Consider the following 72089-nt stretch of genomic DNA (forward strand, 5'->3'; position numbering starts at 1 on the left):
TGGTCTTTCGACCCTCATACTCAACCTCTACATTTAGACATGCCTTAGCAGTCCTTACAGTCAAACCAGCAGGAGTAGAAATCTTCACATCAAAAGGTAAGGTACACACAGGCAATTTACATCTTTTCATACATTCATCAGACACAAAAGAGTGTGTAGCACCCGAATCAAACAAAGCACAAACATCATTATCAAGGATTCGGATTATACCTCGGATAGCATTAGGGTTGTTAGCAGCCTCTGGCCCAGAGAGGGCATACACTCGTGCTGGTACTGTAGGTCTCTGATCATTACCCCTATTTTGGTTTTGATAGCAGAATCTAGCAATATGACCAGGCTTCTGACAGATGTAACAAACCCAACAATCACCAGAATGAAACTTCCCACACTTACTGCATGCTTGATTACTAGCAGCACTAGGAGTAGGATTAAAGGTAGCTGGGCTCCTATAGGACCCTTGACTTCCACTCTGATTCCCTCTGTAGCTCTGGCCCTTATGATAGTAGCCCTTCTTCTTCTGATTTCTAAAGCCTCCAAAGATTTGACTGCTCCTCTTCTCTACTCCACCAATGGGTCTGGTGTGGATAGGGGGCTTCCCATGAGGTTCTTTCCTCCTCTCTCTATCAGCTTCTAATCTAGCCTCTCTCTTCCTCCGAGAAACTATTCGAAGCTTATTGCACATCTCACTGAATGTCTTGATCTCAAAAGGGGCTAACTGTTCCCTTAGATCAGGCCTCGCCTTCTCTAGTAATCGTTCAGCCATCCACTCCGTGTCTTCATGTTTCTGGAGGTAAGTAGAGTATTTAGATAATTCTGAGAATTGTTCAATAAATTCATCCTCATCTAAATCACCCTGACGGAATGCATGAAACTCAGCCTCCTTTTCTGCTCTCAGTGCAGTAGGAAAATAATTCTCGAACAATATGGCTTTAAAATCTTCCCAAGTAAGAGAGGAATCATCCTTCGGTCCTGATGTTTCCCACCATTTCTTAGCACTCTTCTGTAGTAGGAATATTGCCAGCTGCACTTTTGATTAGAAGTGCACACAACCATACGAAAAATACTCTCCAATTGATCTATCCATTCTTCAACTACCGCCGGCTTAAGATTCCATCGAAAGTAGGAGGATTAAACTTACGAAAAGTACTCCAGATCTTTGTGATCGTGGATGTCTGTTGCTCAGAGTGGAGACTCACATTCTTCGGACTAGTCTCATGGTGAGAATAGGGAGGTAAGCCTTCATCAGCAGATTGGCTCGCATTGAATACCTTGGTATGGCTTCCTTCTTGTTGGCCATTTCCCTCTCGGTTGTCATTTCCTTATATTGTCTTAAAGCGGCCAACTCTTCTTCTTGTCTCTTCATGCGGTCACTAAGATTATATAGTAGATCCATCATTTGCCTCATGGTTGGCTCATCCTGCCTTAGTTGTGACTGTATGGGCTCGCCCTGCCCAATTTGTTGCTGTGTGGGCTCCGGTTGTGGCAGTGAAGGTATGTCATTTCCTATTGGCTCTATAGAATCACCGACAATTTCGCCACCTCTCCTAGTTTTAGACACCATCTCTCCCCTCCTAAAGGATGGAAGTCACATAATTAAGTTAACACTAATCTCAAGACAAGAAAAATAATGGAGAAGCATTATGATTTAATAATGTATATTGCCAATAAACTAGGTTAATGTATAACAATTTCATAATTTATAAGAATTGGAACCATGAAGCTCTGATACCAAAATTTGTAACACACAATTTTTTTTTTTTTAAATAATTTAACTCAACCATAGTTGGGTTACAGCCACCCAACACATTTTTATATCAATAATTTTGATATAAAATATTTTATAATTGGCTTCAACTCACACACTATAACATTTCAGATAAATTTTTACCTCCCACATGCCATTAGGCTAAATCACATTTGTCCATCCTTATACTCCCAACAAGTAAACTAAATCACATTTGTCCATCCTTATACTCCCAACAAGTAAAATAAGCAATTTAATCAATTTTCAACACAAGCCAGTTATTTGGACCTTATAATCATGCCATTTTAACCAATCCAAAGTAAACCAAATATTAAAATTACAGTCATCCAAATTGTACCAAAAATAGAAATAGTTTGAAAGGCATGATTACATTTATATATTCATATAATTGACAATAAACATAAAAAAAATCCTAATATTGGCAATATAACACATTATAAATCATAAATTAAATACCCAAAAGAGACAGTGGATCTATACCACTAAGCCTCTGGGACTCCTCCACGTGTCACTCGTGGCTCTTCTCCTGAAAATTGTTAACCACATAATGAGACTCAAAAGTCCCAGTAACCAAAGCCAATTTATGATAGTGTATACAAACAGTTAAGTGTGTGCTTACTAAGTGAGAATTAAAAATAATATAATTCCAACAAATATAAGAAATATTATAATAAACACAAACAACCATCCTTATATCCCTCCATTAACCTCGAGCCGTAGCCCTCACTCGGTACTAAATTACCCGGCCAAAGGTAGATTAGCCCGAGCCCTTACAAACCACCTATTGAGCTCCAATAGGGGCGTACCACGTGGCACATAAATACAACAACAATAGCAAGTCTCCCAACACCTCCCACAATAATCAAACAAATTCATAATAATATTGCACAATTATATAATATTACAAAATTATAATTTTCTCAATAATCACCCAATTAACATGAAGTAACACAAATCACAAATTAAAAGCATGGTTACCTTGTGGCTTTTTCAATAAATTATTCCTTAAAATTTCTCTCTCACCACAATCTTCACCAGTAATACAATCTACAAATAACATATTATTTATAAATATTAGTTTCAATTTTTGAAACTAATAAAATAATTCTAATAATAGAATTAAAAATATAACATAATTCCTAATCTCAATCTTAATACAAATCTATAGTTAATACTATTAAGTATAATTTTTAACTCCTCTTTTAATTATCAATAAACATTAATAATCTAAAAATCAACTTCTAAACTAATTTCTATTATCAAAATTTTCTTTTTATTTCATAAATTCGTACCTAAAATACTCAAAAATTAAAAATTAAGTCTCTAGCTTAGAATCATAATCCTATAACCATAATAATTCATTTCTCATCCCAAATAATCATCTAAACCTCAATAAATCAACATATATTTTCAGATCTAGTTTAGAATTTGATCCATAAGCCACAGATTCAAAGATCATCAATAAATTTATACTCTAAAACATTTATTATACTACTGACAACCTCAAAAATCATATTTATTCAACATAAATTCATCCCTCTTCCAGATCTTAAATTTTCTACCACTACAAACTCAGAAACTAAATAAGAAGGATGACTAAGAAAAATTTTTAGAACACTTACTTAGTCTTGAAAAGCTTAAAATCACACCCTAAATATCCTATTAAAAACTCTTACCTTAAAAATTTAGATATTTCGCACCGGCAACTCGCTTCTCTCCGCCTCAGCTCGCGCGCAGGAATGAATGAGGAAATGAAGGAAGGTGAGTTTTTATAAAAATTCAGTGGGTCCCACATTTTTTTTTAAAATTATTTTCTCTCTCTTCTTCTTCTTTTCTTTTTATTATTATTTTATTATTGTTACTGTTGAGGCGGCGGACGAAACGAATTTGCTTTCTTCTTCTTCTTCCTTTCTTTTCCTTTCTTTCTTTTTATTATTATAATAATAATAATTTAATAATATTTTATTTTTTATTTATTATTATTATTATTTTTTTATTTTTTTTATTTTTTTTTATTTTTATTATTATTATTTTTTTTTATACCTTTTTTTTTTATAATAATAATTTAATAATACTTTTCAAAATTTTTATTAACCCAAATTAACTATTAAAATTTAAATTGGGATGTTACAGGGTGAGCTGCATTTAGAAGAGTTGAGTATATTTGTGATTCCTAACCATATGGTGAGGCATAGCCCCATATGCGGAAGTTGGACGATTGAAGTGGAACAAGTTTATATGTGTATGTAGTTATATGTATTGTGCCTCATATAAGTCCACAAGTGTGTAATGTAGAGTTGAGAGGTCAAATTGTGTATTTGATGTGATATATGTAGTTTGATGTGCTAATCAGTTGTATATGGTCCTTTGGGACTTGGTTCAAGGCCCAAAGTGGTCTAATAGGACAAGAAGTGAGAATTGAACACTTAAGGTGCAAGTTTGAAAGAAAAAGGTAGCTTTTCTCAATTGGGTTTCCAATTTTAGATCGGACCATTACATTATGTCTAAACTTATTTCATTAGCTAGAATATGTTATAAGCTTCATGTGGATGCTTGAATCATTCCAATCAGATGTTGGATGTGGAAATGGCGTGTGGCAGAAGTTTTCCCTGTGAACTATCTTATGACAGTGGAATTTGCTGTCATATGTGCCACGGCGCATTGTGTGCCACGTCGCAGTGTATGGCACAGAGAGAAACGGAGCCAGTGGCTTTATACCACATGCTGTGAGGCATGGTGATGTCAGCCATGGCATATGGCACTTTTTCAAGATAGAGTTTGTGTTTCTTGAGTCATGAACATGAATTCATGTTTATGCTTCCATTAACCCTCTCATTTGAACATGTGTTTTATGAAGTCGAGATTTTGCATTTTGAAAACAATTCAAGGGCTATTATTATGATGTTGTGTGATTATTGTTTGATGATTATGCATTAGGAATGGTAAAGTCCAAATTAAAGTAAAGATTTTACAATTAAATACTAATTAACAATTATTACTCTAATTAAATCCCTGTATCACTAAATTTTGGATACCCACTATACCCAAAATCTCACTTTAACACTATCAATACTCCTAACACACTCCATAAATTCCACTTAATACTCAAATACTTAAATATTATCACTCCTCCACCCATATTATTCCTAATAGCTCAAATTTCATTTAAGGTTCGTCCAAACCCTAGCCAAAAATCTCAAATTACTATAAAAATCCTCAAACCTAGGTTTAGAAGCTAGATCTAACTCCCCAAGGCCCTAAATAATCTAACAGGTTCAGTCAAAACCTAAGGAAAACAAAATCTAGCCCTATATTATCCAAAACCATAGAAATTTTTTGCATAAATAAGAAGGGAGAAGGAGAAAAGCTTACCTAAGGAAGATTTTTGCTCAAAATGCCTCCAAATTGCTCCCATAATGAAGCCCTAGCACCGATGAGCTCTCCCTTCGTCTAATCTCTTTTGTTCTCTTTTTCTTCCTTTTCAAATTAGGCATAACTCGTATATGATTTATTTTAAAAATAAGCCATACATTACGGCGCATGGTGTGTGCACCACAACACATGGCATAGCAAAGCCATATGCCCATTTGACCACCCACTCGAGCCTAATTGATCTGAATACCATCCTAGCTCATTTTGAAAGCTGTCTAAAAATCCAAAAACCTTATTAGCATCGCAAAAACCTTATTGTAATTCTCTTAATTTGACAAATTTACCCTTCTTGACACTTAAAAATTCAAAGTTTGAAATCCAGGATGTTATAATAGACATCATTTTCAAGTAATGCCAACTCAAGTGTTACTTATTATTTTAGATAGTCATTTTCTCATCTTTTGCCACACTTTCTTTACAATAAAACTATACTTCCATCTTTATAACTTCAAATCAATCTCATAAGATAAAGGTGAAGTCTTAGTTAGGAAGGATTTACCCCTCTTTTTTTTTTTTTTGCATAGAACACTCAGTATCCTAGACATACCTCACTTCAATTAGAGGATCTATCAGGAGTTCATACTAATCTAGATTAAGTCAACAAAACTATAACACTCTTGTTTGTAACAGTTTTAAAAATGTTGCATAATATACAAATAAGCATCAATTTGCTACTGATCCCCATTTTAAGCAATAACTAGTCGACAACAACTAAAAACTGTATTCTAAAGTGAAAAACTGTTACAATAAAATTTAAAATAAGCAACATAGAAACCATTGCATATAAAACTTCTTTTCTTGCAACATTTAAAAACTTTTCCCTATTTCAATAGGCAACAAAAAATAAATGTTGCCTTTAAATGTTTCTTTTCACAACATTTAAGAAATGTAGTTATTGTTTACCTGTATATAAAAAGATATTTACTTTAATTTTTAATCAATTTTTAACATATTCTTATTATTTTATTTATTATTTGATTAATTTAATATTTTTTATTAAATTAATTCAAAATTTATATTAAAAAATATATTTACATATAATATTTTGCAACACATAATATAATAGTAATGTTGGAAAGTGGCTAGAGTTATGACTTTCATTCAAGGGGTTCAAGGTTTAAATTCTAAGTAGGGGAAGAAATATTAAATGCAATGTTTCAAAATTGTTTCCTATTGTCATTGTTTAGCCATGTGTTTGATGACTACAAAAACAAGAGAAGAGGCGTTTGTTACTTGTACAGATATCAAGATCCATTGATGTGACTAAACCTCCAAGAACATGAAGCATCAAGAGAAGAAGAAGTTCTATAGGTTTATTTATTTATTTCTCTTAGATTCAATATAAAAACTATGTGAGCTTAATCACATGTCATTAATTGAAACTAAATGCATCATTTCAAAGTATCTTTAGGCTCATAAGTCCTTTGATCTTAATTGTCATACATTTAGAGTACACTTGTGTTTAATTGTACATTTCATGCACATTTTAGGACTTGTCTTAGTCAATTCAAGCTTGAAAGAAAAGTGAGTCATGCTTGAATTGGATCATAAAAGTTAAGCTTTATAGTGCATGATGTTTCAAGCTTGAATCAGGATTAATTCACACTTGATTTGTCACTTTGGGCGTACTACATGACATTTCACACCTGAATAAAAAATGATCCACACGTGATTTGTTACTTATACATGTGAGATGTCTTGATGAAGCTTCTATGCTCCAATTCATACTTGAAAGGTATTTGCACACATGCTTGAATTGTCACATATCTTTAAATTGCATTTAGAAGAAGTGATGATTCACACCTAAAAAGAGAATTTCCACGCTTGATTTGTTACTTGATCACTTGAACCCAAATCTAGCATAAAAGATCCTAAAGTCAATCAAGCCAATTTAAGCATGATTTATCACCTAAATGTGCTAAGTGCTTATATCATACTATTCACACTTGAATGCACTTTAGATCCACGCATGATTTGTCATATAAAATGGCTTAGGTTTTCTACTAGCCATTTCACATGTGAGTAGAAGAGAGTTCCAAGCATGATTTGTCATCCTGAATGGCTTTGCTTTTTGCCAGCCATTTCACACATAAGAGATTGAGGGATCCATGCTTGATTTATCACACATAATGGTCTGATTCTTACACCTTCCAAATCACACATGAGTCACCTTGTGTCCACGCTTGAATTGTTATATATGCTTAATTGAAACTTGACTAAGCTCCATTTCATGCGTGAGTCTTCTAGTTCCATGCTTGAAATCTCACTAACGGTTACTTTCACAGTTCTAATGGTCTAAACTTTGCCAAACTATATATATGACTCAATTAAAGTTTTGAGCACAAATTTTATCATTGAGTGAGACATTATAAGTCTGAACATTCTTGAAAACATTCAATTTGTTTATTCAAGGTCTTGCATTCATTCATATAACAACTCTTGACATATTTGTGAAAAAGCTCTCCTTAGTTCTTAAGCCTTCATTGTATTCAATCTAATCTTTACAGAGAGTTATTCTTTGAGAGATTTCTTTACAACTAAGTTAAAATCTTGAAAAGAGATTTTTTACATGAGTTATAACATCTTACTGGTTGTAGCAAGGATTGTTGTTGAAAAAGGCCCAGTCAAGTCTTGAGAGTTATACTGATGTTACAACCACCTAGTGAAGCTTGTGATTATAGTTGAAAATCTTAAGGGTGATCTTGAGGATTGGATGTAAGCCAAGTTATTGGGCTAAACCAGGATAAATCATTGGTGTAAAAGCTTTTCTTCCTTGATCTCTTGTTATTTACTTCTGCTCTTCTTTAAATCTAGAAAAATTAATTGTCACTTGTTTCAACCCTTGGGTGCCAGCCATATCCAACAGTCATACTATAAGAAAACACTTTTTGATTTTCTTTTTAAAGAATATGATATGTCTAGGGTCCAATATTAAAATAATTCTAGAGGTTTTCCTTGATTTTGTTCATGTCAAACGACACAATTTGAAAAGCCTCAACTTTTTTTATAACAAGTCCAGGTCAAATAGCAATGATTTGAAGAACTTCTTTTTACACTATTTTAGATACCCAAGGATTCAATTGCATGGATTATGTAAAATATAGGATTTTCAATCCTAGCATGAAAGTAAGGGAAATGGATACTCAATTTCAATTGAATAAATAGAATTTCATACTCAACCTCATAGATACATGAAAGTCAAGGTAGAGTAAGATTTCTGTGATAAAATAGAATAATATGATAAAGTCATCAAAATGAGAAACAATTTTCAATTAAAAAAAAGATGCATTCTTTATTGATAATAGGTAACGCTGGAATATGCAAAAGTTGAAAAATGTTGCCTAAATAAGTCAAAGGCAACAATTTTGATAGTTATAGCTTATAAAGTAAAAATGTTGTAGTTATATTAACTCTTTAATTTATAATTAATATTCAACATTCATAAACTATTCCAAAATATTTCACCAGTATTTTAAACTAAAATGCCATTTATAGCAATTAACATTATTATAATCAAGAGAACATGACAATATCAATCATGCCATTCCAAGATATCACAATAATATTCCAATGCATGCATCCTATACTTGGTGTTACTCTTTCAAAGTAGTTGTAGTAGTCATAGTGTAATGTCCAAAATTTTTAATTTGGAATTTCTCCAAGTAATAAGAATAAATTAGTAATATAACAAAACAATTAAGTCTATTGAGTTTTTGAGTTATTAATGAGTTTAAGAGCCTTTAGTAATCTTAGGAGTCGGGCTAGGTTGGGTATGGGGCTAATCAAGCCTAGGTGGTAGACATAGTGTGACAACTGGCATATTATGCCATCCACTGCAACGCAAGCATTGTGTTCCATGAAGGATGGGTTTTTTTGGGTTAAAATAAAACATGATGAGTGTTTGAAATAGAAGGAAAAAGAGAGAGAGGTAGCAAGGGGAACTTAGAAACTAATAGTTGTGTTAAAGTTACCACTTTGCATCTAGGTGTCTCATTTTTGAATGAGTTATCTTTTTGGTGTAAAACTAGTGCCATTAGATAGATAATCAAATTAGCTCCTTGTGGACATTTGAACCTCTCCATCAGACATCAGATGGTGAATTGGTGGGAAGTATATGTTGCTTATACCCCAAAATAGTGAAGTTAACACTAATATAGTATTAGTGGCAACCTAGGTCATTTTTCACTAAGGAGGCTAACTAAAGTTAATTAAGGCTAACTCGTGGACTAAACTAAACAATAGTTTATTGATTTTAGCAAATTAAACTAAATGGATAGGTGTGATTAAAAATCTAATTAACTAGTGAATTAAAAATGGGAGCATTTTAAATCTTTCTAAAGTGGAGTCCTAGGAGTTATGGGATGCTAAATTCCTTATCTATTCTTTTTAATTAAGCTTAGGTTAATTTTCACTCTCTTGACCGAGTTAAATGTCTTAATTTCCACTCTCTTGACCGAGTTAAACCCCTTACACAATTTTGTATAAGTGTGCATTCCTAACCAATTCAATTAACTAAGTCCTTGCACAATTTTGTACAAGTCCCTAATCAATTCCTTAGCTAGGTGTAAAGTGATGAAAACTCCCCTTAGTTCCCCTTATGTGCAGCTCGACCAATGGTAAGTCTAATGCATAATTTTACACACAAGACATTTTATCAAACACTAACCAAACATATTTATGTATAGCCAATGTAAGATACACTCAACACATATAAAACATATATTTATATGAATCACAATGTATTGGAGAAAATTTCCAGCAACTACATAAGGTGAAACCAAGTAGAAAAACACTAAACCAATAAGTTAAATACTAATTTTAGTCAATAAAAACAAGATATAGTAATGTTCCTAATTTTAAGAACAAGATTACATCAACCTAGGTTCAATGAAGAGTGGCCATGATCCTTCACCTTCCTTGAGACACTTTAAGACTCCTCTAGCACCCTTCCCTCCTAGAACTCCTTGTAGATTTAACCTCTAGTCATCTTAGAATCCATTTGAGCACAATTCTTCAACCATTATTGAACCATACTCATGAACACCTCAAGAATTTTGAAGCTAAACATAGAAATAAAGCACTAGGGTTTAAAGTGTGAGGCGAGAGAAGAAGAATGGTGGAGTTGGATTAGAGTTTTAATGGTTGGATCATGAGTTATAGAGGAGAGAAGGTGAGATGGAGATGAAGAACATGAAAAACAATATAGAGAGAATGGAGAAGATGGTTAGAAAAAATGCTAAATGGAAGAGAATGAATGCTAAAAATGAAATTAGGATAGTTTGATTCAAGTCTAAGATGAAAAGGCCTAACTCAAGTATTAAGTAAATAAGTGAAAAATGGTAGGGTAATTTTATTCTTTACTATGGTAAAATGGAAAAAAATTTAGATGAAGATAGTCTAAAAATTGAATTAAATAAAGCTAAATACAATAAAAATTAAGAGAGAGAGAGAGAGAGTGGAATCAAAGTGTGGTATAATGTGTGCAAAATCATACAAGGCTTATACTTTCACCTCAAAACTCAAGTGTTTTGCCTCTTGACTCATCCAGTATTCCAATCCCTTGGTTCTCATGTGCTAAATCTAATGTGTGTAATCCTACACAAATAAATGTGACACACAAGATCAAAGTTCAAAGCATATGGATAATAATTGCATTTTTCAATTAAAATTAATTCCCAAATATGTGACACAATGCAATTTAAATAAAAAAAACCAATTTTAGCATCAAAAAAGATGTTAGGGGCATGCCATTCAACATAAAAAAAAATTGTGAACCCACACGTACACCAAAATGACCTAGCCCAAGTGCAAGACAATAAGTCAACCTAAAACTTTGACTTTTCAAAATAGTCAACTTGTGACATTAATTACTCTCAATCTAAAATGAGTTTATAAAATATAATTGAACCATTGTTCTTTTGGACTAAAAATGCATCTTGATTAATTTTCTCAAACATTTTCTCAAAATTCTAATTTTATGATTAAAATGCCCCTAAGCATAGAATCCTACAGTCAGGCAATTTTTCATAATCAATGGAATAAGTGTACAATTTGGGTAAATATTACATTATTTTTGTCAATAATAACAAGGAAAATTTTGTAATAAATGTGACTTAACAAATGGCGTGCTCTGAATATTGGTTCTAGGTTACTATCATTATAGCTCAAAGCTATCATGACTCCAATAAGTGCCGTGGCATATGATTGTGCACTGTAACACCCTAAGTTTTAATCCAAATTCTAATTGCTAATTAGAGGTAAATTAGTAAATTAATGGATTAATTAAATTGATCATGTCTTTAGGATGTTAATAGACATTTTAGACTATGGACAACTTCAAGATCAAGCTAGGGTGGAAAGTGGATTAGGTCAAGTCCAAATGGGTAAGCTAAAGTGATAATGTACTACTTACTGCGGCACATGGTATAAAATTTGACTTAAAGCCTGATTGTTAGATTGCAAGAAAGAAAGGACAAAGGGAAGGAGACAGAGAGTACGAGGGGAGGAGAGTTTAGCTTTGTTAGGGCAAAAGATCTTAGGTACCTGAGAGTTAGTTTTGACATATCGTCTTCTTGGTAAGCTTTATACTTTCCTACTCTCCTCATCTACCCTAATTTTTCTTGGTTTGAGACGTTAAGAAATTGAATTTGAGTTTATGAAGGTGTTTTTTATAGCCCAATAACCATTATAGGGTTGTTGGAAGTTAAATTAAGTATTTACAATTAGATTATAGTCGTTGTTGGAGTTTTTAGGTTTTGGGTTGAGTTTTGTCTCAAATGAAAGGTTCAGAGCTTTAAAGCTGATTAATGGTATAAATTAGCATTTTTGTTGTTAATTGGAGCTAATTTAAGTTGGTTGTAGCTTTGAATAGCTCAGCGGTAGAAGTTGAGGGTTTTGCCAACTAATTAATTTAATGGAATTTAACTAGTTAGTACTTATGTTAAGTTAGAAAATTAACATGAAGTGCTTAATATTGTAGATTTCATTCACATGGAACCTCTCTGAGGTTGAAGAAAACCTAAAGTTTTGAGACTTTCCACAAATAACCCTTTTAGTAATAAAATGATTAGGATAACTAGATAATTCATATTGTTTATTAGCTTGTTTAGTTGTTTTCAAATAGATATTATACATTGGTATGTTTAGAAATTGTAAAGTAAGAAGAACATAATTTTAAGAAAATAACATATATTTATTAATTGTATTTATAATTAAAGATATGCTAAAGAAATGTGACATATGACAAAGTGTCTTAACTACATTGTATGTGAAAAACCATGATCATAGTAGTAAAGGTGGGAGTTCACCTTAGGTGGAGTAGTGTTGAAATCCATATAGTTGGGTTGGTACCATGAGACATTCAGTACAGCAAACATGTTATGGACTATTACCATGGGACATCTCAACTGTCATTAAATATATGCTCCTTAGTACCTGAAAGGGTTGGGTATTAGAGTAAATGATATCTGTAACATTCCAAAAATTTTAAGACTCAAATTTATTTTAAAAAATAATAATAAAATTTTTATAATTAAATTAAAATTTAGAATAATTTGATAGAGGTCCAGAGTTTAAATTTTTCTCAGCAAATATTTATTTTGGTATATATGTGATTTCACAAGCAAATGCAAAGTGGTTGCATTGCAAATGATGTCTTATGGCCAAACATATACCTTGGATAAAGAGAGTGGGTGCGTAGGCCCCACAGAGATCTCTGAGCCAAGTGAAAATATTTAGCATGTGTATTCATATGTGTATATGATATTTGGAATAGTTTTTGGCCACTCTTGTGTGATTTGTGCATTTTGGGGGTTTAGGGTCCATTTTGGGAAATGGCACCCCAGTGGTTAAATTTTGGTATGAAGGGTTTTTCTACCGTTTAAATGTTCTATCAGGTGTTTTTAGTCCTATTTGACATGTCCAAAGTGTTTCCACAAGTTTGTGACTATTATTAGGATGAGATTTGGACAATTTTGAAAATGGTTTTTACCAGAAACCTGCACTTTTGCATCCGCGTGTCCAAATATTAATACGACCATTGGATTTCTCTAAAATTTAGGTCACAAGTAAAACCTTTTATAAGCTTTTTGTGGGTTTAGAATCACGTCGATCGGATATCGGACGGAGAAATGGTGCGCTCCAGAAGTTGGTCCGGAGAAGCTGTCATGACAGCAAAAGTGCTATCATGATAGCAATAATTAATAATGTTGCAACATGCATGAAATTCAATCTGTCCGTTGGATCTTTCCAAAATTTGGTATGCTAATAGTAGCAATAATTAATAATGTTGCAACGTGCACGAAATTCAATCTGTTTGTTGGATCTTTCCAAAATTTGGTATGCTAATAGTACTATTTAAAAGTGACATGTGGGCTTTGGAATCACTCCGATCAGAGGTCAGATGATGAAATGGTGCACCCCGAAAGTTAGTCTGGAGGTGCTGTCATGACAACTTTTTAGCTGTCATGACAGTAAAAATAGCCAATCTTTTAACGTGTCTAATTTTTAATTCGACCATTGGATCTTTTTAAAATTTGGTACACTTATAGTACCCTTTAAATTTGATGTGTGAGCTTTAAAATTACTTTGATCGGAGGTCGAATGATAGAACGGTGCCTCCTGGAAGTTGGCCCAGGAGGGCTGTCATGACAACAATTTAATGCTGTCAAGACAGCATCTTTTTATTCCACTTTCGTCTAGCTTGCTTCCGTATGCTATAGGTAGAACCTATAAATTTTTTAAGGTTTTAAATGATTTATGTCTTAAGTTGGTTAGAGGATCAACTCCTTACCCAAACTTAGTTTATTTGAATTATGTGATTTTTTGGATAACACTCAGGGCCAGTGTTACATTTGGTATCAATTTTAGGTTTATGATTCATTTTTCCTACTTAACACCTTAAAAAAATTACTCTTTTGCTCTTTCCCTTCTCTCACTAACCTAGACTAATATTATTTTTCTTTCTCTAGCTTGTTCATTTAGGAGGGGAGAAAGGTCCGTTAACTTATGGCCATACACCTTTCAATTCTAATATGGCTTAAAGGGGAAGAGGTAGATCAAGGAATGAGGAACGACCATCACCTCTACCTCCTTCGCCTCCACCTCTACCTCCGCCACCACCACCACTACTATAGGGGACGGATGCAGTTATAGCTAGGTTACTTAAAGTGATGGTGGATATACAGCAAAATCTTAGAGGTCGTGCTGTTCTGGATCAACATGTCGACCCAGGTGCTGGGCAGGGATCTTCTAGTGCTGTGGGAGCTCAGGGACCGGTTGCTGATAATCGAGAGGATGATATATCCAGACCTTAGAAGGAATTCTCTCGCTCTAATCCAATCACATATGATGGTAGTATGGTTGATGGGAAAGCTGAGGAGTGGTTAGATCGGATGGAGCAGTTATTTACTGTTGTGAGGTGTACATCTGAGCAGAGGGTTATCTTGGCTACGATGCAATTTGTTGGTGAAGCCAAGCATTGGTAGGATTCTGTTAAGCCCACAAATGGAAGATCTATGTCTTGGGCTAAATTTAAAGAAAGATTTTATGATTTTCACTTTCCACTAGCTTTAAGAGATGAGAAAGAGGCAGAGTTCCATGCATTTCAGCAGGGGGACTTAGATGAGGAGACTTTTATGAGAAAATTCAATCGGCTATCTAAGTTCTCAACATATCTGAAGGCTTCTAATGATAGCAAGTGGAAAGCAAAGAGGTTATTAGAAAAGATGAAGCTAGAATACCGCTAGCAACTGTCTTTGTTAGGCAAGGTGACATATGATGAGATGTGCAATCGTCTGAGGATTGCAGCTCGTTGAGGCCGAGACACAAAGAGTAGCCAAAGTAGGGATACACGAGGTTGATTTTCTTCTGGGTTGGCTCTTACTGGTGGTGTATCCAAGAGAATGAGTTTTAACTCTGGTTCTTCTTCTGGTGGCTCCTTTAAAGCCGAGTCTTCTTCTGCTTCTGGTAATCGAAATTTAAATAGGGCTTTAAGATTTCAAGGTAATCGGGGTGGTAATATGAGATCTGGGGGTTCTCATTTCTCTAGGAATGCTCCAGCACGTTCTTCACAGGCCAGTCAGGCCCCAATTTTAAGCACAGCGAGGTCACCTTGCGATAGATGTGGTAGGGTTCATTCAGGTCGCTGCTTTACTTGCTACAAGTGTGGAAAGTTAGGCCATTTGATCCATGACTGCCCTGATTTGCATGAGAGCTCAGACTGGGGGAACGTGATTCCTGTTAGAGTGTATACAGTATCTCAGGAAGAGGCTAGAAAGTCATCGAATCTGATCACTGGTATGGTTTCTATCTGTGGCCTCAATTTAGAAGCTTTGTTTAATTGTGGTGCGATGCATTCTTTTATTTCTTCTGAGCGCTTAGATAAAATGGGTATGCCTGTTGTCCAGTTGCCCCATGATATAGAAGTTTCCTCTACTTCTGGTTTGGTTGGTTGATCCAATATGGTATGCAGGACTAAGATGACTTTTAATGGGGCAATCGACTTGAGTGAATGTGATCAAATTACCTATGCAAGGGATTGATTTAATTATCGATATGGATTGGTTGACAGCTTATAGTGCTTTCTTAGATTGTGTGGCTTAGACAGTGACTTTGGTATAAGTACCGGAGGTGATCGAGGAATACCTTAGTCATTCTTGTTTTCTTTCTTCTTTACAAGTTGAAAGGTTGATTGAGCAGGGTTGTGAGGCTTACGTGGTAGTGCTCGCTAACCAAGGGTTTGAGACAGGTGTAGTGGATGAAATTGAGGTTGTTAAGGAGTTCTCGGAGGTGTTTTCAGAGAATGTCTCAGGATTACCTCCAGAGCGTGAGGTTGAATTCTCGATTGATCTAGTACCGGGGACTTAGCCAATTTCAAAGGCTCCCTATAGAATGGCTCCTTTAGAGTTAGCTGAGTTGAAGAAGCAACTTAAAGAGCTGTTAGATAAGGGATTTATTAGACCCAGTATTTCTCCTTGGGGATCCCCTGTCTTATTTGTGAAGAAGAAGGATGGTAGTTTGAGATTGTGTATCAATTACAGGCAGTTGAATAAGGTTACGGTGAAGAACAAGTACCCACTACCTCGCATCGATGATCTCTTGGATTAGTTGGTTGGTGCCACGATTTTCTGTAAGATTAATTTACGTTCAGGGTACCATCAGCTAAGGGTTAGTGAGAAGGATGTGGTGAAGACGACTTTCAGGACTCGATATGGTCATTATGAGTTTTTGGTTATGCCATTCGGGCTGACTAATGTGCCTATAGTTTTCATGGACTATATGAATAGCATTTTTCGACCTTTCTTGGATCAGTTTATGGTGGTTTTTATTGATGACATACTGATCTACTCTAAAGATGAGGAGCAGCATACTAGACACTTGAAGACTGTCCTAAGGTTTCTGCGAGATTATAAGCTATATGCTAAGCTTAGTAAGTGCAAGTTTTGGATGAGAGAGGTTAGGTTCTTGGGACATATCGTGTCAAAAAATGGTATTGCAGTTGATCCATATAAGGTTGAAGCGGTCTTGCAATGGGAAAGACCAAAATTGATAATAGAGATCCATAGTTTTTTGGGATTAGCAGGTTACTACTGGCGTTTTATCAAAGGTTTCTCTCAGATTTCTATGCCTTTGACTAGACTCACAAGGAAGGATAGGCCATTTATTTGGGATGATAGGTGTGAGATAGCTTTTATTAAGTTGAAAGAAAGGTTATCAACAGCTCTAGTATTGGTGATTTCGGATCCTCAAAAGCCCTATGACGTGTATACTGATGCCTCTCATAAGGGTCTTGGTTGTGTTCTAATGCAAGATGAGAGGGCAGTGGCATATGCATCTCGACAACTTAGGCCACATGAGGAGAATTATCCGACGCATGATCTTGAGTTAGCTGCGGTGGTCTTTGCATTGAAGATCTGGTGTCATTATCTTTATGGAACAGAGTTCAGGGTCATGAGCGACCATAAAAGTCTCAAGTACCTGGTGGATCAAAAAGAGCTAAATATGAGACAGAGACGTTGGATAGAGTTTCTTAAAGATTATAATTTTGAATTTAAGTATCATCCAGGGAAAGCAAATGTGGTAGTAAATGCTCTTAGTTGCAAGACCTTACATGTAGCCTATTTAATAGTTCGGGAGCATAGATTGATGAAGTCTTTAGTTAAGACTTCTCTGGGTATGACTGAGTTCTCTTTGAATGGTCTTAAGACTACGGTTATTTCCAATGAATTTTGGAAAGAGATATGAGATACTCAGCTTCAAGATCCGATTTTGTTAAAAATAAGTCAAGACATGGAGAATGGTGAGACAATGGACTATTGGTTTAGTGATGATGGGCATGTGGTTTTCAAGGATAGGGTGTGTATTCCCAACAATGAGTCTATTCGAAAGAAATTGTTGGATGAGGTGCATTGAAGTAGCTACACCCTTCATCCCAATGCTACTAAGATGTATCATGACATGTAGCATCATTAGTGGTGGCCAGGCATGAAAAAGGATGTCACAGAGTATGTTAGTAAGTGTTTGACTTGTCAGAAGGTCAAGATAGAGCACCAAAAGTCATCAAGGTTGTTACAGCCTTTGGAGATTCCTAAATAGAAATGGGACAGTATTTTAATGGATTTTGTATCTAGTCTGCTGAGAACCCAGGCTTATTTTGACTCTATCTGGGTAATTGTATATTGTTTGAATAAGTCAACACATTTCTTATTGGTCAAGACCACCTATACGGTTGATACGTATGCTGAGATCTACATTAAGGAGGTTGTGCGACTACATGGGATACCAAGGGATATTGTTTCAGATCGTGATTCTCGGTTTACATCGAATTTATGGCAAGCTATGCAAAGGGCTATAGGCACAGATCTGAAGTTCAGTACGTCTTATCATCCACAAATGGATGGACAAACTGAGCGAACGATCTAGACATTAGAGGATATGTTGAGGTCATGTGCCCTAGAGCTTCAGGGAAGCTGGGATAAGCATTTGCCTCTGGCAGAGTTTGCTTATAATAACAGTTATCATGCTAGTATTCAGATGGCTCCTTATGAAGCATTGTATGGAAGATGGTGCAGATCACCTCTCTGTTGGTATGAGTTGAGTGAGAGGACAATGATGGGACTGGATGTGGTAGATGAGACCACGAAAAAAATCAAATTGATCCAACAAAAGCTTCTTACGGCGCGGAGTAGATAGAAAAGTTATGCAGATAATCGTCGTAAGGACTTGTCTTTTGAGGTTGGGGATCATGTGTTTCTCAAGGTTTTTCCATTGACTGGCGTTGGATGCTCAATTCGGGCTAAGAAGTTGTCTCCTTGATATGTGGGTCCTTTTGAGGCTTTGAAGAAAGTTGGGCCGATGGCTTATTAGTTGGCATTGCCGCCTCAGTTAGCGAGTCTACACAAAGTGTTTCATGTGTCACAGCTGAAGAAGTACCAGCCAGACCCATCGCATGTGATAGAACCTGAGGAGGTTGAAATTTAAGAGAATTTAACCTACCGGACTGAACCAGATCGTATTGTGGATGCTAAGGATAAGCAATTCAGAAATAAGACAATCCGGTTAGTAAAAGTGATTTGGAAAGGAACGGCTCCGGGAGATGCAACCTGGGAGACTGAAGATCAAATGAAGAAGGAATATCTACAGTTGTTTCCCTAGGTATGTTTCTCTCTTTGATTTATGAATTAGCTTAGATTTTGGGGACAAAATCCTTTTTAAAAGAGGGGAGAATGTAACATCCCAAAAATTTTAAGACTCAAATTTATTTTAAAAAAATAATAAAATATCTATAATTAAATTAAAATTTAGAATAATTTGATAGAGGTCTAGAGTTTGAATTTTTCTCAGTAAATATTTATTTTGGTATATATGTGATTTCACAAGCAAATGTAAAGTGGTTGCATTGCAAATGATGTCCTATGGCCAAACATATACCTTGGATAGAGAGAGTGGGTGTGTGGGCTCCACAGAGATCTCTGAGTCAAGTGAAAATATTTAGCATGTGTATTCATATGTGTATATGATATTTGGAACAGTTTTTGGCCACTCTTGTGTGATTTGTGCATTTTGGGGGTTTAGGATTCATTTTGGGAAATGGCACCCAAGTGGTCAAATTTTGGTATAAAGGGTTTTTCTACCATTTAAATGTTCTATTAGGTGTTTTTAGTCCTATTTGACATGTCCAAAGTGTTCCCATAAGTTTATGACCATTAGGATGAGATTTGAACAATTTTGAAAATGGTTTTCACCAAAAACCTGCACTTTTACATCCGGGTGTCCAAATCTTAATCCAATCATTAGATTTCTCTAAAATTTAGGTCACAAGTAAAAAACTTTATAAGCTTTGTGTGGGCTTTAGAATCATGTTGATCGGATATCAGACGGAGAAATGGTGCGCTTTAGAAGTTGGTCCGGAGGAGCTGTCATGACAGCAATAATTAATAATGTTGCAACATACATGAAATTCAATCCGTCCATTGGATCTTTCCAAAATTTCGTATGCTAATAGTACTATTTAAAAGTGACATGTGGGCTTTCGAATCGCTCTGATTAGAGGTTGGATGATGAAATGGTGCACCCCAGAAGTTAGTTCGGAGGTGCTGTCATGACAGCTTTTTAGCTGTCATGACAGCAAAAATAGCCAATCTTTTAACGTGTCTAATTTTTAATCCGACCATTGGATCTTTTTGAAACTTGATACACTTATAGTACCCTTTGAGTTTGACATGTGAGATTTAAAATTACTTTGATTGGAGGTCGAATGACAGAACGGCGCCACCTGAAAGTTGGCCCAGGAGGGCTGTCATGACAACAATTTAATGCTGTCATGACAGCATCTTTTTATTCCACTTTCGTCTAGCTTGCTTCCGTGCGCTATAAGTAAAACCTATAAATTTTTTAAGGTTTTAAATGATTTATGTCTTAATTTGGTTAGAGGATCAACTCCTTACCCACACTTAGTTTATTTGAATTGTGTGATTTTTTGGATAACACTCAGGGCAAGTGTTACAATATCCCAATTATATGTGTAATGTGAGAGTTTGTAGTCTAAAAGTATGATAGAACATCTTGGCCTAATAATTCACCTAAGGATAGTAGGCTCTGATCAATTTATATAGAGTTAATTTAGTATTGTAGCCTATGAATTCAGTCAGGAGTTGATATAAAGGTTTGGATGGATAGTATGATCATGCATGTGATATTGATTATATATAGCATGTGGGTTATAATCCTACTTTACATACTTATTTATAGTTTTACATGTTAATAGATAGTTGTAAATTATTTTGGTCACTAGGACTCTGTCTCACCTTGTGGTTACTATTTTATAAGTTTAGATATGGATGGAAGCCAAGGGAAATATTCGGGCCAAGAGTAATAGGACTACAATTGTATGGCCTCATTGTTATAAATTGTGAAATGAATCTGTATTTGTGTATATATGTTTATAACTTGCCTAGTAGAAATGCATATACATTTTTAGTTTCTCTTGTTTGAGGTGATATATTGTATATCTTAGCCCTATGTGTGTCATTGTGATAAATATGGTTAGAGGGTAGAGATATTGGTACAAGTGCATGTTGGGATGTTTGTTTTGATGTGTGATGATGAATTTGGCCAAAGTAGTTGATTATCTGTAAATAAACAGTATGACCCTGTTTTGAAGAATTAAGCTCAAGAGTGGCCAAATTTGATTTGAGATGCATATGATTATTGATATAAATATTCAATCGATTGTATATTGGTCCATTGAATGTGATTAAGGCCTTGGAAGTGGCTAATGATATAAGTTTGGCAATTAGGATTGCCTGGAAATGACATAAAAGTAGTCATTTGGAATTCAAGTATCTAACTTTTAAATAAAATATCAAATTGAAGTGAAACTTGTGTAATTAGATAGATCATGGAATAAGCTTCGTATCAGCGCCTGAATAACTCCAATCAAACATTATATATGAAAATGGTGCATGTTGAAAGTTTGTCCTTGGTGAGCCATCATCACAACATTTGCTATCACGTGCGCCATGACACATGGCAACATGCCATAGTGCATGGCATAGAGCAAGAACTTGTTTCTTTGTGCCATATGCTGTGACATGCTAGAAGCCATGGCATATGTGCCATTTCTTGTGTGATATGACTTTATGTTCTTCCTTGCTTTCGTTGTGCACGAAAACCTATTAGTTTGAGATTAAACACATTTTTGAAGGGTTTTTAGGATCTCAAATGTTTTCAAAAGTTTTATGTTATATATTATTTACGTTTGATGTCTCTAGTGAGTTTAGGAGTTAATGACTCCTAATTTATATTATAGTTATAATTGTGGTAAAAGTTTGATAATGTCGAGTGAACATTACATGCACCCTAGTGCATGGCACAGGAAGGGGACTTCTTCCTCTATGTAATCTGCTGCGGATGGTGCAAGATGGGCAAAATGCCCACTTTGCCCTTGTTATGTTATCTTTTGGGTTTATTTGTTTGTCTTGCTTCCGTAATGCTTTTATACTATATTGTGTTTCACATTTGAGCTCAAACAAACTTTTAAAAAGGTTCTTTGGAATCCCAAATCTTTATGACAGTTTTTCTAAGTATGATTTTATGTTTAACCCTTTTTTATCATGGTAATTGCATTTAGGATTTTGTCTAATCTTATTTACATGATAGGGTTGCATCTGTGGCGTTGTCTTGGTAATAGTAAAGCAGACATTACACATAACACCCAAAAAAAAAACATAAAACACAAGTGTAAAAGTTGGCGGGATTCTCTTGAGTTCCACAGAAATAATAAAAGAAATAGCATGCTTAATATAAACGCCCCAATCTTTACCTAGATATATACATAGATAAATGCCATGACCATCCTCTACTTCATGTCATTGTGATATTATACTTATGACAGACAGAACTATTGGAATTAATTAATTTTTTTATAATATGTTAATTGGTAACTTCACACAACGTGATGCGCACATTCCATGTCAACCAACAAGAAAATGAGGACTGCAAATTTAATAATTTTATCAATTATTATAAATGTGATAGTAGTTACCCAAAAGAATATTTTATACTCTTGTTTGGTCTGTTAAAGGCTTAAAGTGTAATATTGAGTTACACATGCAAGTTGCCTCTTCGAGAGCTCCCACGGGTCTTGAACTACACACACACACACACACACACACACACACACACACACACACACACACACATATAAGTTCATTATATAGTCTTTGATCCGCACACTTAAAGTTTAATTAGCAAATTAACAAGCATGAATGGTATCTTCTTCTTCTAAGAAAAAAATGAGAAACTTTTTTGAAGAAGAGATTCCATGTTGTGAGGTTTCATTTTGGATATCACTTGTGATGAGCCTTGGTTTATTGCTGTTTGCTGCCACCACATCAGGACTTGCTCTAGGGCTCTTGTCCTTCAGTCAAGTTGATCTCGAGGTCTTTACTAAAGCTGGTCAACCTATCATACAAAAACATGCAGGTTTGTGTTCTCTCAATTAATTCGATTTGAAATTTCTTCATGATAGAAATTTCTATTTTTATTGTTAATTTGACAATTTTTATTTGGTCACATGCATTAATGTGAAAATTTCTTTCTTTCTTTCTTGTTCTTCGCCCAAAAACAAAAAAACAGAAAAAGCAAAATCATGTGATCGACATCTGATGTTACCTTTTAATCCAAATTTGAGTCACATCAGCAAGCTCCATTTGCATTAAAAAAAAAATAACAATAAACTCTCAACATCATTTTTTCATTCACTAAGCTTGAACTCAAGATCTTGCTTAATAAATAGTGTCATTATCACTTAGGTCAACCATTATTCACATGATTCGAAAGATCTAAATTTTGAGATGAATGAACAAAATCATTCCCAGCTATTTTCTCCAAAGGGTCATGAGTTAGTGCATGGAATTTTTATAAATATTATACCAATTTTAGAATTTGTTAACTCGTTTCTTTTCTTTTTTAATATATTAGTCCTTACTTACCTTGTCTCTTACTTTCGATCATGAAATCTGATAAAGTTTACATGCACGAATTACAACGTAAGGAAGTCACTACACAGGTTTCCTAAATTTAAAGATCGTCACAACATAAGGAAAATTATTAAAACCTAACATCATAACAATAATAGTGATAATTTTATCATTATTATTGCCTAGTTTAAAGTTCATTCAATATAAAGGAATTGTCACTTTATGATAAAATTTAGTTCGTTTGACTTTGGGAATAATTTCTACAGTGTAAATTTCACAAGTTTGCGACCCTTAATGGCAGTCAATTTATAAATGAGGTTACAGAAAACTCAAAAAATGAGTTAAAATAAATTAAATGCTTACTAATTATTGAGAAACTTTTGCTTCCAATATCTATATATGTATAATATAAAATTTATAGGAAGTCAAGTAATAAATTATACTCTCATTGATTTGTATTATAAAGCACTTTTATCTTAATTGCACTCCAGTGAGTTTGTTATTTATTTTTGAAATTATATACCCTTCATATTTACCCTAATTTAATAAGGTGTACTAAATAGAAAAAAAACCTTATTATTACACCCCTAATTAAGGATATTTTTAGAAAAATTTTATTAATTGTACCTTGAAAGACCTAAAATACCTTATATCTTTTAAAAGAATTCCTTATAATATTGAATGGAGGGAGTAAGTTTTGAATGGTGTAATTCATTTTAAACTCCATATTAAGCCTACAATCTAGTTGAACTAAGGTTTAATTAAATGGGCATTCTTTTTAGAAAAAATATTTTCTCATTGAACAAACACAAGAAAAATTAATATAATTGTGATGTTTTCTTATTTCAAAGATATTAAACAAGCTTATATGAAAAGACTTTGGTAAAAATCGAAGTTTCATTTTAGTTCAATTGTTGCCCCCTAAAGTGGAGAACAATGAAGGCAATTTAAACTGATAGCGGATGATAAGTTTTGTCATTTTTTTTCCTGCAGGGAAGATTATACCCATTGTTAAGAATGAGCATTTAGTTCTATGTACCCTCCTCCTGGCTAAAACATTTGCCCTAGAGGTATGTCAAACATATTCAATATAATTCTCAATATTCATAACTCTTGGGAGCTTTATATCAATAAATTTATTTGATAGAGTAGATTAAAAAAATATAAATCTACATAGTTAATCATGTATAACATGTAAACACGCTAGGAATATGAATTAAACCGATGATGACAAATGTCACTCCCGCACGCACACACAGTGAATCTTCTATTCCTTCAAAATAGGATAAAGAAAGGGCAACCGTGTAGTCTAGAGGCTGGGTCTTGCACCTTTATGTTTTAGTTGCACGTTTTCAATTATAATAAGGAAAAATATTACCCTATCATTGTAATTTAGATTAGTACTTTATTATTACAATTAGTATAATAGACCCCCAATTTTCGTATGAGTTCAAGAAGATTTTACATCATTCAAAAGAATAGTTTTTGTTTTTTATTATTATTTGATTTGATCTTGCCTACTTCTATTTTCAACACCAGTACTGACCGATCTTTCATAATTAATGCCAACCTACTGTCATATTCTTAAATATTTTTGCCGTTTGAGCCAATTCATTCGTCCTTGCCTTTCTTCATTTCAAAATGAACATCCAACATCTTGATTTTGATCAGGTTATTTGCGGTTAGTTATTTTTAGTTTAAAATTTCGGTTTGATTTATAATACGCTGTCCCCAATATTTTTATAGGCTGATTTATTCAGGAACAGTGAAATAATATTGTGCAATAATTGATTTTCTTGATTAAAAATTTTCAACAGAATTCCTTCTTCCTTTTTATTTGGCACATTTCCAATGGATATACTTCTTTGTTGTTTCTAGAAAATTTATCTTTTTTCAAGTTGATTTGTTATGTTATTTTTATACATTGTAAATTTAATCAATTGGTGGTAGTTTACTAAACTTTAAGTTAACTAATGATAAACAAAATCAAAGTAGATGTATTTTCTTTTTCAAAAAATTTTTCTTGCTCTCAATCTCAGCCATTCAATTCTAGATCCATCCTTGTCATATACCATTTGTAAAATATTAAGAAATATTTGTTTTAGTTATATGCAGAAGCTAATTAAGCTACATGAATAATATTCCTTACAAATCTTTAGATAACATGCAATATATATACTTATCTGATTTCAACCTCTCAAAACAATTTAGGATGGTCAGATTTCTATTAATTTCTTAAGAAAAATTAAGACTGTCTAAATTTCATTTCTTGTGCGTAAAAGTATATCTTTTGACTAAAAAATTATGAAATATGCATCATCATTATTTGTGCAATTGATCTGAAATGGATGCCCTGCAATGATCTTGATCAGACATTGAATAATTGTCAGTTCTGATATGTGATTATGAAACCTAACAATAAAATTGTGCTCTTGATGAAGGGGGTGTCTATTTTCATGGAGAAAATGTTTCCCGAGTGGCTTGCTATTATTTTCTCATGCACACTTTTGGGGTTCATTGCAGAGGTACAATTTTTCTGGGCTTAAAATATAAATTTACCCCCAAAGTTTTTTTCAGGGACACAATTAATATCATAAAATATTTAAAGGTGTAAATAATGTCACCTCAATATTTTTAAAAATTGTACAAATATACCTTATATATAAAATCCCTTTAAATTATGTAAATGACATATTGATCCCTCAAAATGTCATAATTCTCCTAAAATCCCTATCGACTTTTCTGTCATTAAGGAATTAATACAAAAGACCAAATTATCCTCAGTTTAGGAATTCAAATGCGAACATGCGAATTGCTGTTGCATTTTTGTGATCTTAAGAAGAAAAGTTATGAATCTTAGAATAAAACTTGTAAATGGTAATTGATATTTACAATACTTAAAGAATATCAGGATTTCAAATGCAAACTTGCAATTGTTGTTAAATTTTTACAATTTTAAGAAGAAAAGTTGTGATATTTGCAATATTTGAATGTCAGGATTTTAAATATAAACTTACGAATTGTTATTAAATTCTTGTAATTTTAAAAAGAAAAATTTTGAATCTTAGAACAAAACTTATTAATGACAATTGATATTTGAACTAAGGGCAATTTGGTTATTTATATTAATTTCTTAATGACAGAAAAGTCCCTACAGACTTTATTGGTATTATAGCATTTCGAGAGACACCAAACTATCTTTTACATAATTTGAAAGAATTTTATTATCATTTTTTTAAATTATTATTATGATGTTGATCCTTAATTTGACTATCAAATGCTATGTTTATAGCCATATGTTAGATTTATTTTTTTAAGCTGTCCATTGTGGCTATTTTAAAAATAAAAAAAAAACTCTGTACACTATTTGGCTTTCCTCTTCATTGTGAGGGTTGAATCTCTAAGCTTGCTCATCTTCTTTCATCCTCTTCATCACTGCTCAGCCTAAGCTTCTTCTCCCCTTCATTTGTATTCTTCTATTTTGGGGAATGAAATAGAAGCACTGATGTTGATTTGGAGAAGTACCTTATCTTGCAATAACCTACAACTCTAAAAGCAGCAGAGACAAACACATTGGATCCTGAATCCAAATAAACCAACCCATTCCTCGGTGTTATATTATTAACATATATCTTGGTTTGCCTTCATGAATTAAGAGGGGAGAGAAAGAAAGAAGAGCACCTGGTTAAGTTCAAATTAGTTGGGGTCACGAGAGTAACTCATTTTGGTGCCAAGGTATTGGGTCGATGGAAACAAAGAGTCTATAGTGACATGGCTGTTAGAGATTCAGTCAGGGGCTAGAGATCCGACCCTTTGCAATTTAGAGCAAAGCCAAGTGACATAGTAAACAGTTAAAAAAAACGTGTGCTATCGAACACTGGATAAGTTTGTACTATTTGCATCTTTAAATATTTTATGACGTTCATTGCATTTTTCAAAAAAATTCAAAAAATATTTGTACTTTAATCCATTTTTCTATAACACAAATATACTTTTGGGAGAATCTCACTTAGAGCTTCTAAAATATAAAAATTTACATTGCAAGCCCAATAGAATCTAAAAATGTATTGCAAACCCAAGAGCCTTTCTTGCAAATTTTGAGGTAGATGAAAAGACGCAATTGCCCTTCTCTTAAAGGAATGTCCATATATGTACAATATGATGCCCACAAATTCTCAATATAATGTTTATAAATGCACAACACATTTAGTGAACATAATCAAACTTGAAATGAAATATATAAGCAAGCAAATGATAAACAAAATAATGTCTATGAATATACAACATAATATTCATCAAATCTTAATACATTAAACATATAAAGACCTGCAACATTTGTACAACATACTTTTATTAAAAAAACATACTTCAAGTTAATGTTTATCAAATGTGTTATACATTCATGAATATTATGTTGAAAATTTACAAATATTGTGTTGTGTATACATGAACTTTCTATTGAGATAAGGGCAAATGCATCTTTTCGTCTATAACAAAATTTGTAAGGTCCCTTAGGCCTGCAATGCATTTTTATATTTTATTGGGTTGTAATGCAAATTTTTGTATTTTAATGGCCCTAAATGAGATTCTCCCTATACTTTTTCAAGTTTGATATGATCAGTTCATGACTTATAAATAATGTGGTATGTGTAGTTAAAATTTTAAATTTTATATTGATATGGATAATTACTTTTAAAATATGTTAATTCATTTCTTCGTGATTTATATTATTTGATTTGATGTCAGATTATCCCACAAGCCTTATGTTCTCGATATGGACTAAGTGTTGGAGCAACACTATCTCCTTTTGTTCGAGCACTTTTGCTAGTTTTATTTCCCCTTGCATATCCAATTAGTAAGGTAACTCATACTTCTATATCCATATTACACCCTTTATGTATTAAATATATAAATTTAAACCACAATATCATTCATGTCAATCACAAAAATAACCACATACTAATTTGCAATGATCTATTGTGTAAATGTAGATAAGCCAGTTTATACTTTTTGTAGGCTTGGCAAAAATATTTTAGGAAAATATTTTAGATTTTTATTTGTTGACCTTTACATATACACATAACATTTTATTTTTACCACCTAACCTTAGATGACAAATATTCATATATAAACTTGACAAATTATCCTTTTTTGTACACTAACACCTAGAAATATTGCATGCAATGTACACACATGTTAGCATGAAATCAGCTTTTAGGTGCAGTGCATCATGCCTTTTAGTGCCAGCCTTGCCGAAGGAATAAAACCTTAAAATAAGAAATGTATCAAACAATTGTGAATTTCCAATATCCTTTAGTGCTATTTCTTTAGAGTGCCAAAGCTAATTAAGAGATTAAAAGTATGCGAGAGTGCATGAGAAATGAAATTGCATTACTAGGAGGTAAATGCAATGGGTGCTTTAGTGATTGAAGGGGAAAGCAAAATAAACCACCTAAAATGTAATGTCCATCTTAACATTACTCAGAATCAAGACACAATCACAACTTATAATGGTAATTAGGAGTTACAAATCACTCCTAAATTTATCGTAAATACAAAATGGTTAAAGTAATTAAATATTTAAAAACAATTCAAAAATCATTTGGGATTCCCAAAACTCCTCAAATAAGTAATTTGAGCTTAAACCTAGTGATTTTTAGAAAGATGGGAAGCATGGAAAGCAAAGAAATAAAGATACAAGTAAATAGCGTCAAAAATATCATTTTATACATTTTGACATAGATGATGTAAACTCTAGTTTAAATAAGCAAGATTACCCTTACTAATCCACCTAACTAACCAAAATCTATGATAATTACCAAATTTGTAAAATATTAAAATAACAAATCCCTAGTTTTCATAATTTAAAATACTACCATAAACTTTCAATATTCCCAAATTAGAGTTCAAAACAAATGCGGCAGTATGGGAATTAAAGAAGGAATCAAATCAAGTGCATATATACTCTAAACAGTGAACTATGTACAAAGTAGCACATATGCCATGGCTAACTACAGGTGTGCCATGGTGTGCATGCCTCTGTCCCAAGCACCATGACACATTGAATGCATTTTTTGACAATAAACTTTGCTATCATATGATAGCACCTAGGATGAACTTCCAATGCATCTCATTTCTTCATCCAACATTCAATTGAGATGAACTAGATTTTTACAGAGAGATTTCTCCTATCTCTAACTAATGGCAAAAGTTTCATAATCAAATTATTTTTCTATCCAAAGTTGGACACCTTTTACAAAACTCACTTCTTTTCCATCTAAACTCACAACTAGGGTGCCCAAACCACAATATAAGTGCCAAAAGCTTACGATAACCTTTATACCACACAATAGACCATTCTGGACTCGTGCAACACACCATAGTTAATGAATTACACGTATTACATAAATTCACTACTCAACCCTTCAATTCATAAAAACAAGAAGGGGGAGATAACTTGCATAAAATTATTAATATCCATCCAAAAACAACCCAATTACACTTTCCCCTACTTGTACTACTATTTTAGTCCTATACAAGCTTTACAACTACATATCACTAGCTTAGGGCATGGAATACACAAAATATTTTCAGTTATAATGCAAGTAGACAAAATAATGGAATGAAATCCTAGTCGGCAAATTAACAATGCTCAATGCACATAATATATAAAACTGAGAGGCTTAAGAGTAGGATGTACTCAAGATCCTATGCCTCCAATCATTTTCCTTGATCTTGATTTGATGAGCTAGGTTCTGAAATATTAAATAATAAAGGGATGAGTACAACCACTGAGTAACCAAGGTTAACCCAATCTATATAGTTGCATATCATTAATCATAGATGCAAATGGTAATAAACTCAAATATCACATGCATATATCAATTATAGCCTTAGCTACAACAATAACAATTATGTGATTGGGCATGCAACACATATCATTAGACATATCACAATTATACACATCTTGGGTTCATAAAAATAACAAAAATATGCCCCTAAAACATGATGAACCGCAATAATAATAACCATATGACCGGTACTAAATGCATGATCAATGCAAACCTTACACCCTTCTAATACCTTTGGCATGGAATTAGTGGCTATTAAGTGGCTATGTCTACAACACGGACTAACACAACCTTCTACTTGCGAGGAGTTATCAGGACAAGATAAACACACTCTCTTGTGTACTATAGTTTCCCTCAATACTAATAATCATGGGATATTATACTCCTAATCTAGCTCCTCATGAATTGGTGGAGATTAGTTAGGTTCGAGTCCCTCGAAGAACAAGTAGGACAGTCCCAAATCAATCATGGGATGATGGTTAACTCTCAATTCCAATAGTCGATGCCTAGGCAAGCTTTCAATTCCAATGGTAAGCTGCTAGTACAATGTAGGTTTACCAAACTCCTCTTCATAGGCAATACTCCCACCATGTGACCAAGCATGCAACATATATCATTAGATATATCATAATTATACACATCTTGGGGTCATTAAAATAACAATCGTGTACCCTTAAACCTAATTAGACCATAATAATAACAGCCATGTGATTGGTGATCAATGCCAACCTTATACCCTCCTGATACCTCTGACATGAAACTGGTGGCTATTAAGTAGCTATGTCTACAACTCAAACTAACCCAACCTTCCACTTGTGAAGAGTTATCAGGCTAAGGTAAACTCACTCGCTTGTGCACTATAACTTTTTCCAATACTAACAACCATAGGGTGACGTACCCCTAATCTAGCCTCCTTATGAATCGATGGAGATTAGTTAGATTTGAGCCCTTTAAAGAACAAGTAGGATAGTCCCGAATCAATTATAAAATAATGGCTGCCTCTGAATTCCAATGGTTGGTGCCTCTACAGGCTTTCGATTCAAACGATAAGCTGCCAGTATCATATGGGTTTACTAAACTACTCCTCTTCCTAGGCAAAACTCCCACCAATGATCATGCTGTGCACATATAGACACTTAGTATGTCATGTTAACACCCTTACTGACATCATATCATATCCACACTATTTACCTTATCTATTATTCTCCTCATGCCAAATGTTACACATTCCTAACTCTCCACATGTCAAATACCACAAATTCTTTATCAATTACATGAGTAGAAATATGCACATTGTTTTCTACAAGCCAAAATCATTTCACACATCACCAAATTTGCATCAAAGGGTTCGCAAGCATTCAAATAATTTTTGAATGGTTTAAATCACTAACAAATAATTAATATACAATTATATAAACAAGATTTTGCCTGATTACCTCAAATCTTTAAGAGGTCAAAGGTTTACCCCATGAAACCACCACTTCCAAAGCTTCTTCTCAAGCTTGGATGGTGCCAATTGAGTCAATCTACAATAATATCATAAGGACATTCATTAGTATCCCTAGTTGAGTAATTTTCAATATTATAACTCCACATTCTCCCTTTTTGCCAAAATCATAAACTCACACCCAATCATACCTAATGGGTTTACTAGGTTCCACTAACCCACATTGTCATTATTAAGCCAACAACTCAACATTAATGACCATATAACTCATCCAACACCTCCTTAAATGCTAAATTCATATATCAACCACCAACCACTTATAAAACCATTAATATGGTTTTTAAATACTCTAAACAACCATCATTATATCTATTTAGCCAATAGGTTTAGACTTAAAGCTCATAGAGATTGAAAATCACTCTTTCAACTCAAACCTTAACTTTAACCTTCATGAAAAATGGAAGGAAAGGGAAGAAGAAAGCATCAAGCACTTATCTTATGTATTAGAAAGCTCCACAACGTCACTAATGGTCCCTAAGTTCATGCCCTAGTAGAGTAATAGGTATGCTCTCATTTTGCCCTTTTTCCTCTCTTCTAATTTTCAAATAAAACAAAAACTAGTTTAAGTAGAAATTTGGCCATGCGCCATGGCAAACACAGCCCACACCATGGTGTATGGTATATATAGGCCTATCCTTTGTTGGTTGCCTCAGTGCTCCATGACAAATGTCCTTCATGCCACGACATATGGTACAGAGGATCCTTCTTTAATTCTTCCTCACCTTTTGATAGTTGAATGGCCTAACTTCACTCCAAACCAATATTTCAAACTGAAATCACAATCAAATACACTTTTTAGACCCCTCTAGCCATACACCACATTAATAAACTTAATTACCCTTATTAAGTTTAGTTAATCAAGTTTAAATTTCTAGAATGTTACAGATGACATGGTATATGATACATGCACATTAATATAATGCATGATTGCTACTCATTCGATCCTCTAATACTTCTGACTGAATTGGTAGGCTACTTTGTAGAACCACACTATGTGTTTGGCTCCTAAGATCACCATCCATGGTAGGACTACCAAGCCAAGGTGTTCTAATATACTTTTAAACTACAGGTTCCTCCCATTACAAGTAATTAAGGTGTCGTTACTCTAACACTGCATCTTATGGATGCTAAGAAGCATTGTCTCCAATGTTGAACCTTTCCGGGCACTAAGAAGAGTAATTCTCCAACATCTCACCCTTTCAGATACTAAGGAGAATAATTCTCCAACACCACACCCTTTCAAGTATTAAGAAGAAATATAAGTAGAACCTAGTGTCTTTAGGTGACAACAATACTATATAGACTTTATCCCCACTATCTTCGCTAAGGTGAACTCCCACTCACTAACATGTCGCATTTCACTACATGTCTTCACTAGACCATATATATCAACTTTATAAACAAGTGTAATGAATACTCTTACTATTTATTTCAAAAGTATGAAGTTTTACAAATCAATACATTACACTTTTTCTAAAATACTTTACTTTTTACAATATATATATATATATATATAGATATAACTTATCACATACACAATCAACTTGAGAATAACTTTTACAGGCAAATAAATAATATAAATTATTTAGTTACCTCAATCTTTTTATTGCTAAAAGGGCTACTCGTTGTATATAACTATCAAAATCACCACTTGAGTTTCAAAGTAGTCCAACATGCCTTAATCTACAACATAACACCATATATCTCAACACATCATAACATGTCAAATTTTGTAATTTCAAATTAAACTAGGGCTTAGCCCTTAACTCCTTAACTTTCTTTCTTTCCCTCAAAGAACCACGAACCTCAGGAACTTAAATTAAACTTTAGAAGCCACATGCAACTCCTAGAACATGAATCCCAAGCTTATACAACAAAACAACTTTCTCTCTCTCTCTTTAAACTCTTGAAATTTTGAATGTACAATTGGTGATGAAAAAGGAAAAACTTACCAAAATGCATGATAGTCCAAATTAGCTTCCAGTATTGCAACTTGCATAAACTCTAGCACTGCCCTTCTTTCTCTTCTTTCATGCTCCTCAAATCTTCAATTCTCCTTTGACCTCAAATGTTAATTTATGACCTTTTAATTTTGAGTAAGGGCCATGCACTGCGGCACAGCACAACTATGCTACAACACATGGCACAAAATATGCCATTCACCATTTTTCTCCTTATTTAATCTTGTTTCATTTCCAAACTTCTTCCTAGCCTAACTAATGAAGCCCTAAGTCATTTTAGGCCACCAATGAAAGCTAGAATGTAGTTTGGAGCACTCTAGGTCATCTTTTAAGAGAACAATGCATACAAATTTTTAGTCCAATTACCAACAAGTTAAAGAGTGTTTCAAGTGATGCAACTAGGTCTAAAATGCAAGCAATAAATGTTTATAATTTTTGACTTTGATGAAATGATATGAATATGTGAAATGAAGAGCCCAAGTTAGAATCCCTAGCAATTATCCTTGAATTCCATATTTGAATCCACACAAGTAATCTCAATTGGCCTAATGTAAAAATACTTAAAAGCCTTTAAGTGTATTAAGTCATTTGACTCAACTTAAGAGTTTAAGCCAAGTGAATTAAAACTTAATATCATGTTCAGCCTTGTCCTATACCACACGAAATGCTAACCAATTTCAATGGAAGAAAAACTCATTAAGCTAAATTCATATAACTCATATGGATCTAGCTCAAGCTAAAACAAAACTTTAAACAAGAATCAACAAGAACACTCAAATTAGTTCATGAATTTCAAAACCAAAACACCATATTAAACTTCAATTCAACATCCATAACCTCAACTAAACATAAATTGGAATCACAAATCCATAACCTAATCAGATTACAAAATTTGAAATCCCTAAAGAACAAGAAGAAATTATAGAGTTGAGAATACAAATGAAGAAGACAAATATGGAATTCTCAAATTGCTAATTCATCTTCCTTGGAGCTCAATGTAGGATTAGCCACTCATACTCCTCTCTATCACTTGGTTGAGTTCTTGAGCTTGAGAAGCTTCCATAGATGAATGAAGATGAAGAACAAAATGAAATTTGGAAATGGTAGAAGGTGCTGGACAAATTGATATATGAGGATGAGAATAGGATATGTTGGATGAATTAAAGATGGATGAGGCTAGATGAGAATCTAGAATTGAATAAAGAAAATGAAATTTGGAATGAATCTATGATGTAGAAGACGAAATGGTGAAGAAGAGGAAGAGAGAATTCAGAGAATGTGAGCTGAAGAGCGAGAGTGAATATGAAATTATAAGGCTAAAATTGAAATAGAAAGCTTAAGTATGTGTGGAAAATATGAGTAGGTGATAAAACCAAAGTGAATTGGTGATAAAAACAATGAAGTCTAGATCTGATTTGGCTTGAATATCCAGCTGGAACATGAATTGATTTGGCTAGAAAATAGGCTGGAAATGGTGCCACATGAACTAAAAATATGAGCTAGAATTAGGCATTGAACATGTGACTAAGGTATGGGAAATATGACTTCACTTAGCGTCTTGATCAACTACCACCTCATCCCCTTAGATTTGGCTTGAAGTCATGCATAACATGCTCTTCATTTGCCTTGATGATGTGTCCTTGATGCTTCCCATGCTCCTTATCCTTTATTTAATTAATTCTTCCACAATTAAATCTAGAAACTTCATGCCAACTTAGCCCATTCTCTTGCTCTTGAATTCTTCCAAGCATGTTGACTAGTCTTTGATTGTTGATTCCAAATTTTGCCTCACAAAAATCTGAAGATAAAAATAGAAGGCTAAATAAATTCTAAAAAGAGAATTAAAAAGGAAGAGAAGAGAATTAATGCTCAAGATATCAATTTAGGGTTTAGAAGTGACAAATCAATCATCAAATAGTAACATTAGGGTTTACATGATCAATATAGAAAAGACAACTTAAAATCGAGCATGAAACCTTAATATGCACAATTTGATGCCAAAACCAAGTGTTTTAATATGTAAAATATGTGACTGATCACTGACCCTATCATCCTAAACATCCATTAGTAAATATGAAAACACAATTTAATCAATTAAAACTGCATAGTAACTTTTTACACCCTTAATTAGCGATTACACATAGATTAATACTTAGGATATTACATTGAAGGTCTGGACTGTAGTTGTTCAAGGTCACTCCGAGTGAAGTTAAGGTTGGCGCTAGGTTAATATTGAGATTGCACGAGGCCAAAGTTGATTTGAGGTTGAGTGTTAAAGTGTTTGAGAGACTTTTTAGTTATCCTCTCATTCCCTTTCATAGAGAAAGGCAACAATGTAGTCCTTTGAATTTGAATTCTTCCATCAAATGAAGCAATAACCATTTGTGCCGATCTCAGTAGTGCGGGTGTGCCCTATTGAGGGAGAGTGGTGAGGTCAGTATTTCTAGTTTTTGGAGAAGTGGAGAGAGTAGTCTTGAAAGTGGTAGTCACTCCATCAAAACGCGGCATCCCACTTAAACGCTTTTAAACTCTTTAAGTATTATTACTAATCAAACTCAAAGATATATATTTAAACTAAAATATTATTCCTTTCAATCAAAGAAATAGCCACATACTGATCTGCAATGATATCTTGTGCGTATCTAAAGATAAGCCAATTTATACTTTTTGTAGGCTTGGCAAAAATATTTTAGGAAAATATTTTTAATTTTTATTTTTTGACCTTTACTTACACATCATTTTGTTCAACTATTCATATATAAACTGGACAAATTATCATTTTTGGTACACTAACACCTAGAAATATTACACGAGCGTTATAAACATGATTTACTGAATAGTTGAATATTAAAAAAATTATATATAGAGTAAAAAATTAAAAAGAAGGGCTCACATACAAGGGTGCGGATCAATCAAAGGTTCTTTTTCCCCCTCGATAATATATAAATAATGTGTATTTATTAATTTCCTTCATTAATATTTGACAATATTTCTTCTAACATAACCATATTTAAGTTCATCATTATTAAAGCAAATAATTGATGTCAATTCAACTTAATAACTTACATTTTATTGATTATATATTGATTCATATATGGCGACAACAGGTTTTGGATTGGCTGCTTGGTAAGGGTCATACTGCACTTTTAGGGCGAGCAGAACTGAAGACTTTAGTGAATTTACATGCCACTGAGGTTAGATAATGTATAAGGATCAATTACATATAATAATCTGGTGCCCTATATTACATATATATATATATATATTGGGAATTTTTTTGGTTTTGCTTTTTTATTTTGTATGTTGAAATTCATTTGTCAGGCAGGGAAAGGTGGAGAATTGTCACGCTATGAAACTTCAATAATTGCTGGAGCTTTGGACTTAACAGTCAAGACAGCCAAAGATGCAATGACACCTATAAGTGAAACATTCTCTCTTGATATAAATTCCAAACTTGACATGTATGTTCTTACCTTTTTTTAACTCTATTAGTATAATTCCAAGTATTTTAGAGGATCTAGAACCCATTTTTCCCCTTAAAGTATTTCAGTCTTGCGTCATAAATCCTCTACATTTAGGCAATAGACTTTTTCAGGGTTAACTTATGGATATTTCTTGACTGTTTATAAAAATTATATAAATTCCCTCCAATTTAAACATTAAAGAAAAGCAAAAAGAAAAATAAATTACAGACATTTTTCTTGTGTTTAATTTGTTTAATCTTACTAGGACCTCTTTAGTATAATTTGTAATTTAGGAAAATACCCTTTGAAAATGTAGAATTAATTACACAGACCCCTCTCGAGATCTTTCTAATTAAAATTTCCCATGCATCCATCTTAAATTAATTATTTTTAGAGGGAGTAGGTAGATATTTTGATACTAGAAGGAATGCCCATGTGATTTTAACAAAATTTAGCAAACGTTTGTGCAATGGAACGAACCTTTATTTCACAGGAAAATAGAAACGAAGCTTGTATAAAGCCAACATTAAATGAAGAATATAAATTTCACATCTAAGGTGTATCCTTCTCAAATTTTACAAGAAGATTTCCATGAACTATTTTTTTTCCCCTTTTGAAGGATCTGATCGACTCAATTGTTCTGTCTTATTTCTTATAGTTTAACTTAAGATTCATTTTCTGGTCCATAGGTATACGATGGGCTTGATAATGAGCAAAGGTCACAGTCGTGTGCCGATCTATTCTGGTATTCCAACAGATATTATTGGTCTTATTTTGGTAAGCAACAAAACAATTGCATTTTAGTTTGTGATCTTCAAAATTCTTTTATGATACATTTGGATTAATGAAGATTTGGATTTGGTTCAAATCCTTCAGTTGGATACACAAAATTTTATGAATTTGGATTTGACTCCATTTCTTATTAGAATTTTTTTATAATTTCAAATTCTTTTTATAACCTGATCATTTAAAATTTTAATGATTTCAAATATTTCATTCTCTTCATGTTTTCACTATTAATACCTTTATTATTTTTATCATATCTCATTCTCTTTTCTCATTGAATTCATTATTCCTAATTTTTAATTTTCATTTCGAATCTCAACCCATTTATCTTCTTTATTTCAAATTTTTTTTGAAACAAAGAAGTTTAAATACATTGATTTTAAATATGTGGTTTGAAATGCAATATTTCAAATCTAAAATTCAAATATGAATCTACCTATCCAACTGCTACTTATAGTATGTTTGGATTAATAGAGATTTGGATTTGATTCAAATCACCCATTTGAATGTACAAAAATTAATTTGAATTTTATTTAAATTCAAATCCATTCTTATTATTGCAATTCTTTTGTAATTTTAAATTCTCTCTACATCTTAGTCATTTGAAATTCTAGCTAATTTAAACATCTTGTTTTCTTTATGTTTTTATTATTGATACTTCTATGGCTTTTGTATTTTTTCTCATCTCTCATTCTTGTCTCTCATTCCTAATTTTCCATTTTCTTTTCAAAATTCAACTCATCTATCTTTTTCATTTAAAATCGTTTAAACTATTCAAAGGATTTTAAATTCATGGATTTTAAATGTGAAATTTGAAGTGCATGTGAAATTTGAAATGTAATATTTTAAATTCAAAATTCAAATTCAAATCCATCAATCCAAACACTACCTTATAAAATTAGTATTATCATTTTCTATGTGATGTAAGCCAAAAAAAAAAAAAGATAATACAGGTCCATTGGATATTGGTTAAATAATTTGATTATGAAAAAATAATTATAATTGAATATATTATAGCATAATTATATTTGGATGGTTTTTTTGGAAATATTTTTAAAGATGCTATTTTTTTTTAATACAAAACCTTTAGAACTGATTATTTAACGAATCCAAACAACTGACACTAACTACACTAACTTCTAAATGTATTTACAATTATATAAGCTAGCAGTCTTTTTGAAAGAAGGATCGTGCTCGAGAAATTACCGGTTTCTGTTTATATAATATACTTTACAATTTTTTTTTGTAAATTCTCGCAAAAAATTTTCGTGAAATTCTTATATTGTTTGTCCACTTGCAAGTAAATCATTTAACCTTAAAATTTAGGTAAAGACATACTTCTCCTCTGATTCTATTTATAAATAATTTCTAGCATATTTCACCAGAATAAAAAAAAATTAAAATTCAACTTTTAAAAAATTTAATAAATCTTTAACTTTAGCTTGATTAAATACACATACTTTAATTATGTACTTTCTTTCATCACTATGAGGGGTAAAATGAGAAATTTGTGATAAAAATTTAATTATGTGCCTTATAAATAAGATTAAAAAATTAATTATCTCTTTATCTCATATAAATGGTTCTTTTTTATTTTAATTAAAGGGAGTGAGAGTTGATTCTTGATTGATTGATATTTTGGATTGAGATTAGTTAAAATTGATTTTGGATAAAACTTATTTATATAATTGATTATATCGACAACTTGATATGATTTTAATGATTGGTTCGATAAAAAAAGAATTTATTAAGTGAAGACCCTTAGTTAATTTATTATAATCTCAAAAAGGTACTCCCTCTGTTAAAAATATAGGGCATTTTTAACTAAATCTCACCCCTAATAAAGTAGTTACCTACTTTTAAATTAATCCTATATTTTCATATTTATCCCTATTAAACACCCCATAATAAATATAAAGTCACTATCAATAGGGGTACTTTTGGAAAAAAAGGAAATGATTACACCTCAATAGACTAAAAATACCTTACATATTTAAACATCCAACTCCTTAAAAAATACCTTATATTTTTGAACAGATGGGGTAATTTTTTTTCATTATTGATGTAGGTAAAAAATTTAATCTTCTGTCGTCCTGAAGATGAAACTCCCATTAAATACCTTACTGTTAGAAGAATTCCAAGGTATGCAATTGCTTTTTCATTTTCTTCTACTAAAGAAGTTTTTTCCCCCTTTGAAATGCTAATGTTGATTTGGATCATACTTGCTAGTAACTTTCGAGAGAAAGAAAAATAAAACAGCATAATCATCACGTACCTTGATGTTCTTAACTTTCATGTAAATCAATTGCTCAGTAAATTTTAAAGGTTAAAAAGCGTTTTGATCCCTCAACTATTCATGCAAGGGCATCTGTTATCTTAATTTTTTTTTTGGGTGATATAGTGTCCCTCTTCAACATTTAAATTAAAAACAGTGTAATTGTACCCTTACTATTAAATAGATTAAGTTTGATTGTTAATTGACCTATTAAGCTACAAAAAAGAACTTAAAAAATTACATTAAACATACCTATAAGAAAATTATATTAATTAAATTTCTTAAATTACAAAAAAAAATTTCAAGAGACTAATGTTATTTCTAATTATCTATGTAAAAGACTAAAATACCATTTTGACCCAGCCACATTGACCAATTATTAGGTGATTATCACATTATCATTGCTAGCAATAACTAGTAAAAATTATTACGTATACTAAAGTGTTAATTTTTAACAAGATATTATTAGAATAAATATATTTTTAACTAATTACAGGTGTTGTTGCAAACAATGATGATTTGATAGTTATCCGGCATATTCTATTAATTTGATAGCGTTGAATATATGCTAGATAATTATACAAAAAAAAAAAAAAAATATGCATGATTTACTTTTCAATGAGACTTATATACCTTATAATTTGACATCTTGCTCCGTTATCAATAACGTTTCTTTTAGACCAAGTCTGCTTTTTAAACTTTCCTCAACAGCACGTGTTGTTCTTAAATATTTCCCTAATTGATTATTAACAGAGTAGGTGAAGATTGGCCGCTTTATGATATACTGACTCAATTCCAGAAGGGTCAAAGCCATATGGCTGTAGTCGTGAAAAACAAGGACACAAGAACAACTTCCATTGTTGAAGAAGGCAAGAATCTTAGGATTTGAGTTCAGTAAGAGGTGGTAAGAATCCATCTTTAGACTTCGTTTAGATGGAGAGAAAAGTACTTGAAAGAAAATAGGAAGAAGAAAAAACTAGAAGAATTCATCTTTACTATTTTTAAAAGTTTTCTTACTTTTCTTTGCAGCCTAATTTTCTCTCCATCTAAATAAAGGATAACAGTCTGTTTGCAATTCAAAACTCAACTCATGCTATTTCATTTCAGCTTTCCGTCCTACGAGTTGCAAATGGCTATTGGGATGAGTTCTTACCATGTCTTACTGAATTTATACCTTTTACTTAATCGAAATCCATAATGTTGCAGGAATTTTCACAAGAAAATATAAGTCCACTATTCTATCACAAATGGGATTTAAGATTGTAAAAATATTGTACTTGTAGGAGTTGGTCCTTCATCAATTGTGAAGCGGGATTATGTGAGCATCTCCACAGACTGGAATTCACTAGAAACTGAATATTATAGCGCGACACTGAAGAATATGATGGACCATGAGGGCGGTTCAGATCCACTACATAAGAAATTAAAAGAAATCCATGAAATTGATTCACCAGAGAATTCTGATTCTCTTCAAAGTAATGAGCAAGTGATTGGTATCATAACTTTGGAAGATATTATGGAGGAGCTTCTTCAGGTTCATTATTCAATTAGTATATTACAATTGCTTCGTAATAATACAATTTTAAGATCATGACTGATGTTTTGCTTCTTTTGTTTGTGAAGGAAGATATATTGGATGAAACTGATCTATATGTTGACGTCCACCAAAAGTGAGTATTAATTGTTCTATTCTATAGACTCATAATCTTTTATATATGTCTTGATGTACTTGTCTTGATATTGTGGTTTATATATTTTCAGTATTCGGATTAATCTAAACCATTCAAGAAGAGCATCTTCATCATCAAGGTCGAGGTCGTTTCAAAGGCTTTCAACTTCTCGTCACCAATGGAAAATTTCCAACTCGCCATCATCTCGAATTTCCTTCTTTAGTCCTTCAGATATTTTACCCATTTCTCCACCTAGACGAAGCTAATCTGCATGCTTTCCACAAAGAATTTGTCCCGTTTTGTATAGTGTTAGTTGTGATTTGACTTGCATAAAAGTTTTAGTTGGAGCTCATAAGAACTGTCTTTTGACTCAACTTGATTTTGCCTATGTGAAAATCAAATGCGCGCGCCAACTTTAAAACATGCAACGACACGTTTTTTTCTTATGTGAAAATATCAAAATGCTTTTGGTGAAAAGAGTAAGACGTCAATTTTGATTTTTAACGTGTCAACGAAGAGCTCTATTGAAAGATTGTCTTTTTGGTTTCAAATATTAATATTAACGCGACAAGGAATTGCTTTGTGAAAGACAACTCCTTTATAAAACCATTAATATAAATACAACACTCTAGACTTGTTGGAATTTACGGATCCACACTCGATGGGAATTAGATCATTATGTTGGAGCAACAAGTGGATTTGACATTATTCCATAAATCATGAGGTTTGACCGGAATTAGGAATTAATCTAGATTGATTTCTGATTGAATTCCAAAATAAGAAATATTCATCAGCAATTATGGTGATTATTCCAATCAATTATTCCCTCTATTATGAGATAATTTAATGTCAAGGTTAAGAAATCACCCTACAGCAAATAGTTATCTCTCAGTGCACGTTATTCCCCCCACTCTCCCTCTCTCCCTCTGGTGCATTTTCTGTGCACTTTAGTTTAGACTCTAGTAGTCTAAACTCGTATAGGTAGTTGGGTAGATTCGGCTACACCTGGATTAGGTAAGACTCTGACCCGATTTCGTTATTTGGTATATTATTTATGTTTAATGTTCATTCAAGACTAATTTTGTAAAACTAGAAGCAGGAACAATGAGTATAAGCTGACACTACAAGAAAATAGTCTTTTTCACAAAGAAATTTCTCACGCAATTGAAACATGAAAGTTTCTTGCAGATTTTCTGACAAAAAAATCAGTCTATGCATGATTGCTTACAATTTTTTCTCATGATTATGATATGAAAGAAATATTTATGAGAATTGCTTTAGAAAATCTGCAAGAACTATAGCTTGTTATGGCACCAATTTGGTGGCAACTTTTTCACGACTAAAAGTTGTGAGAAAACAAAAGGAAAATTGTCTAAACATAGTATAAATAGCTTCTCATGGAAAATATAGAAAAGAGGTTCTCATAAAATTTGTACCCATGAGAAACATTATTTTTAAATGATAAAGTTCCCGTGCTTTTTATATGAGAACTTCTTTCAGAAAACTATGCATGAAAAATCTTAAGGTGGTTAATTGTGCTTTTGCAAGAAATTCTCACCGATCAAAAGTCTTTTGAGAAAGTCTTTTAAGCAAATGTTTCATATGGTTAGCATAATGATAAGAACTTCTTTTGATGCATTATTCATGAGAAAAGTTTTCAAGTTTTTTTCTTTAAAATACTTCATAGATATTATGCCAAGAGAACTTCTTTCAAATTCCTACCCCTGAGAAATTATTTTGAATGTCTTTCACAGTTTATTAGTTGTAAGAAATTCTTATTAATAATCGTTGTGAGAAAATTATTTAAATTTAAATTTATTTTTCCAATAATTTTGTTTTATGAAAAAAATTTATTTGTATATTTTTTTATTTTATATGAAATGTGATTATTATATAAATCTTTTTCACTCTTTTAGAAAAAAATCATTATCATTGAGACATCAATTGTATAATATTCACCACTACATAAATGTAATTTGGTAGCATACATTTTATGGATCCAAATTTCATGCTCATCACCCAAATGGGTGATCTTGACTCTTCACTTCACTTTAAACTGATCTTTTCCATTAATTTTAAATTAATTTTTAAATATTATATTTTTGAAAATGAAAATTATAACAAAATAATATTAAATCTTGATTTTTTAAAGTATATCTAAATAGTCAATTTATAAAAATTAAAAAAATTAATATTAAATTAGATTGTTTAAATTATATTTGTATTGTTCAGAGTATATTTGAATAGTCAATTGATAAAAATGTGGCAAATTCCCTTAAGCTAAAAAACCCCCTTACACAAGTGATAACAAATCCTCTTAAGTTTCCCAAACTTTAGTTACTCTATTTTAGAAGTGAAATACAAAGATAAATAGAGTAAATTCAATAATAAATCACTACTGCAATAAAACTCTCTCTCTCAAAGTGAATATAAAATTAATGAAGCTCATGGAATAATGAATGTAACAACAAGAATTTGTTATAAATGCAATAACTTCTTTTTCTTTTTGCTTCATAAATGAGTCCTATTTATATTTGATCCTTAAAATACATTCGTTAGACTCAAAAATTAATTGTTGGAGTTTTCTCCTTCATTGTTTTGAGCTTTCCACATTTTGAGGCAGTAAAATAGTGCTTTTGGGCGAGTTTGTGTGTTGGCACCTTAAAGAAAGTAACGTCTATATGCATTAAATAATCTAACAAAAAGTAGAAATATTGATATTGATAGGATAATTTTGATACGGGTATTCAAAAAGATTGAGATATGAAAAGTGTTAAATCAAACTTGTGGTTGTGTTTAAAAAACTTCTAAGAAGGTAAAATAATGAACACAATTGAAAGGAACTAAAAAGATTGACACTAGATACTTTGTTCATGTATACGGAAAATATAGCAAAAATCTTCAAGTTCATACTGGTAGGAAGTGTTTGGTACTAGTATGAATATGGATATATGACAGAGAGATACTAAGACTCACATGGGTATGAATCAACATATAGCGAAGTGAACATAAAAAAAGATGATGTTTGACTACATTTCATTCGTGTATGAAGAAGTTTTATAGGGGTATGAAAACAAAGATACCAGTATGAACATGTTGGTATCAGTATGAAATTCTTAGAAAGGATAGGTATCTGAGGTGAGAACTTATATTGGCATGAAAGGGTTGATAGGGGTATTAAGTGTAATACCCTCCCTGACGTTACCAAACTATACCACAAATATCATACAAAGGTCATTAGAAGTCATCAAACCTCTAAAATACCATAAAACACAAATATTAAAATATAGAAAACAATTCTTTTAAAATAGAATGGGATCCTAAAATCTTTTAAAAATGACTCAAACCACTCAGAAATAAGTATTTATGCATAACACAAGCATTTGGAAATGCATAAATACATATAAGAGAAAATAGAGCCACACTTTCATGCTCTATATCATCTACCATTGTGTAAAATCCTAAATTTTTAATCCAAGAAACTAATTACTAATAAAGTATAAATTGTTAAATTATTGGATTAATTGAATAATCATGATTTTAGATGGCAAATTTCTATGTTGACTTGTTGGGTTGTTGAATAGATAGGTTTGGGTGGAGGAATGGCATTTCAGAGTGACATGTGTGAGCAGCAGTCGAATTTTCCTCATTATGCCACACCTCACGACATACGGGCACATAAAATTGATAAGTATATGCATGTCAAGTTTGGGAACCAGAGCAAGAAAAGGAGAAAAAGGAATAAAAGAGAGGAGGAGAGGAATATTGTCTACTAAGGCAAGAAAGATTGGATCGCTAGGAGATATTTCTGACTTGTCACCTACTGGGTGAGTTTCATACCGCCCTAAACTCCTATTCTACCCTTATTTCTCTTGGGTTGGAGTATAAAGAAATTGAATTAGAGGCTTTTAAGGGGTTGTTTTCTTACCCTTTGGTAATCAAAAGACTCTTGAAAGTTAAAATAAGGTTTTATGACTGGTTTGGAAGTTAATAGCTAAGCTTTAAAGCTATAAGATTGATTTAGCTTAATTAATTTGGTAAGAAGTGTATTAGGGATATTATAAGTAACATGAGGATTCAATATGATAAGGACTTGAGATGGTTAAGTAAAGGTAGAGGTTAATTGTGATTAATTATGACAATTAGCGCTTTTAGTCAATTTGATAATTACTAATAGAGCTTAATTGTGTAGATTATTGTGAATTACACATTGATCTAACAAGAGGAATTTGAGAGAGTGTATAGTACTATGGGTAACTTTTCTAAAAATAGAAGGGTTGAGGTAACCAAATAATTTATTATATCTATTAATTAGTCTAATTATTTATAAGTAAATGTGATAAAATAATTTATGATTTTATATTAGCATGTTTTGTAACTTGCATGTTTTAGCATCAAAATAAAGGTTTGACATATTTGTTAAGTTATTTACAACTTATTTTAAAAGTGAATTATGATATGTGTGTGGAAATGTGGAAATATGATTATTATGTGTGTGAAAAGTGGCGTGATCATATCAAAGGGTAGGAGTTTACCCTAAGTGTGTGGAGATGTGTGGAAATAAATTCATATGGTCGAGCTAGCACCATGGGACCTCTAATGCAACAATATATCCAAGACTATTACCATGAGGCATTTAGGCAGTCTAATGCTTGTGAAGATGCCGTTAAAAGTCAACGCCACCCCTAATATATATGTATGTAAAAGTGGGAATCCATATTCCAGGAGTAGAACATAATATCTTTAACCAAGTGTTTCTACCATTGAAGGTGTGCTTGGATTAATGAGCATAGGGTTAGTCTAGTAAAGCCTATAGGTGTAGTCAAGAAGCATAGAGGTTCGAAGGATAGATGATCATGCGAGTGTGTAAAAATGGTTTCACAAAAGTGGCTATATAAATGTGTGTGTGTATGTATGATTATATTGATTGTGAAAACAAAATGAAGGGTTTTGTTAACTTATTTATAGTTATTCTTATTAATAGATAGCAATTATAGGTTCTGATGCTAGAAGTAGTAAGGGGAAAAAGCCAAGCTAAGAGTATAGGAACTACTGATAGCCTAAGTGTAACATCTTGAAATTTTAATCCAAGAAACTAATTACTAATTAAAAGGTAAATTAGTAATTTAGTAGATTAATTAGATAACCAGAATTTTGGATGATGAATTGAGGCTTTGACTTCTTTAGATGTTGAATGGATAGGATTGGGTGGAGGAATGATAGTTCGGAATGAAGCATGGGAGTATGGTGAGATTTTCCTCATTGTGCCATGCTCCAGTGTATGGCACAGAATTCTAACTCTAAATATGTGGATCATACATGAGGAGAGAAGGAAAAAAGAGAGAAAGAAACTTGAGAAGAAGGAGAAGAAGGGTGCTTCTACTAGGTAAAGTCTTTATAGCCACTTAGGGAATACTTTTGACCTATTGCTTGTCGGGTAAGTTTTGTACCACCTTAAACTCAATTTTACACTGACTTCTTTTAGTTTAAGTTATAAAGAAATTGAATCAGAGAGTTTGATGGGGTTGTTTCCTTACCTTTTTGTAATGAAAAGACTCTTCGGAGTTAAATTAATGTTTTACGACTGGTTTGGAAGTTAATAGTTAAGCTTTAAAGCTATAGGCTTAACTTAGCCTAATTTAATAAGTGAAAATGGGTAAAATTTTGATAAGAAGTGTATTAAGGTTGCTATTGATATTGAGAGGACTTAGTAGGATATTAAGAATCTAAGATGGGTAAATGAGAGTATTTGAAGTTTAATTGTGATGAATAATAAGTGCTAATTCATGTAGATTATCATTAGTTTGTACGTTGACTGAGTGAAAGAAATTTGAGAAAGGACTTTAGTGCCACAGGTAACCTTTCTTAGAAACAGAAGAGTTTAAGTAGCTAGACAATTTATTGTGCCTATTAATTAGTTTGACTGTTTATATGTGAATGATAATATAATTTATGATTAAAATTATTGTTATGTTTGAAATTGCATGTTTTGAATGAGTTATAGCATAAAAAGAATTTGATTATAAATTGAAATAATTTTAAAAGGTTTTATTTAAGTTAATGTACAAATATGTGTAGATGTGATTATGTGTGTGTAAAAAAGGCATGATCACAGTAAAGGGTGGGAGTGCACTCGGTTTGTGTATGGAGATGTGTGTGTAAATAAAATTCATATGATCAAGCTGGTACCATCAGACATCCTAGAAGCATTTTATTTGAGATTGTTACTATAGGACATTCGGATAGTTTAGCAACTTTCTAGTACTCGAAAGGGTATGGTTAGGATTCGATGACACCCCTATCATTTGTGTGAAAGGGGGGATCCATAGTCCCAAAGTAGCATATAATACCTTTGGCTAAGTGTTTTTACCATTGAAGGTGTACTCAAATTAATAGGTGATTGGTCCAATAGAGTCTATGAGTTTAATTGGGGAGCTTGGAGATTCGATAGATAAATGATCATGTGAGTGTGATATGGTTTTTATAGAAACTCGTTATAAATATTTATATATGCTTATATGTGTATGAGTTTATAGATTTTAGAAATGAAATGGTTTTGGTTTACTTGTTTAATGTTATTTTTGTTAATAGACATTTGATGAGTTATCTTAGTTGCTAAGATTATTAATATCTCACTTGTGGTTACCATATTTTTCCAGGATCTGATGTTGGGAGCTCTAGAGGGAAAAAAATCAAGATAAGAGTAGTGAATTTACTGATTTGCCCACTGGAGTTGGTGTAATGAACTAAACTATTGTATATTATATATACATAAGGTTTCCATATGCATATAAATATGGAGCACTTGTATATTTGTGGCAAATCTAGCCCAATATGTAATTATATGGTACAAGTGATTTTGTGATTAAGGGCTAAGATTTGGTGTCATGTGTTTATATGTGTATGTTTGGTGTGAAATTATGTGTGAAGTTAGGCCAAGTGTGAATAAGTGTGTGTAAAAGTGTGTTTGCCCTAGTGTGTGCTTAAGGGTAGTTTTGCAACCAAACTTGTGTGTATGCATGATTTGTTGTGTATATAATGGTTAATCAGGTTTTAAATGTCCTAATGGAGGTAGTCAAGGCCCTAGAAATGGCCAATGACACTTGGTTTGAAATTGGGGTGATTGGGTGAGTGAAAATGACTTTAAACATCATTTTCCATTCATGTGACCAATTTTTAAACATCAGACACTTGAACCATCCCAATCAAACATTGGATGTAAAAACAATGCATGTCAAAAGTTCATATTAGATGTACTGTGTGATAGTAAAATCTGATGCGTGTGCCATGGTGCATAGTGCACATGCCGTGATGCATGCCACAAAATAAGAATATTTGGCTTTATACCACATGCAGCAATGTATATGTGATGAGTTACATTTATTATACATTTTTTTTGTTATTATTGACCAAAAATCATGTTATATTTACCCAGATTAACACTTTTTGCTTTGATTGTTAAAAATCGCTTAATTGTAGGATTATGTGCATTAAGGGCATTTTGGTCATAAACTTAGACTTTTGAGAAAAAATTTGAGAAAATTTGTCAAGATGAATTTTTAGTCTAGAAGAACAATGATCTAATTATTAGATTTCTCAAATTCATCTTATATTCATAATAATTAATTTCGCAAGTTAACTATTTTAAAAAGTCAAATTTTCGGGTTCACTTATTTTCTTGTACTTAGGCTAGGTCATTTTTATGCATGTGTGGGCTTACAATTTTTAGGCTATTTGGCACACCCCAAAGCCTTTTTTATGATATCATAATTATTTTTTTTTATTTAATTGCATTATGACACATATTTGGAAATTAATTTTAATTGAAAATGCAATTATTATCTATATGCTTTGAAGTTTGATCTTGTGTGTCACATTTATTTGTGTAGATTTGTACCCCTTGGATTTGGCATATGAGGACCATTGGATTGGAATAATAGATGAGTCAAGAGGTAAAACACTTGAGTTTTGGGGTGAAAGTACGAGCCTTGTATGGTCTTACACTCATTGTACCATAATTTAAATCCACTCAATCTCTCTCTTTCAAGCACCACAATTCAATTTTCAGACCTTATTTTTCTGAATTTTCATCCATTTTACTATGGTAAAGAATAAAATTATCCTAGGTCATTTTTCACCTATTTACTAAACATTAGAGTTGGGCTCTTTCACCCTAGACTTGAATCAAACTATCCTAATCATTTTCAACATTCATTCCACCTCAATTCAGCATTTTTCCAACCTCCACCCTTCTTTATTCTCTCTCTATTGCTCTTCATATTCTTTATCTCCATCTCACCTTCTCTCCTACATATCTCATGATCCAACCATCAAAGTTAGAGACTCCATGATTTTTCTTCTTTTACCTCACTCTTCAAACCTTAAGCTTCATTTTCTTGGTTTGGGTCAAGAGAGTGGAAGTTAACCAAAGTCTAATTAAAAAGAATAGATAAGGAATCTAGCACCTTATAACTCCTAGGACTCCACTTTAGAAAGGTTCAAACTCTCACATTTCCATTTCATTAGTCAATTAGGTTTTTTTGTTAAATCTATCCATTTAGTTTAATTAGTTAAAATCAATCAAATCTTATTTACTTTAGCTTAATAGTTTTTCCTTAATTGACCTTAGTTAGCCTCCTTAGTGAAGAATGACCTAGGTTGCCACTAGTATTATATTAGTGTTAACTTAGCTATTTTGGAGTATAAGTGACATAGACCTCCAATGTGTTATATGCCGTGGCATATGGCTCAGTTTGCGTAAATTTTTTGTTTTGCTCTTATTTTCTTCTTGAGCTTTTTACATATGGTTCTTTTGTTTCCATTGTTCATATGAGACTTTTTTCCCTTTTGAAATAGTTTTTTTAAAAGATTTTATGTGGGATCCCAACCAATCGTTTATGGTTTTCAATTTTAAACCTATATGCTTGTATGTTAGTTTGTAATGTCAGAAGGGAATTACATTGTTGATATCAGTTTTTCAAGTTCATGATTTGGTTGTTGTGCTTCTTTATTGCATTCATGTTCGTTATTGATAACTTATCTTCTTTCATTACACCACCTTTTCTCTTTTGCTAACTTTTCCCTTATTTTCGATCTTTAGGAGGGGAGAAAATGAGAAGAGGTACTCGAGCTTCAGGATGCTTGCCGATAAATGAAAATGAACCTATGCCAAAGGTTCAACAAGTTGAGCAACAACCGTGAGATAGGCGTAATGAGTTGTTGGAGAGGTTGAGGGATATAGTAGTGGATATAAGTGTTGAAAATTGTGCCTTAGGGCCAATCATTATACAATAAACATGGTTATTTAATGAATTTCTCTTTTGTTATCATATGAATTGCATGTTCACTATGATAACTGTATCTTTAGACAAACTATAGTGATTGTCCTAAATGTCTCTAGTCGGTCATTTATAAGGGACCATTGATAAAACAAGACTAGTATGACTTTGATTAATTATAGAGATATAAATCAAAGTCATAGGCACTTGAAAGAGTACAAGGCGCTGGACTGACCCGTTATGAGAAAGCTGTATAATACAAGTCATGAGCTTATCTCATATGTACCCATATCACTAAGCCCTTTAAACTGAGATCATCGTTGATTCCTACATGATAACCATTGAACTTTAACTTAGTTAAAAGTCACCTTTGACCGGGTGATCATAAAGGCTATGATTGAGTTTAGTGATATTCATGCAGAGGAATTTGAGTAGTCAAGGTGGAATTTGTCCCTAATGTTAATTAAGAGATATTACTAGGCTCTTCGGTGAGTAAGATTGAGAAAATGTATGACCACACTACAATGGAAAGAGTTTTTCCATCATTATGTCAGTCCATTTAGAGATCGAGAAAGTAATGGTTAGATAAAGGAGAATGACAATTACATATTTCACACTTGACCGAAATATAGTGTGACTAAAGGGATGTGATATGGTTATATGATAGGTTATATCGAATTATCGATCTTCATATGAATTGAGTAGTTGCAATGTTTTGCTAGAGGCCACTTGTAATTTGTGGGCTAGTAGCATAATTAGCCTATTGCCAACTTTATGTGGGCTTACAAGGTCACACATAAGAATAGCCTAACTCGAGCTATAATATACAAGTTTATTAAATCTAGAATGTGCCTAAATTCAATAAATGTAATGCTTTTTTAGGGTGAACGAATTTTATATATATATTTGAATATTTATTTGATAAATATTTATATATATTTATATGAAATATAAAATTCAAAATATAATTATATATATACATTTGAAATATATATATGTGATATATGGAATTAAATATAATATATATATATTCAAAATATATGTGCATATATATATATATATAATATATAATATGTATATGTGATATATATGTATTTATATAATATTATATTACATTACATTACAATACATTATATTATATTATATTATGTTAGTTTTAAATTTAATTTTATGTGATAGATTAAATTTAAATAACTAATATGTTATGAGAGAATATTATGTCAGTTATATAATATAAATTTATGAGATAAATTCAAATTAGATATGATATCATAGATTAAATTTATGAGATATATTTAATTATATTTTCTTGGGCTCTTCAAGTGGAAGGTGAAAACCCTAATCTATATATTATATATAGATAAGGATGTGCTTGATGGATTTATAAGAGTAAGAAAAGTCTTAACGACAAAACACATTAAGAGCCATGAAATACCCTAAAGAAAAAGTAGTTCAACGTTTTGAGAAAACGGATGGACATTTTCAAGCACTAACACGCTGTTTGAGTTGGAGAACTGTTCGTGTAGATATTAGTAGATGGAGTAAATCTACATTGTCAGCTCCTGAGATCCAATTTCTTGAAGATGACACGTGAAGCATGAAAAGTAAAAGGTAATTGTTCTATCTACCTTAACTTAAATGAGTTCATTCAATCCATATCAGTATAGGGATTTAAATTTTTTAATCTTCTACTGTGCCTTCCTATCCAACAATAAGGAGGATCATACAAGATCATGATGTCCTACTAAGGGACAAAGGCCTCGGTAATAGAGTAGATGGTCAAGGCATACCTGATTAAGAGGAAGCTCAGAGCAACCTAAACCATCTCAAGATTTGGGTAGTAGACAGGCAATTAGGGGAAATAAGGGCTTGCCTATAGATTAAGCGTGGAAGACATTTGTGAGATTTAGTCTACCGACCTTCAATGATAGTATGAAGGAGGGTGAGGCTGCACTATGGATATAGTGCCTTGAGATTATATTCGAGGTGATAAGTGGCACATTAGAGCAAAAGGTGACTCTAGCTAAGAAATGGTAGGATTTGGTAAAACCATCTAGTGGTGCAAGGTTGTCATGGGAAGAGTTCAAGAAGTTCTTCTTTGACCAATACTTTTTGATCTCCTTCCGTATAGAGAAAGAAGAACAATTTCTTGCATTTTAAAAAAAGGGATTTGGATGAGGAGGAATTCATTAGAAGGTTCAATGATCAGCATAGTAATGACACAAGATGGAAGGCAAAGAAGTTATTAGAGAAAATAAAACTTAAGTATCAGTAACAAATTGCTTTGCTTGATGTGACCATGTAACATCTTACACGTAATGTATCAAAGTAAGGCACCAAGGTGCCTAAGTATAGTATTCTATGTCATAAAGTAAGTTGCAAGTGATTGCACTCTTCATAAGAAGCCTTTGGTGCACATAAAGATGAGTAAAGTTAAAGTGCACATATTATGAGGCAAGGCATTAACTAGAATTGAGAAAAAGAATTTAATGCACGTTTTACGATGCAAAGAGATAAGTATTTATGTGCATGAGTAAGGTGATATAACACATTATTTACACAATTTATCCACTTATTTAGGACTCATTTTATATGTTATATTCCCTAATTTGGTGCATTCATGGTCTTAAAAGCAAGAAAATCGTCTGAGGGGCAAAGTTGTGTATCAGAGATATTTTGGTCCGAAAATTTAACTTTTGAGAAAATGTACAATAAAATTAGTAAAAATGTGTGTGATGCCCAAGAGAATAAAAATTATATTTTGAAAATTTAATATGGTGATATTAATTAAATATCACAAAATTAGGATTGTTGACTTTGTTGATCTAATTAGGGTTTTGTGCACGTGTGTGTGCATTGGTTTTCATGTGGGGCACCCCTTGGATTGTATTTTATTTTTTATCTCCCATCTAAATAATTAATTTTATATTCCTAAATATGAATTATTATGTCACATGCATTTATTTGATTAATTTTGTTCATTATATGACATAGGTGATACATGTGCATTTGGACTTGTATCAATTAGTCAAGCAAGTGAAAAAAGGGCATTTTTGGTAAGAGTGGCATCATAATGGAAAAAGTGTAACCTCCTCCTATATTCTCCAGATACAAGAGAAGATTACTAGGAGCACCACATAAATATATCAATCACAAATCTAAGGGTTTATTTGAAAAGCTTGGGCTGAAGACTCATTTTACAAAACCATTCAAATCATACCATATTAGAGAATACACAGCAGACAAAAAATCATATATTTATGTAATGCATAGTGGACACAACCTATACACATTCCCTTCTCAATTGCATGCATTTACATCACAAAATCAAGTTGGGTTTTTGTTCATGCACCGTCGCATATGGCATAGAGCCACACACTCAGCCTGTTCTGCATCATGCGCTGTAGCGTGCCAGTCTGAATTTCTACTGTCATCTTGACAGCAAAAATGATAAACTTTTAGTGTGCACCGTTTTCACATACGACATCCGATTAGAATGATTTAGGTGTCTACACAAAGCTTAACTCATAATCTAGCTAATGAGATAGGTTTGGACATGATCTAATGGTCCGATCAAATTTTGAACACCCAGGTGCAAAAAGTCACTTTTTAAAAAAAAAACTTGTGCACCCAAGCACTCAAATCGATCCATTTCTCTCATTAGACCACACAAGGCCTTGAATCAAATCTAAAAAGACCTAATACACCTGATTGATCATATTATATCACAATCATTATATGTATTGAAATTTGACCCTTCTATGGCAAATTTCCACATTTTCACAAACTTGCACAACTTGCCATTTCTTGGCATATCTTAACCCACTTGGCGCTTCACTAATCACATTCATATACATTCATATCACAACACATGCATTACTCAATCTTAGCTTCAAATTACTCTTTTCATCATAATTTGTCACTCGGGTATAAGATTCACCAATATCAACAACAATTCAACACAAAAATACTCCAATCATAGCCCCTTAATTCATTTCATCATATACACATACAATTGGGTTAAGATTCTACAAAATAACTACTCAAGTCATGCATGCAATCCTATGACAACTCATTTATACATATATACACAAATTCTAGGTTCAGCTCATTACAGAACTCTTAGTTTACACGACTTTTACAACTCAAGCTAGCTCAGACTCTCTTCCCTTGCCTTGATCACTTCCCAGTCCTATAAACATGTAACCACGTGGGTGAGATAAAAATCTGAGTAATAAAATAACTCACTCTTATTGACTATCATATGCAATAATATGGAAGTAAAGTGTAACATCTAAAAACTTTAAATCTGGAAAAAATTGACTAATTAAGGGATAAATTAGTTTAAATATGATTAATTAATTTTATTATATTTTTGGATTGCTAATTGGCTTTTTGGGTCATATTTCATTATAAATTGAGTTAGGATGGAAGTTGGATCAAATTGAATGGCATCAGGGGGAGCAAAATTGACATTTTGCTCACTGTGTCGTGAGCTGTGGCTTGGGCATCGTGCACTGTGACGCACAACACAGCATAAATAGCATAAAAAATTAAGATCAGTGGAAAAAGGCAGTTTTATGGGGAAAAGACTTAGGACACAAAGGGGAAGGTTTTAGGCACTATTAAGGCATCATTTTAGGAGGATTTTTAAGATAAATTTGGCCTTCAAACTCTTGAGTAAGTTTTCTACCCTTCTTTTCTACCTTTTCATCTCATTTTTCATGGAATTTAGAAATGGAAGAATTTGCTCTAAATGGATTAAGCTACGGGTCTATGTTTTAAAGATTTATATTGATTCTAAAGGTTTAATTTAAGCTTCTTAACCTTGAATAAGTGGTAATATGAAGCTACTTTATTGTTTGGCGAAATTGGATCAAGCCCTAACTTGATCATAGGGTTTTGAAGTGCAATAAGTTAAGATATTAAGTGTTATATTATGATAGAGTGAGAAGGAGGCTTGAGGGGATTGTTTGAGAAAATTGTAATCTTGACAAGCCTCTTTGTTGAGAATATGAGTGAGGAGTGGGAGAATTGGGATGTTATTGATAGCTAATAGTGCTTGTGTTAATTGAAAATTAACATATAGTACTTATTGATGTAGATTGTGATGTAAAAAAACTTCCCTTGACACAAGAAAAAATTTAGTACCACGAGTAACCCTTTTAGTAATAAAAGGGTTGAGGTAACTAGATAATTTGCATTATTTGTTACCTTGTATAAGTTATTTTGAAGTTGTTTTTCTATGATTTGTTATGTATATATGTATAAATTTTGTCAAGGTCAACTATTTTAGAAAATGAGTAGAGTATTGATTTGTGAAATTCTATGTTTTTAAAGTAAGTGGTAAGATTTGTTATTTTTGTTTAGAAAGTGGTTTATGTATGGTCAAGTGGAGATATGTAGTGAAATGCGGCATATTAAAGGGTGAGACGTCACCCTAGTGGAGATTAAGTCTATATGACACTATTAGCACCTTGGGATGCCAGGTGTAGTTTATATTTCTCCTTAGTGCCCAAAAAAGGGCACAGTGTTAGAGACTTACTTTTCGTAGTACCCAGAAGGGAGCAGAGTTGGAGACTATGCTCCTTAGCATCTATAAGATGCAGTGTTGGAATAACTACACTCCAATTACTTGTAATAGGGAGAACTTATAGTCCAGAAGTGGTTTAGGACACCTTGGCCAGGTAATCCTACCATGGATGATGAGCTTAAGGACCATACATGTGGTTTGGTTTTGTGAAATAGCCTATCAATTTGGTTGGGAGTATTAGAAGACTGGATGATTAGTGATCATGCATATAACTTGTGGTGATTTTATATGGTGTGTTTATTATGCTTACTTTAAAGCTTGTTTATAACTTGGCATGTTAATTGATAATGTAGATTATCTTAGTTATTGAGATTTTTATCTCACCCCGTGGTTATCATTTTACAGGTTCTGCCGGTGAGTCTGAGTAAGGGAAGGAATTGAGTAAGGGCTAGCATACTTGCTATAATTACTATTGTAAAGCCTAATTTTATTTTGAGTTGTATATGTAAACTTATATGGATGATAACATAAGTTGTCAAGTAGGAATGCATGTCATTTTGATTGATTGCACTCGTATTATACTATGATATTTTATATTTTAGCCCAACATTATATATGATGTGGATATGTGGTAATTTTTATGGTGATTGGCTAAAATACTAATACAAGTATAAGGAATGTTACATATATATGGTGGTAATGTATATGAGGTGTACTATGTGGCAATATAGGCCAAATGGTGTATGTAGTTTTAATTGTGTTTTGGCCATACTAGGTGAAATGGGCATTAAGTGGCCAAATTTTGTGTTTTATATGTTTTTATATATTTAAATTCTTAATTAGGTATATTTTGGTCCATTAGGCTTAGTTCAAACCTCAAAATGGGTTAATGTCATAAGTTTTGAGTTTTGGGTATTTGGATGCTTGAAAATCGCTTTAAAAACTGACTTTTGCATTTGAGTATCTAAAATTATCATATGGTGTTATATTATAACAAAACTTGTACTATTAGTTAGCTTATTGAATAAGTTTCATGTGGACACTTGAATCACTCCACTCAGACATTGGATGCGAAAATGGCGCCCGTTTGAAGTTCGTCCTGAAAAGCTATCATGACAGCATTTTGCTGTCATGGACATGTGCACTGCGACGCATTCCACGTAAGCCACGGTGCATAGAACAACAACTAAATTTGCCTCTCTGTGTCACATGCCATGGTGCATGGACCACAAGCCGCAGCGCATATACCAAAATACTCAAAAATGACATTTTTGGCCTTATTTTCAAGTGTTTTGCTTCCCAAAACTTTTCCATGCTTCCAATACCTTTATAAATCATTAAGTTTGAGTTCAAATTACTTACTTGAAGGGTTTTTATAGGATCCTAAATATTTCACAATTATTTCTAAAAGATTATTAGTTTTAACTCTTATATATATAATGTGAGCTTAGGAGCAATCCTTGCTCTTAATTATGATTGTTTGATGTAATTGTGTGGTGAATTTTGGTAATGTCAAGGTGGACATTACATAAAGCAAGTATACCTTATAAATCTCATTAAAATAGCATTTATATCACATATCTTATTTCCATTCATATAACACATATTCATTATTAACTTTTCACCACTTTCACATAACAATCATAGTATCTCTTAGCATGATCACTATCGACCGAACCTCTAAATCACCTTGACACGAAACCATAGGCTCGCCTTAAACCAATGTACACTCTCATTGGCCTTAAGCTCACCTGCAGTGGTAGAATTACTCGACTAAAGATGTTCAAGCGTACATACAGACTATAGTTTCTCCTAATACACATAATTGGGTTTCGTTAACTCTAATACCATATGACATAAACACTAAGGAGTATCACATAGACACTAAAGAGATCTTCTCCAACACCACACCTTATAAGACACTAAGGAGTATTGTCTCCAACACCACACCCTTTTGGACACTAAAGAGAACATGCCATATGGTCTTTATCACCACCTCCACTCAAGTGAACTCCCACTCCTATGATTATGCTTTCCAAACCATTTAAAGTTCTCATTTATCATTTTACACACTTTCTCATACATAACATTTATATTAACGCATCATTTAAAATCACATTTTCTTAATGCTTTTATTCAATCAAAAGCTATTTCATGTAACATTCACATAATGCTATAAAACATACTTAATCTAAAACAAGTTCATGCACTACATTGCATACTCACACATAGTTATAATAAACAATCAAACAAAGAAAGTTATTCGATTACCTCAACCTTTCTGTCACAAGAAAGGTTATCCATGGATTTCAATTACCACAATCACTTCTCTCAAGCTTCCTTTCTCTATTCATATGTCCAATATACCAATCTAAATACATTTGGCACATTTTAGTCGTTTGGTTCATTTTGACCAAAAACTCATATTTACTACTTAAGGCTATATTCATTCTTAAAGTCTTTTTCATTTATCTATTCTAGGTCCATTACTATTCGATTACTACTTTACATCATCTTAATCGGTCTTATTTCACTCAAACATAATTTCTGCCCTAATCTCACTCTCTTTAAGGGTCAAATTGAGCCTACGGGTTTAAAGCTCTAATGTTCAGCTTTAGACCAGTTGCAAAGCTCTAATTTAACTTTCGAGAACCTTTTTATTACTATTAGTCAAGAATCAAACCTCTCAAACTCCACTGATTCAATTTCTCTATAACTCATTTTCAGAGAAATTTATATAAAATGGAAGGTAAAAGCTATACGTAGCTTACCTGATAAGTTATGAATCAAAAGCACCTTCCAATGGCCTGAAATAGCTTGCTTTAGCTTCTCAGCCCTTCTCCTCTCCTTCTCTCGTGTGTTTTCAAAATTCACCCCTTTGAAATTTCTAAAATTTCACAACTTATGAAAGCAATTTCTGGTCTATGCATCGTGGTGCATGCAACACAAGCTATAACACGTGGTACAGTGAGATTTATTCTCACCACGTGCACTTTCTTTGACCCGAAACACACATATCTCACCTATATATATATTCATATAACACTAATGAGTTAAATCATCAAGTAATCATCTGAATCTCTAATCCCACACTAATTACCACTTTACCCTCAGTTAACCACTAACCTTAGGATTAAGAAATTCAAGATATTACAAAAGGATGGGATAGATAAGATTTCTTCAGTGCACAGCATAGGAATATTTATATTACCATAAGAGTATTCACCTAACTAATAAAAAAGTGCCACCTAAGGGCATGTGTGCAAGTGTGAAGCTCTTTTAAGCTTTTAAATTTCATTTTGAATTTTTTTAAGAGCCAAATCAGATAGGAAACTAATATGCACATCCTATATACTATAATTTCATGTTTAACTTATTCACAATTCATCTTCTTCATTTCATCTTTTATTTTCCCTCTCTAGTTCTTATTCATTTTCTCCTTCTTCTCTTTAGAATTCTCCTATTCCATCTCCACATACAGCCATTAGATCCTCACAAAACCACTACCATTCTTCTCCTCTCATCATCCTCTACACATTCCTACCATTTGATCTTCCATCCAAAGCCTCAATCTCTACTTAAAGTCATAGAGCATTTTGGTAAAAGCACGAACTTGAGGAAAACTTCAATGGAGATTGAAGGCTAAGGTTCCCTTAGTGCCTAGAGGAGGATGAATACTTGATGAACAATCTTGGTCTTCAATTTGTGTAACATTTTCCTTTCTCTTAGTCTTTCTCCATTTACTTAACATTGTAAGACCATAATCTTAGATTATGATGTTATTGACTTGCAACTATAATCGTGAGTTCATCTATTACTATGGAGATTGATTTGTTGATGGATTGGTTTGGATATGTGATTTGTATATTTTAGCTATTTATGAGAATTGCATAATCTTGTGTTTTCATTGATGTTTGTACCTTTCATATGCCTTAACATAATCTTGAGAGGTATGTGTTAGGTTTACTTGTGGTCAAACATTGTCTTGGGGGTCACATAGGCTCTTGACCAAATCACCTAGCCATTATAATCACTAAACACATAATCAACACTTAACACTAACTTAGGTAATTGAATTGAGCATTAGAGTCCTAGGCTTGAGGATATTACTTAAGGAGATAGGGTTGCTAGAGATAGTCTTCCTAGTAGCTATTGAATTTGGTTGGGAAGGGAAGGAAAATTAGAGCACACTTACTTGCATATTGGTCATGATTTAAGTCCTACTCCAATTCTAGGTAATTAGTTAATCTAGGTAACTTCCATAAGAAGTTCATCACACACACTTTATATTAGGTTCCAAGTTTAATCCATTAGGTAATTAGTTAACATATCCAATCAACTAGTTGATCTATTCACCTAGTTTTCTTAACTAAGAAGTGAGAACCACCTCCTTATGAGAAGACTTAGGATTGGCTCTACACCACATTAGGTTAGTTCTAAAATTAATTTTAAGGGTTAAATGACTATACTCATTATGAGGAGAAATAAATATTATTTTAATGCACATAAATTAAGGACACATTTTACAAGGTGGCCAAATGTTCTGATGGGGACTTACATGACATTTTGGCATACAAAACAAGGCAAGGTCCAGCTTGAGTAAAATGTATGAGAAAATTATTAGGATCAAAATTAACAAAATTTCGTGCAAAAGATGACAATCGACCCCATAGTTGAAAAATGTGCCAAGAAGTTAGTAGGCCCCACAATTAACACAAGAACATACCACTTGTCATTAAAGGAGAAAAGATGATGCAAAATTCATATTTGAATTAAATTAAAGCAAGTAGGACAAAGGATTAATAGAAGACATCATGCAAGCTAAAATTATTAAGCATGCTATTACTGAAGCTTACAAATGAAGCGTAGTGTTTTAAAGTGAAAGACACTTCCTCTTTCCTTTTTCATTCTACAATTTCATACCACATCTTTTGAGAGAGAAAAAGGGAGGATTTTAGAGAGAAGGGTATGAGGAAGAGGGAGATCTTAAAGCTCCAAATCAAATCTCAAAGGTAAACCATGAGTTCTTCAAGTTTTCTTTCCCTTTCTCTTAGCTTCCAAGCTTGCATGTGAGTTTTGTTAGCTTAATCTCTTTCTTCTTTATGTTGAATGTGGGTTTGGGTGCTGGATGTGGCAGAAAAGATTGTTTTTAATGTAATTCCCTAAATTACATTACTATACAACACTCCACTTACTTTGATAAATTATTTAGGATCCCAAAGTGAAACTTTTTTAAAATTTTCTTTATAAAAGCTATTTAAGATATTCCAATCAGCATACAGTAGAAGTATTTAGTCAAGAATAGATAATTCTCAAAAGAACTCCTATTAAAACAATAAAATTTACACAAAAAGTAAGCCATGTGCCATGGCTCGAGCCACATGTGCTGCAGCATGTGGCACAGAGACACAGCTCTCTTGCTCTGTGCCATGACTCATGACGTGTTGACACATGTGCCGTTGTGAACGTACCAAATTTTGCTGTCAAAAGATAGTTTCATGTGTCATTTTTGCATCCGATGTTCGATTGGAGTGATTCAAGTGCCCTCACAAAGCTGGTTTCATAATCTAACCAATAGTTTCATTTAAATCCGATATCCTATTCAAAAATTGAACACCCAGTGCATTTTAACCATTTTAAGTCATAATTTGCCACTTGAGCATCTTAAAATGAAACCATATGTCACTAGTCACTTTTAGGGCCTTGACCACATTTAGATAGACAAACAACACCTAATTAAGCAGTTATATGTAGAATATTACACACATACACACATTTAGCCTATAAACTGTCCATTTAACATATTTGGGCAAAAATCTCATTTTCCTTATTTCAATCCACAAAGCTAGCCAAGCTTTTGCATAACATACAAAATGCATTTCCACATGCACACAGACACATCCATTAGCCTACGTTGCCATTTACACTACACACACATATGTACATTGTGGGTTAGGATACCAAAAATTTAGTTACATTTACAACCAAAATTGCGTATGCACAATTATACTTTCCTATGGCAACTTGTGTATACATTCATATATATTAATATACAAATTCATTACACCAGTTCTCATAATGGGCATTATAGAGAAGTCTCTACTCCTGGCTCAAATCTTTTCCCTTTACTCCACCACTACTAAAACCTGAAAAATGTAAATAACTATGGGTGAGATCAAAATCTCAGTAACAAGTATAGCTCATAAATGTCTATTATCACAAATAACCATGCCAAAGTTAACAAAACCCAAAGTAAGGGATTATATATATATATATTAAAAGTAAATATAGAATTTTCTCTTTTCAAAATGTTTCTACAATCATAAACACTAGCATGATCATCTATCCACCTAGCCTCTAAAGCTCCTCAATATGAAACCGTAAGCTCTTTTAGATCAATCGCACATTAACCCAAGTACACCTTCAATGTTAGAAACATCTGGCCAAAGGTATTCTATCCCACTTTTGGACTATAATTTCCCTCATTTCACACACTTGTGATAGAGGCATCGTTGACTCTTAACCACACCCACACAAGAACAAGGGAGTTGTTAGATTGCCTGGATGTCCCATGGTAACAGTCCTAATGTAATGCTATACCAAATTACCTATGGTACTAGCTGAATATACTACTGCACCAGATGTCCTATAGTGCCATCCTGACTATATGGATTTGTTTACACTCGTCTCCACACACACACATCCATACATACCCTGGGTGAACTCCCACGCCCTATGATCATGGTTTTCACATACATTTCACTACTCTTCCACATTTACACTTTACACATATAAGTAAACATATATACATATTCCTTTCATTCAAAAGTAGTAGTTATTCAATAAACTTATCAAATTTAATTTCATGCCAAAACTGTTTGTAAAACTATGCATAGAATCACGACGCATCCAGCTTTAGCATACAAGTTAAGGTTAAAAATCTATAAGTGATAAGAACATATTTTACAATGATGAACTTTGCATGCAATTATGGAAATATATGTATCATAGATTGTCCAATTTGTATTTTTAACATATAAATGAGTTCCAGGGGTCTAATTGGAAACTAGAATCATGCTTGATTTTTAATGAATAAGTTATGAATTTTCAAAGTTGGAGTTTGAAATCTGGAAAATGTATTGGCAAATCTAGAACATTGTTATTCTCAAGTTTATGAGTTATTTATGGTGCACAAGGTCTCTTGAAAATTATTTTTTCATTTAAAAGGACTTCTCAAGGTTGAATTTGAGACCTAGACCATGCCCATGTGATTTTTCTAGAATTAGTTATGATTTTTTAAATTTAATGTATAATTCTGAAATATAAATTAATTGGGCAAAAACTTGAGAATATACAACTCCAAAGTTAATGGGCTTTATATTCCATGATTGGGCATAGACTAAGCTTGAATTTTAAGGGCACTTGCTGCCACCTAAAGCTAGTCTTGATGGCCTAAAGGAGTCAAGATAAAGTTAAGTTCCCTTTGAGGCTAATGATCTTAGGACTCTAAGACATGAAGATTCTATAATAAAGTTAAGTTATATAACCTCATGAATGGTATCCTAGAGGCCTTAGGAAGTTGTGCAAGTATGTTCACCAATATAAGATATTAGTACATGACATGTGCTAGCATTGACTTGAGGTTTAAGTTTATCTTTCTATGGCTTTGAAACTTATGTAATATATGCAAATTAATGTATGAGTCTTATGAGAGCTCTAAGAGGCCTAAGGATCAAGTACTTGGCTAAGAGCATGAAGGCAAGTTTATGATTTCTCAAGCTTTGTCTATGTTAAAGTATGTATATATGTTGCTTATGTGCTATTGGATTGTGGGCTATTAATGAATGATACCTAATCCAAATCACCTTGAGACAACCTTGAAAGGCATGCAAGAGAATTTTAACAAGGTTATAGGTTGAGAGAGAAGTCTCCCTTAAAACCATGTGATGCCAAGTCAATTGCTATTTAGAGTTAAATTTGTAATGCCATGTTTAATCTTATGGTATAGTCAAGTATCCATATGCCAGTATAGGTCACCTAATTTAGTCCTTGTGTTAAGTTAAGCTCGGGTAGACTAGGGTGTATTCTTTAATTACTAAAGAAGTTTTATGTTAATGTTAACCCTAGTATTAAATTCCTATGATAAGGCTTGATACTTATGAATGTACCTTGAGGTTAAAGGCTTAAGAGGAAGTAGTTGAGACAGGTAGCAAACTACGACAAAACTCTTGTATTTATTTTGAGTATATTATAAGATGATATACATGCCATGTATGTTTATGAATGTTAAATTCATAAAATATTTATGATGATGATAATAATGATGATGATGTTATGCTGGATACCTTGGCCAATGTGATTTTCCATGTTATAATTATGATGTTTATCTATATGGCTTTGAATGTTTATGAAAAATATATCATGATTTAAGTGCTTGAGTTATATAGTTTTGCTACTAAGATTTGCTCGAATCTTATCCCCTTTAAACTAACCTTTCAGGTACCAATGGGACTAATAAAGGAAATGCTAAGATATAAGTTATGTGGCTTACAAGCAAATAGGAGTTTACTGCTAGCTAAGTTTGTATGTAATAGGGGAACACTTAGTCCACCTATCCTTTAGACACTAAGTTTCCAATATAAGTCATAAGTATACCATAATGTTATATGTGGATAAAGGTGTATGGTGAGAGAAAGAGAATGTAGAAGTGAATATTCTAAGTCATTTCCCCAGAGAGCAAAGCATTCAAAGTATTGTTCAATTGCCACAAGTTAATCTGAATTTTCAAGTAACCAAATTAGTCTAAAATGCACAATTAATGATTGTGAATTTTTTATTTAGAATGTGATAAAATGAATGGTGATTATGGTGAGCCCAAGTCAGATTTCCTTACATTAATCATTGATTTCCAGAATTATAACATCATAAATCTTCTTGATTAACCTAATATGAGATACTTAGAAGCCTCTAAGTATGGTGCACTATTAGACTTAATGGACACTAATGAATCTAGGTGAAGTAAATTTAGAATTAATACTATGTCCAGCCTTGTTCTACACAAGTTTTAGACCAAAACTAGTAGAAGAAAAACACCTTAAGCCAAATTAATATAACTAATATAGATTTAACTCAAGTCTAAACATGAACTTGAACAAGAATCAGCAAGAACTTATGAAATAACCCTAGAACATCAAGTTAAATCATAAATTCTAGATCTAGACATAGCATAAAAATCTAAATTCAATATTCATATTCTCATTAAATCTGAATTAGAATTATAAATTCCTTAACTAAACATAGGTTCAAAATCAAAATCCTTAAAGAATCAAAACAAGAACATGAAATTAAGAAAATGAATAACAATTACAAATATGGAAATCTCATAATGTCAAATCATCCTTCTTGGAGCTCTACATGATTAGCCTCTCATGTTCTTCTTCTTCAAATGAATCAGATCTTGAACTTGAGAGAGCATCTTGAATTTTGGAAATATGAGCCATGCTGGATAAAATTCAGTGTTAGAAATGGAAAGATGATGGATGAAATATGTATTAGATAAAGGAGATGATGAGCTGAGATGAAGAATTGAGAAGAAAAGAAGATGAAAATAATTCTAGACAGAGGAGAAATGTGGATGAAAATGCAAGAAATGAAGAAAGGAGATGAAGAACAAATCTGGAAATGGATGAACAATGATGAAGAACACGTTTGGGCTTAGATTAAAGAAGTTGAAATGATAAAGAATTGAAGTAAGAAACACAAAGTTGGAGTTGGAATGGAGAAGGACTAGATTTGGACCTTCAAAACTTGATGAATGTGGCATGAGGTAAGGCTAGAAATGAGAGGGAATTGAGAGGAATCAGATAATGAGAATGGAGAGTGACAAATGAGGCTTGAATATGAAAATATGGCTTAAGTATGTGTAAATAATATGGCTCAAGGTGCTAATTCCAAAGTTAAGTGTTGATTATTACAAAGTTTAGATCTGAAGTGGTTAAATTCCAGCTAGAAATGTAGATTAAAATGGCAAATTAAATCAGGAAAATTCAAAGGAAATGGTGCCTAATGTGCTAGAAGTGAGGAGCATGAACCATGTGAACAAGGCTATAAAAATGTGACTCAATGTAAGCCATGCTTCAACTGCCACTTCATCTCTCTCTTAGATTCAGATGTGGTCACACCTCTCATGCTCTCAATTAGCCTATGATGATGTGTCTCCCATGCTTCCAATGCTCTTAGGTTCAGAATTAATTAATTCCCAAATAATTTCTATAATTAGGCATTGTTTATCCTTCTTCATTTATGAAAATATGATGCCACATCATCATTGATTATTTTTAGAAATGGGACACATAATCAACCCCTTTTCATTGCACTTGGTTTCTCAAATGAAGTCAACTTGTCTTTGTCCCTTAGGTTCAAATTTGCTTCTTCCATAATCTGAAAACAAAGGACACAAACTAAATAAATTCTAGAAAGAGAATTAAAAAGGAAGGAAAGGAGAATTTAAACCTAAAAATCCCATTTATCATTTGCAAGTGTCAAAACAACCATCAAATGGCATTATTAGGGTCTATGAAGTCAATATGTAAAAGACAACTAAAAACCGAGAAATAAACCCTAATATGCATGATTTGATGCCAAAAACCAAGTGTTTAGTATGTAAAATATGAGATAGATCAAGCCGCACTAAATTAAGAAAGAGAGATATGATAAAGATAATGATGAAAATCTCATTAAGGCTTAAAGGACATGGTTAGGTGTAAAAGAAGAGTTCTTTAAAAAAAAATTCTTGAGCTAGATAGTGATTAACTCTCCTGGTCTATCTTCCCTATATATGCCATGCTACAAAAGAGGTAAAGATGAGTTTAATTAATCAAGAAACAAAAGGTTATGGTTTTAAAGAGCAGTTAAGAAAGAAGTTTACTTTAAAAGTTCGATTGCATATGCTTTGTAAGTGCTCTTTTATTAACCTCTTATTATTTAATGGCATACTTAGAGTATAAAAGGTAAGATGTGTCAGATCGCGTATGAAGAAATGTGTCACAAGTTGAGAGTAGCTACCAAGAGAGGTAGGGAGGCCAAAGTAGAGAGAAGAAGGAACAGTATGGGAAGATTCTCATCTTCTTTAGGTCCTACGGGCGATATTTTAAGGAAGCCTAGTTATAGCTCTATCAGTTTTAGAGCTTTAAGGAGGAAGAGTTTTCTTAAAGGTTCTTAGACCCGGTCAGTTTAAAGGAGCTCAGCATAAAGGAGTAGTGGTATTGAACTTAAACCTTGGCAACCCTTAAGGTAAGCTTTTAATGCACCTACTCCTACATTGAGTACCAGAAGTTCATCTCAGTGTAACTAGTGTGGCAGATTCCATGCAAGTAAGTGTTGGGCCTATTTCAAGCATAATAAACAAGGTCATATTACCAGGCGTTGTCCAATAGGCAGAGTCGATGTTTGACTATGCTTGGATGAGTCTTTCTATGACATAGAAAGAGGCCAAAGCATCTCCTAACCTAATCAAAGGTATAATCTCTATTTATAGTAGTAAGATAGAGGCTTTTTTTTGACTTTGGGGTTGTGCATTCTTTTATTTTGGAAGAGTTTGTGAATAGATTAGATTGAGTTCTAAAAGAGTTATCGAAAGTTATTAAAGTGTCTACTCTTCAGGGTCTTAGAGTATTACGTGTAAAGCTTAATAGAATGTAAAGATTGAATTTGGGGAGAGGGTGTTTGTGATATATTTGATTTGTATTCTTATGGAAGGAATAGACATGATAGTTGGCATGGACTAGCTAGAAGCTAACCATGCTATGCTAGATTATGCTAAGAAACTAGTTTCTTTACCAGTGTTATTAGCAAAGCTAGTTCTCTAAAGCAACCCAAGTTTTTGTCAGTCGTGTAAGCTAAGAGGTTAGTAAAGTAAGGGTTTGCATATATATTATTTTCTTCACACCTAACAACGTGTACGACTTTGGCATTAGGAAGATCAAGGTAGTGAGTGAATTCCTTAAGGTATTTTCTAAAAAAATTTCTGGATTACCTCCTAAGAGGGAAGTTGAATTTTCAATTGATTTAATTTTAGGAAATGAACCTATATCTAAGGCTTTGTATTGAATATCACCTTTCAAATTGGCTGAGCTGAAAAAGAAAATTGAGAAACTATTAGACAAAAGGTTTATCAGGCCAAGCGTATTACCTTGGGGATTACCGGTGTTGTTTGTAAGGAAGAAAAAAGGCAATCTATGATTGTGTAATGACTATCGGTAATTGAACAAAGTCACTATGAAGAATAAGTATCCTTTGAAAATTCTACCCAAGAGGGGGTGAATTAGGCTAAATAAAATTTAAAGCAAATAATGCAAGAATTAAATATAAGTTAGGAACAATATCACTAAACAAAGCTGAGTGTAAGAAGAAAAGCTTTGCACAGAGTGTTTATTTTGGTTCAACTCTAACCACTTGAGCCTATGTCTAGTCCCCAAGTTACACTTAATATTTTTCACTACCATGACCAACATCAATCAAGGCTCTTAGTAGCACAATACAATTCAAACCCTTCCTTGAGTTTGTAACTCTCCCACTTACAAAAATTCTCTTAAATCTCCTTAAGCTCCCCAATCTTAAGTAATTCTATCTCAAATAAGGAATATAGAAAAGAATAGAGTGAATTTAATAATTAATCACTACTATAATAAATCTCTCTTTCAGAGAGGATATACTATCACTGAAGCACTCATAATATTAAATGAACTAATAAAAAGTAGTTAGAGAGTGAATGCAATTAGTTGGCTTAATTAATTTCACATACTTTTCCTTTAATAAATAAGTCCAATTTATAGTTGATTCTTGAAATATATCCGTTAGACTCATGTGTCTGCCGTTGAGCACTTCATCTTGTTTTCTCCGAGATTTTCCCATTTCAGGTAATGAGACTGTAACATCTTGAATTCTTAATTCTTGTATTAATGCTAATTAAGGGGTGAATTAGTAATTTAATATGAGAGAAAGGTTTGGATGGGGGAATGCTATTTTGACTTTTTGGAGTGTTATTTGAACATATTAGAGTGAGATAATGGTGTTGCAAAGCAAAGCATGTGAGTATAGTGAGGAATTCCCTTACTGTGCCACGTGCTGCGGAGCATGGTGCAGAAACTTGGTGAATAAGAACGTGTCTTATTCATGAAACAAGAGGAGAATAAAGAAAAGAAGCACAAGAGGGAGAGGAAGAAGGGAGGCTTTGCTAAGGCAACAAAAATCGAGAGCAAGGACGATATTTCCGACCTATTACTTATTAGATAAATCTTATACTGCCTTAACCTCCAATTCTATGTTATTTTCTCTTAGTTTAAACTAGTGAGAAATTGAATTTGGAAGTTTGAAAGAGTTGATTTCTTACCCTATAGTAATTGAAAGGTTCTCCAGGACTAAACTAAGACTTTGCAACTAGTTTGAGTTGAAACAATAAAACCTTGAAGCCGTAGGCTCAAGTTGATTGAATTTAGACAGAGAGAGAGAGAGAGGATAATGGGAGAAGTTTGATAGTGAGTAGGATAATGCTTGTAATGATAGATAATTGGGTACAAGAGGTGGAAAGGGACATGAGTAAATGAAGTGGTAACATTAGGTGCTTGACTACTATGATTGGCACTTTTAGTTAATAAGACAATCAAATTTGATTGCCAATTTTATATAGATTCTCGTGTATAACGTGTTAATAGCAAAAAGAGATTTGGAAAAGGGAGTGTAACACGAATAACCCTTTCTTGCAAACAAAAGGGTTAAGGGAATCATATAGTTTGTTATGTTTATTAGCTATTATAACTGTATAAAAGTAAATATGTGCTTTTAAATTCATTGTTTTGAAGCTTATTATGCATGGTTTTAAATGTAAATAGTTTTTAGCATGAAGATCAATTTGTATAATGAATTTAGAATGATTTTTGGCTTTGAATATATATATATATATATATATTTATGGTACAGACTATAGAGTATGACAAGTGGTGCTTTTATGCGTGGAACATGATCATAAGGGGTGGGAGTTCACCCAAGGTATATGTGGATGTGTATGTATGGAGATGTGAGCGAATAAATCCATATAGTTGGACTGGCACCATGGGACATCAAGTGCAACATCTATTTAGGCTAGTACCATGGGTCATCCAGTACAGTATAATATTAGGACTGTTACCATGAGAAATTTGGGTAGTTTGGCAACACAATAGGGTGCAGATAAAAGTCAACAACACCTCTATCACAAGTGTGTGAGATGAGAGAAACCATAATCTAAAAGTAGGATAGAATAATATTAGATAAGGAGGCGCAGTTGAAGATTAAAAATTTAAAATCCCTATCTCCATGTGGATTGAAGAACTCATTTAAGTCAAGGTAAATAGAAGAGTTACATTTTTAAATTTCATATTCTTACTCGTTTTCTTCAAGAGTTTGGATCTCAAGAGCTGACAACATAGATCTGCTCCCTCTACCGGTATCCACACGAATAGATCTCCACTCGAACAACGTGCTAGTGCTCAAAACATCCACCTATTTCTTAAACATTGAACTCTTTTTTCTCTAGGATGTTTCCTTGGCTCTCATTATATTTTGCCGTTAAGACTTTTTTGACTCTCTCTATTATAGTACGCACTCTTCTTTATAATAGATATAGATTAGGGTGTTATCTTCCTTTTTTGAATTTCAAAAATAATCATAATTATTTTTGAAAATCATATCTTGAGCAAGAAAAAATAAAACTTAATTTATCTCATAAATTAAATTTATAATATCATATCTTATTTGAATTTATCTTATAAGTTCAAACTAATATGATATTCTCTCATATAATGTTAGTTATTAAATTTAAAGCTAACACAATATAATATAATATAATATAATATCAGATATATGTATTATATTATATATATGTATACATGAAAATACACATATATCTATATATATATATATATTTTGAAAAAAAAATATATATATATATAATTATATTTTAAATTTTATATTTCATATATATATAAATATTTATCAAATAAATATTTAAATATATATATATAATTCATTCACCCTATATTACATTCATTGAATCTAGACATATTTTATATTCAATGAACTTGAACATTATAACTAGAGTTGAACTATTCTTATGTGCAACCCTATAGGCCTATATGAAGTTGGCAGTAGACTAATTATGCTATTATTTTATAAGTCACAAGTGGCCTCTAGTTAAGACATAGTAACAACACAATTCATGTAAATACCCCAAGAAGGGGGTGAATTAGGCTAATTGAAAATTTAATTGAAATGAGGTAATAATAAGTGGAGATGAAGGAATGAAATCACCAATCATGAGAGTTGAAGGAATAGAGCTTGACACAAATGATTTATCCTGGTTCAACTTCTATCACTTGAGTCTATGTCGAGTCCCCAAGAACCTCCTGAGATTTCCAAATATATTACCAAGATTAATTTAGGCTCTTGGTTGCCATAGTACATAAACAGACTTTTCAATAAGTTTAAAACTCTCCCCCTTATAAAAGTAGTAATAAATCCTCTTAAACTCCCCGAGCATAAGTACCTCTAT

General features: G+C 32.6%; 1 protein-coding gene across 1 annotated transcript; it reads left to right on the top strand.

The window, feature by feature from the left end:
• The first annotated feature begins 22464 nt into the window (after positions 1–22464).
• LOC129320601 (DUF21 domain-containing protein At2g14520-like) lies at positions 22465–41958 on the top strand. Its single transcript, XM_054966166.1, has 12 exons — positions 22465–22681; positions 24172–24248; positions 25620–25703; positions 27925–28038; positions 36605–36691; positions 36819–36958; positions 37651–37738; positions 39816–39889; positions 40776–40891; positions 41306–41556; positions 41646–41692; positions 41784–41958. Exons 1-12 carry the CDS (start codon positions 22465–22467, stop codon positions 41956–41958), a joined length of 1470 nt encoding a protein of 489 aa, XP_054822141.1.
• Positions 41959–72089: the final 30131 nt, after the last annotated feature.

This window comes from Prosopis cineraria, unplaced genomic scaffold, assembly GCF_029017545.1.
Source record: "Prosopis cineraria cultivar Desert tree isolate PC_DT_omini unplaced genomic scaffold, ASM2901754v1 PC1, whole genome shotgun sequence".
Taxonomy (NCBI): domain Eukaryota; kingdom Viridiplantae; phylum Streptophyta; class Magnoliopsida; order Fabales; family Fabaceae; genus Prosopis; species Prosopis cineraria.

Bases quoted from the DNA above. Each gene is read 5' to 3' on its own strand.
- LOC129320601 (XM_054966166.1), top strand. From the start codon at position 22,465: ATGGTATCTTCTTCTTCTAAGAAAAAAATGAGAAACTTTTTTGAAGAA. The intron at 24,249-25,619 runs GTATGTCAAACA...CTCTTGATGAAG, and splicing joins CTAAAACATTTGCCCTAGAG to GGGGTGTCTATTTTCATGGA. The intron at 25,704-27,924 runs GTACAATTTTTC...ATTTGATGTCAG, and splicing joins TTTTGGGGTTCATTGCAGAG to ATTATCCCACAAGCCTTATG.